A 72,089-nucleotide genomic window follows, 5' to 3' on the forward strand; every position below is an offset into this window, starting at 1 on the left:
TAAATCTCATTTATGTAACCAACTTTACCTGTGTAAGCAATGAAAATTGAATGAATGTTACATGGAAACTTTTCTTCTAATTAGTCTAACTATCATATCCTACAATATTTTGTGTTCCACCTGACACATCCAAAAATATTTACTGTTCCTCCTAATGTATTCTTCGTAAATAACAAAGTTAAACTTTTCACAAATTCGTAGTAATACACTCTAAGATAAAAAAAGAGAAACGACACATCACGTGGGAATTATACGAAAGGGACGGATACCGACAGATGTTATGTACATTTACAGCAAACAAATGATTACAGTTTCAGCAAAATTTGATTTATACAAGAAGACGAGATTCAGAAATCAAGAAAGTCAGTAATGCGATGCTGCACCCCTGGCGCTTGTGCAAGCACTTATTCGGCTTTTCATCGTTTATAGCATTGTCGAATTTCCTCCTGAGAGATATCGTGCCAAATTCTGTCCGATAGGTGCATTAGTTCGTCAGTGTCCCGACCTGGTTGGAGGGCTGTGCCCATGATGCTCCAGTCGTTCTCAATTGGTGAGAGGTGTGGCGATCTTCTTGACCAAAGTAGGGTTTTGCAAGCAAGAAGACAAACAGTGGAAACCCTCGCCGTGTGCGGGTGGGCATTATCTTCTTGAAATGTAAGTCCGGGGTGGCTTCCCGTGAAGGGCAACGAAACGAGGCGTAGAATATCGTAGTCTTACCTCTGTGCTGTAATGATGTCGTGGATGACATCCAAAGGCATCCTGCTATCATATGAAATGGCACCCCAGACTTGATGGTCTCCTGGTTGTCGGGCCGTTGGGAGGAGTGTGGGGGGGGTGGGGGGGTGGGGATAGTCTGAGGGGGTTAGGCTGCCAGCCACGTTGGTATCCCACAGCTTTCTTGGTCATCTCGAGACACGTCTTTGATGAATCCCAATTTGCAACGAGCCGCGATGACTAGCGAAGACCAGTCAGGAGACCAAGAACAGTGGTGGGATACCAGCCTGACTGGCTGGCTGTAAAGCCTTCAGCTCAGAAATTACAATAAATAAATAAGTAAAGAAGACCTGACTGTAGCCCGCCATACAGCCGACAACCAGGAGTGCTGGTGTGACATGCCATTACTTTTCATATCAGGTATCCTCCGGTTGTCATCTGTGGCACTCTTTAACCACAGCTGTGCGATACTCTACGCCCCGTTTTGTTGCCCTTCGGGTAAAGCCATCCTGGACTTACATTTAAAGCAAGAACGTACTTGGTTATTTAAAAGATTTCAAAATTCATATGGTTCAAATGGCTCTAAGCACTATGGGACTTAACAGCTGAGGTCATCAGTCCCCTAGAACTTAGAATTACTTAAACCTAACTAGCCTAAGGGCATCACACACATCCATGCCCGAGCCAGGATTCGTACCTGCGACCGTAGCGGTCGCGCGGTTCCAGACTGTAGCGCCTAGAACCGCTCGGCCACAACAGCCAGCAAAAGATTTCATACTTCCTCACCACCCTTGTTCACAATGCTGAGGTTGAGGAGCCATCTGGTGTGCAAACAACCAGCCAAGCAACAGTGAAAAACTACATTCACTTTTACATGTCTTTCGCAGCCAATCCCAGTCTGATGGATGCCAGCATTTCTAACCCGCCACAGCACACTTCCTAGACAGTACAGCACATGTGTTCAGTCTTTGTCTGAGATTTCTCTTGGGGTTCCAAACTTATGCTGGAACGTGCGCACAATCACACAACTTTTATATGTTGCAAAAATAAAGCTTGTCGAATGTGTGAAGCGTCAACATGCCCTCATGAATAGCAGAATGTTGTAAGATAATGCAACGACCAAGAGAAAGGAAAACACTGGTGGGCCGTAGATGTTCCGATAACTGTTTATTTTCCTTCAGAATCCTAATTTGAGCCACATAAATCAAAAGTAGCCCAAAAACTGTTAATCTATGACCATGCATGAAAAATTTTCCTCATTAAGGACGCAGGAATTTTATTAAAAAGATGTAGACAACGACTAGGGCTGAACTGCAGTATCGTACAGTCAAACTCTATTCATTGTCCTCGAATGAACAGTATTCCTTAGTTCATAAAAAACGTAGTGTGACCCTCATGTATCTACTCTTTATATTCTATAAACCTAAAACCACGAAACAGATATAGTTAGTGAGGATACTTTACATATAATATTTGAAGATAGGTATAAGCATTTAACAGTATCACACAGCTATATTCAGGGCGCTGGTGTACTTTATGCAAGGTTTTTACGTAAGAGCGTACAAAAATTTAACAGGACATTGAGGATGCTCCACTCAACTATTTGAGGTACGAGACTTGGAGTCGAAGACAGCATAAGGGCATAATAGAAATAAAATCACTTTACTGAGTACGTTTTTATTTGCTTTAGTTACAGTTAACTGCAAATAGCAACACTGACACAGTGACCGTACTATTTGTACTGTACCTTACAAAATGTGCTGGATCTGACAGCCATCAACCTCAATGCAAGCATGACACCGGTGAACGAGATTCTGACGCACCCTCACACATATCCCCGCTGTATGAGAATTACATTCTGCAGCGGAGTGTGCGCTGATATGAAACTTCCTGGCAGATTAAAACTGTTGAGTTTAGGAGACGAGGTACTGGCGGAAGTAAAGCTGTGAGGACGCGGCGTGAGTCGTGCTTGGGTAGCTGAATTGGCAGAGCATTTGCACGCGAAATTCAAAGATACCGAGTTCCAGCACACAGTTTTAATCTGTCAGGAAGTTTCATATCAGCGCACACTCCGCTGCAGAGTGAAATTCTCATTCTGGAAACATCCCCCAGTGGCTAAGGCATGTCTTCGCAATTTCCTTTCTTCCAGGAGTACTAGTTCTGCACGGTTCACATGAGAGCTTCTGTGAAGTTTGGAAAGTAGGAGACGAGGTACTGGCGGAAGTACAGCTGTGAGAACGGGGCGTGAGTCATGTGTGGGTAGCTGAGTTGGCAGAGCACTTGCCCGCGAAAGGCAAAGGTCCCGAGATCGAGTTTCGATCCGGCACACAGTCTTAATCTGCCAGGAAGTTTTTTATCACTGCTGTGTTTCGAATCGCATCACAGGCAGCTACAATTCTGGCTTATAATTCTCCGTATCCACTGTGGTCTCATACACTAGTGACTTCAGATATCCCTATAGGATATAATGAAGGGGATTCAGGTCAGGCGACCTCGCACGCCATGGAATAGGACATCTCCTTCCAATACAGTGACTAGGAAATGCAGCGTTGAGATGGTTGCGGACATCCAAACTGAGCTGAGGTGGTAAACCGTCCTACAGTATTGAAATCCTCTGACGGCATGGGACAATGTAAATACGATACAACAGAACCACCTTATGGACAAGTAAAGTAAACAAACCCTGCATCGTGACTTCCTAGTAATCACGCTCGTCTTACTTGTTTCCTTGCAGGAAATACTGAATGCATATGAAAATAAATAGCACAAACATGTAAACTTGTATGCATGTTAGTTGAAAATAAGCTAGAAAGCCGTAATGCTAGACAAAGTTTACTTCCATATCTCCTTAAGCTGGCGTCTCCAGGACCAGGTTTCCATCCTCAGACTATTCAGTGCAGCATTCTCTATGTCCTGTTAAATTTTTGGACGCTCTTACAGAAACATTCTGCTCCCTGCCGCCGTTGGATAAGTAGCAGCCAGCAGCAAGTCTTACTCTTAGCTCACTTATTTGTTTCACATTTTAATTCTTTTTTTCTTTGCTTGTTTTTGGGTACTTGCATAGTTCAATTCACAAATTTCGGGCGTATTATAATATTGGATAATTGTAGCATCGCGTTTTAGTACCCGTATGGTGTAAATTCACGTAGTCGTCAGTCATCTGTTTGTTGTGAACGGCTTGTGAGATAAAAGAGAGGAATAAATTGTAAGGGATGGGTAGAAACTGCGCCTATCGTGTACGGATTCAGGGGGAATTGGCCACCGTCCGTAAACAGCTGGAAGCTGTGTTGGCCGTGGTCGACAGGCTCCAGGCTGTTGCCCTGGACCGCGGTGACATTGGGATAACCGAGGCGAGCGCTTTGGCGCCTCTGGAACCTGTAGCATCGCCTGGGAACCCTGATGCCACTGCGCCCTTGGATTCAGGTGTCCTGCCGGTCGAAAATTGCCTGACAATGATTGGCGAACCGTGGCGGGGTTGTGAATCCCTGGGCGGAAGGTGAAAGTTGGTGCTGGCCGCAAGGCTGTACCCTTACGCCTCTGTAACAGGCTTGAGGTACTGACCACAGCTGAAAGTACTTCTGAGCCAGCAAGGGCAGCCTCGCCTGTTGTGGCAGTGGCCGGTCTTCATGAGAGGTCCGGACAAGCGCAGAGGGTGGAATTGCTTTTCATTGGGAGCTACAATGTTAGGCGGGTGATGGAGGCCCTTAGGGTTCAAAATGGCTCTGAGCACTATGGGACTCAACTTCTGAGGTCATTAGTCCCCTAGAACTTAGAACTAGTTAAACCTAACTAACCTAATGACATCACAAACACCCATGCCAGAGGCAGGATTCGAACCTGCGACCGTAGCAGTCTTGCGGTTCCAGACTGCAGCGCCTTTAACCGCACGGCCACTTCGGCCGGCAGGCCCTTAGGGATATGGCAACTGAGGACGAGAGGAATGCCAACGTGCGTTTCGTGTGCACACCGGAGGAGTCATCCAAGATGTGGAAAGGGTCCTTCCGGATGCCATGAAGGGTACAGGATGAAGCCAACTGCAGGTGGTGGCTCATGTCGGCACTAATGGCGTGTGTCGGTATGGATTGGAAGAGATTCTCTCTGGTTTCCGCCGGCTATCTGAGTTGGTGAAGACTTCCAGTCTTGCTAGCGAGATGAAGGCAGAGCTCACCATCTGCAGCATCGTCGACAGGATCGATTGTCGACCTTTGGTACAGAGCCGAGTGGAGGGTCTGAATCAGAGGCTCAGACGGTTCAGTGACCATGTAGGCTGCAGATTCCTAGACTTGCACCATATGGTGGTGGGGTTTCGGGTTCCACTACATAGGTCAGATGTCCACTACACACAGGAGGCGGCTACGCAGGTAGCAGGGGCTGTGTGATGTGGACTGGGCGGTTTTTTAGGTTAGACAGTCGCGGGAAAGATCAAAAAGGGCCCCAATCTCTAGGGGTATAGGGCAATGAAACGACGAGAATCGACCAAGCAACAGTCGGTATTGTAGTCGTAAATTGTCGTAACTGTGTTGGAAAAGTACCGGAGCTTCAAGCGCTGACAGAAAGCACCGTAGCTGAAATCATTATAGGAACAGAAATCTGGCTAAATCTGGAGATAAATTCTTCCAAAATTTTTACAGAGGCGCAAACCGTGTTCAGAAACGATAGGTTAAATAAAGTAGGTATCGGTGGCTTTGTGTCTATTCGTAGTAGTTTATCTTGTAGTGAAGTTGAAATGGATGGTTCCTACGATTTACTATACAATACATGTTCAAAGCCGGTGGTAGACAGAAAAATCTTCCGAAATTGTACTAAATGCTTTCTCTGAGATTTACTTTGAACAATTAGTTCATGAGCCCACACGAATTGTAAATGGTTGCGAAAACACGCTTGACCTCTCAGCCACAAATAATCCTGATTTAATAGCGTCATGACGATAACAGGTATTAGTGAACACAAGGTCATTGTATCGAGGCTCAAAACCTCATCAGGCAAAACCACTATAAATAAACGCAAAATATATCTATTTAACAGCAGATAATAATTCGCTTGATGCCTTCCTAAGAGAGACTCTCCATTCCTTCCAAGCTAATTATGTAAGTGTTGACCAGACATGGCTCAAATTCAAAGATGGAATATCGACAGCAATAGATAGATTCATACCGCATAAGTTAATAAGAGACGGGAGTGATCTACCATGGTACACAAAACAAGTCAGAGCACTGTTGCAGAAGCAACGAAAAAAAGTGTGCTAAATTCAGAAGAACTCAAAATCCCCAAGACAGGCTAAGCTTCAAGGAAGCTCGAAATTTGGTGCGTACGTCAGTGCGAGATGCTTTTAATAGTTTCCGCAATAAAACATTGTCTCAAGATGCGGTAGACAACCCAAAGAGATTCTGGTCGTATGTAAAGTACACCAGTGGCAAAAAACAGTCAATATCGTCACTACGCGATGGTGATGGATATGTTACCGATGATGTTGCCAGTAAAGCGGAGTTATAAAATACAGTTTTCCGTAATTGCTTCACAAAAGAAGACGAAGTAAATATTCCAGAATTCGAAACCAGAACACCTGCTAACATGAGTGACATAAAAGTAGATACCTTAGGTGTTGCGAAACAACTCAAATCACTTAAGAAAGGCAAGTCTTCCGGTCCAAATGGTATACCAATCAGGTTCCTTTCAGAGTATGCAGACACATTAGCGCCTTTCTTAGTAATCATATACAACCGCTCACTTAATGAAAGGTCTGTTCCTAAAGACTGGAAAGTAGCACAGGTCATACCAATATTCAAGGAAGGAAATAGCAGTAACCCATTGAATTACAGACCCATATCACTGACCTCAATTTGCAGTAGGATTTTGGAGCATATACTGTACTCGAACATCATGAATCACCTTGACGAAAATGACTTATTGATACATAACCAACACGGATTCAGGAAATATCGTTCTTGTGCATTCCCATGAAGTAATGAGTGCTGTCGACAAGGGATTTCAGATCGATTGCATACTTTTAGATTTCCAGAAGGCTTCTGATACCGTTCCTCACAAGTGACTATCAATCAAATTGCATGCATATGGGGTATCGTCTCAGTTGTGTGACTGGATTCGTGATTTCCTCTCAGAGAGGTCACAGTTCGTGGTGATGGACGATAAATCATCGAGTAGAACAGAAGTGATATCTGGCGTTCCGCAAGGTAGTGTCATAGGCCCTCTACTGTTCCTGATTTACATAAATGAACTAGGTGGTAATCTGAGCATCCCCCTTAGGCTGTTTGCAGATGACGCTGTAATTTACCGTCTAGTAAAATCATCAGACGATCAATTCCAATTACAAAATGATCTCGATAGAATTTCTGTATTGTGCAAAAAGTGACAGTTGGCACTAAACAAAGAAAAGGGCAAGGTCATGGGTACTAAAAGAAACCCTATATATTTTGGGTATAAGATAAATCGCACAAATCTAAGGCCTGTTAATTCGCCTAAATACCTAGTAATTACAATTACCAGCAACTTAAACTGGAAAGACTGCATAGATTATATTGTGGGGAAGGCGAAACAAAGTCTGCGCTTTGTTGTCAGAACACTTAGATGATGCGACAAACCGACTAAAGAAACAGCCTACATTATACCTGTCCGTTCTCTGGTGGAATGTTGCTGTGCGATGTGGGCTCTTTATCAGGTAGGATTCACGGAGGACATCGAAAAAGTGCAAGGAAGGGCAGCTCGTTTCATGTTATCGCGCAATAGGGGTGAGAGTTCAAAAAAATGGTTCAAATGGCTGTGAGCACTATGGGACTTAACATCTATGGTGATCAGTCCCCTAGAACTTGTAACTACTTAGACCTAACTAACCTAAGGACAGCACACAACACCCAGTCATCACGAGGCAGAGAAAATCCCTGACCCCGCCGGGAATCGAACCCGGGAACCCGGGCGTGGGAAGCGAGAACTCTACCGCACGACCACGAGATGCGGGCAGGGGTGAGAGTGTCACTGATATGATACGCGAGTTTGGATGGCAGTCACTGAAACAAAGGCAGTTTTCCTTGCGGCGATTTCTATTTACCAAATTTCAATCACCAACTTCCTCTTCCGAATGAGAAAATATTTTGTTGACACCAACCTACGTAGGAAGAAATGATCATCATAATAAAATATGAGAAATCAAAGCTCGAACGGAAAGATTTAGGTGTTCCTATTTCCCACGCGCCATTCTAGAGTGGAATTGTAGAGAAGTAGTATGAAAATGGTTCGATGAACCCTCTGCCAGGCACTGAAGTTTGAATTGCAGAGTAACCATGTAGATGTAGATATAGATTCTGTATTTATGCATTGCATGTCGCTAATGGTGGTGTCAATTATGCATAATAAATGTCTGCGGTTTGTTTACAAACGTACCACATTCCTGTAAGCGTACGTCAGGCAATTACCATACGATCCGCATGCAAGGAAGCGACGCGCTCATTGTTATTGCGAGACACGCATGAGTAGCCCGTTTGTCTGAGTGCTATATTCACAGTGCAATCGTGTACTTCCCACCATCGTATTTATGGAACATACTGAAAAGCAATTGGCCTGTAACTTATATAAGAACAGAGGTATAGTCAGACAATCATTTAACAAAATACACTTTACAAAGACCAATGAGTGCTTAACTTCCGTCATTTTGAGTTTCATTTTGTGGTGTCGTACGTATAGGATCCCTTTGCCCGGTACAAAGAGAACTCTACGAAGGGAAGCTTGAACGCTGAACTTCTGGTAGGTGAACAGTTATCTTAGAGTATGGAACATGATCGATAACAGCGGTGAGAATTCCGTTTATATATTTCAGATAGATCGCCATCGTTTTGTAGTGCGAAAAAAATGTAAAGTTGCCGATACCATACGAACTACTGTGTCTAATTAGTGGAGATGGTAACGGATATACAAAAAAAAACTGACGTCAGTTAACAAACTAACCCGATACCGATCACGTCAAAGAAAACTAAATCTGAGTTAATGAAAACAGCTGTGATGAAAGAGATAACAGAATAGAGCCTAGGAAATGGTGGCACATCGGGGATTAAATGCATTTGTGAAACATTTTTACTCAAGTTAATTTTCTAGAAACAGATAAAATAAAGATGTTAAGGTCAGTGGAAACATCAAACCGTATAAGTACATCGCAGGACTGCTGCCTGTATACGATGAAGAAGTTAAGTATCGGAGGGCGATAGAGTGAGGAATTTCTTTTTCTTCATTTTGTTTTTTTCGTCAGTGTCCTGACTAACTTGATGCAGCCCGCCACGAATTCCTCTCCTGTGTCAACCTCTTCATCTCAGAATAGCGCTTGCAACCTACGTCCTCAATTATGTGCAGTATGTATACCAATCTCTGTCTACCTCTACAGTTTTTTCCATCTAAAGCTCCCTCTAGTACGATGAAAGCCATTGCTTTATATATTAACAGATGTCTTATTATCCTGTCCCTTCTCCTTGTCAATGTGTTCCACATATTCCTTTCCTCTCTGATCCTGCTCAGAACCTCCTCATTCCTTACCTTATCAGTCCACTTGTCCACGTTTGGCTACCATAGAAGGCTAAGCTCCAAACGTACGTTCTCGAAAATTTCTTCCTCAAATTGAGGCCTATGTTTGATACTAGTAGACTTCTCTTGGCCGGGGATGTCTTTTTTGCCAGTGCTAGTCTGCTTTAGATGTCCACCTTGCTCCGTCTGTGATTAGTTACTTTGTTGTCTAGGTTGTAGAATTCCTTAACTTCATCTACCTCGTGACCATCAATCCTGATGTTAAGTTCCTCGCTGTTCTCATTGCTGCTACTTCTAATTACTTTCGTCCTTCTTCGACTTACTCTCAATCTATATTCTGTATTCATTAGGCTGTTCATTCCATTCAGCAGATCACGTAATTCTTCTTCACTTTAACTCAGAACAGCAATATCATCAGCAAAACGTATCATTGATATCCTTTCACTTCTACTTTTGATCCCACTCCACAATCTTTCTTTTATTTCTGTCATTGCTTCTTCGATGTATAGACTGAGTAGTACGGGCGAAAGACTACATCCCTGTCTGACACTTTTTTTATTATGAGAACTTCGTTCGTGGTCGTCCTCGCTTATTATTCCCACCTGAATCATATTGACATGTTGTATATTATCAGTCTCTCCTATAGCTCTAAGAAAAATATTTCTTAGAATTTCGAACATTTTGCACAATTTTACATTGCCGAACGCTTCTTCCATGTCGACGAATCGTCTGAACGTGTCTTGATTTTTCTTTAGGCTTGCTTCCACTATCAACCACCATGGCAGAACTGCTTCTCTCGAGCCTTTACCTTTCCTAAAGCCAAACTGCTCGTCATCAAATACATCCTCGATTTTCTTTTCTATTCTTATGTATGTTATTCTTGTCAGCAACTTCGATGTATGAACTGTTAAGCCGATTGTGCGATAATTCTCGTGGTTGTCAGCTCTTGCAATCTTCGGAATTATATAAACAATATTCTTTCTGAAGTCAGATGGCATTTCGCCAAACTCCTACATTTTGCATACCAACGTGAATAGTCGTGTCGTTGCGACTTCCCCCACTTCGTAAGAAGAACGTCAGAATTTTCACAGACCACTGTAATGTTTAGGCTTAAACAAGTCCACTGTATTCGAAGAGAGAGTTTCAAGGATAGAAAAAAAAAAAAACAGTGAGATGGTTACTAGTTGTTTCACTGGAGCTTGAATCAACAATCTGAAGACAGAATTTCAGCTAAAGAATTTTCTTCTGTCTGACATTTAGTGCCACAAATTACACCTGCATAGAACTGAATACAACACGCGCCTGCCAGAGTAGCCGAGAGAGCTAACGCGCTGCTTCCTGGATTCGGGTAGGCAGGTCGGCCCCGGATCGAATCCGGGGTAGGCGCGCCGGCCCCGGATCGAATCCGCCCGGCGGATTAACGACGACGGCCGATGTGCCGGCAGGCCTGGATGTGGTTTTTAGGCGGTTCTCCACATCCTTCTAGGTGAATAACGGGCTGTTTCGCACGTCCCGCCTCAGTAACACGACTCGCAGACGTTTGCCACACATTCACACTATTTCACGATTTACTCTAGACTCAGACTGCTGGGGTACAATAATTCTGTTCTGGGGGGTATGGGGTGGCGGCAGGAAGGGCATCTGGCCACCCCTTAAAATTAACTATGCCAAATCCGTACTAAAACCTGCCGACCCTGCGCACAACGCAGGATAAAGGCAGTAGCAAAAGAAAGAAAGAACTGAGTACAGTACTACACAGAAGTATTGTAGTCAGTTCTATACGAGTACAAGTGTAATTTGTGGCAGTAAATGCCAGATAGAAGAAAATACTTCGGCGGCAATCCTAAATTTGGATTTTTGATTCCAGTTTCAGTGAAACAACTAGTAAATATCTCACTGACGTTTCTATCCTTGAAACCCTCTCTTCGACTGCAGTGGAATTGTTTAAGCCTAAATACTACAGTGGTCTGTGAAATTCTGGCGCTTTCCTTACGAAGTGGGGTAAGTGACAACAACACGACTATTCACGTTGATGTGTAAAATGTAAGAGTTTGGCTGCATGCGATCTGACTTCCGAAAAAATATTGTTTAGATAATTCCGAAGACTGCAAGAGCTGACAAGTACGAGAACTATAGCACAATCAACTTAACAGCTCATGCTTCGAAGTTGCTGACAAGAATAACATACAGAAGAATGGAAAAGAAAATTGAGGACGTGTTTGATGACGAGCAGTTTGGCTTTAGGAAAGGTAAACACTACACAGAAGAACTCCGCTATACCGGTCGCAAGCCCGGAGCCTCTAAGTGCAAGAGTAGAGGAAGGAGGAGGGGAGTTGTATCAAACTCGTAAGAAAACCAGGCCCAGCTGGCCCGGCTAGTAGCTGCCTGTAAGAGCCCCTGTCTATAGTGCAGGTGAAAACTGGTCAACGGCCTCTAAGACGGACTAAGATGATTGGGATCATCTCAATGGCAAGGAAGGCGGAAGAACCACTTTGGGAAGATTGGTCTCCTCAGCCTGAGAAGGCAACCAGTCTACGGGAGGAAATCCTAAATAAACCAACCGGAGCTCACAACCTCGGTGGTAACCTGATTAGAGGATCAAACCTTTGTTCCCCCAAGACAATCTTCAACTAAAGCATGGAGGACAAGCTCACAGAAGTTACTACCCCAGATGGTATCAAATCCACCTCCGCCTTTGGCAGTGTTAGTGGGCTATTGGATTTTGAGGATCCCGAACCAACATGCTTTGATGCCGAGTCGGAGCTTCCTGGAACCACCAACAAGAAAATCAGATATAAGGAACAGAACTGCCTTGCCACATTTAACATCAACTCGCTACTCATAACAGGGAAACTAAAATATTTAACGACATATTGACTCGCTACGAGATACTGCTCACAGCAATACAGGAAACCGGGTATACAGATGAATATGCCTTTGATTCAGAGCGTTATCGCATTTTTAAACGAAAGGTAGGACATAGGAAAATGAAGAACGTTCCACACGTGGGAAAATGGAAATTTTTGGTGGACCAAACTGCTGAGGTCATCGGTCCCTATGTCTACACACTACTTAATCTAACTTAAACTAGTTTACGCTATGGACAACACACACACACACACACACACACACACACACACACACACACACACATGCCCGAGGGAGGACTCGAACCTCCGACGGGAGGAGCCGTACGGAACATGACAAGGTGCCTCAGACCGCATCCACACCTGGGGACTGGTTTCATTGTAAGTCAAAAGATGCTCGATTCAGTAACTGACTTCAACTCGCCCAATAGTCGAGTGTCTCTACTAACGTTCCGATGCACAAACAGGATCTACACTGTAGTAAATGTTCACGCACTCATCAGTGAGGGCATTAATAGTAACACGAAAATAATGGCAAGTTTTGGGAATAGCTAGAGGACATTGTCAGCAAGGTCCCAGAACGTCAGAAAATCATCCTAGTTGGCGATTTAAACGCGCGGTTGGGAAAGATCGCTAATTTAGAGGCATCATAAGAGAATACCCAGCCCACAAAGGGACCAACTGGAATGGAGAGCGTCTTCTGGCACTCTGTAAAGCTTTCAACTTGGTAATGAAGTCAACGGCCTTCAAGAAGCAGATGACTTGGACATCACCCGACAATCTCTTGGGAGAATTTCAGATTGATGATGTTGCCATCTCAAGGAAATCCCATAAACAGATGCACAATGTAAAAGTGTTGAGCAAAAATGGACTCTGACCACTACCTCTCCAAAATACAGCTGAGGTTTCTGCCTAGGAACACTAAGAGAACCAAGTCACTCAAGCTTACTAAGTTAGATACAGAAAAACTTTCAACTTCCAGCCAATTCGCAGATGTTGGAATCACTGGAAAGTAGGGATTGGGATGAATTGAGGAAGAACATAGTGAAAGTTGCCACAGAGACTGCACAATTACTGAAAGAAAAGAAACATGCCTGATAGACAACTCCCTGTGAGGAAGCAGTGATGCTGAGACAGATGGCCTGGTTGAAGTGGAGCTCGCAGAAGACACAAGAGGAGACAAGTTCATAGAACAACGAAAGTTAACTGCCGGAACCATCAGACAAGTAAAACGACAGTTTACCAAAGACCAATTGACACAACTGGATTACGACTTCAAGTAAAACAACACCACGAATTTCTACAGAAGTTTTAAACGAAAACTAAGCCACTACAGTCCACCTAGCCCCCACTGCAGAGGAGCAGATGGGAAGTTAGCCCACTACGATATAGACAACTGCCATCTTTTGGCCATGTTCTTCGAGAATCTCCTGAACTGTGAACTGCTTGACACATTCTTTGATTATCAGGACAGCACCAAGCATCCAAACATGCAATCACCGACGAAAGAAGAAGTTGTAGAAATAATCCAGTCCTTAACAAACAACAAAGCATCAGGAGAAGACTCAATTACTAGCCGAACTATGGAAGCAGGCGGGAGGCAAGACTAAGCAAGTTGATGGAAATCCTAAAAAACATTTGGGAGACTGAAACATTACCTAGTGACTGGACCTCTACCTTGATTCATCCCTTGCACAAGAAAGGGGACTGACATCAATAATTATCGAGGAATCTCATTGGTACTTGTCACATACAAGATTTTCTCTAAACAGAGCCGAACCTCAACTGGACCCACAGCTAGCGGAATAACAGGTACGATTTTGAAAAGGACTCTCTTGTACTGAGCAGATACTGAACCTGAAGTCAGAGCTAAGACAAGTAAAAATGGCTGATAAGAAGTATGTCGTCATCTTCGTTGACTTCTATAAAGCATATGACTTAGTTGATAGACCTACACACATGAAGATCCTGCAAGAACTAGGGCTAGATGAGAAGACCCACAGCCTTATCCAACAGACTTTAATCAACGCCAGTTCACGAGTAATGTTCAGAGGAATCCTCTCAGAAAGTTTTGAAATCAAATCTGGAGTAAGACAGGGTGATGGTCTGTCCCATCTCCTCTTCAACTGTGTCCTGGAAAAGGTAATAAGAGAGTGGCTGAAGGAGTTAGTTCGAGAGGGGATTCTCAACGGTATCTCTCAGGGATATAATGGCAGTGGGCTCAGTGTCGATTGCCTGGTATTTGCCGATGACCTAGCATTTCAATCAGATTCAATAGAATCTTGTGTGAAACAACCCAATGTTCTGGGAGAGCAAGCGGCAAATGTTGGGCTTCGTGTATCACGTGAGAAAACGCAGTACATCACGAACATAGGTAAATCTCCTAGTACACTGCATCTAGACCAGGGAGAGGTCAGGAAAACCAACAGGTTTAAGTACTTTGGACAATGGCTGGAACCTAATCTATTTGAAGGAAAAGCACTATCAACTCGAGTCAACAAGCTAGAGCTGGCATACCGGCTGACCAAGAATACTTATTACAAAATGTCTCTCTTATAACACTAAACTGAAGCACTACCAGACAGTCATCCATCCTGAAGCCTTACATGTTGCAGAATGTTTAATACTCAATAGTAAGGGACTTACTGAAAAGCTCGAAATCCAAGGAGAGAAAGATAATGTGGAAGATACTGGGGCCAGTCAAGAAAGAAGACAATTATAAAAGGCGACCCAACCGAGAGCTCTACGAGTACTGTGAAAAAATCACAGATGTAGCTAGGAAAAGACGTCTAGCTTTTTATGGACACGTTTACAGGGTGCATCGTGATAGATTGTCCAACCAACTCCTCTGTTATTGGCAAAAGAGGAAGACCAAGTCACAATGGTTGAGGGGAAGTGGAGAAAGAACTTCAGGAAATGAAAATAACAGAAGGAAACTTGAAGGATCGGAGAATACTCAGGAAGATGCTTAGACAAAAGAGGTTCCAGGACAGACTGCCAAGAAAGAGGACTTGTGCCCTCTGGACACAGGAGAGGAAGGAACAACACAGCCAGAGGATGCGTAACTACTGGCCAAACGTGAAAGCCCACTCCAAACGCAGTAGTTGAAGGTCGTGTTCCTTAGGTGGCCTATACGTAATAAGAGAAAGAAGACTACACAGAAGATTAAAAGAAAACCTTGGTGAGATACTGGACGAGGTTGTCTTACTTTTTATCGGTTCTAACTTCCTTCCCTTGCTCTTCGGACTAACTCAAACTGAATCACTTCAAACAGTCTCACGAAATTTTTATTGAATATGAATTCGCTGCCGTAAACCACAGAACCTGTTACTGAACCTGATAAGTATGAGAAGACCCAATACTTTCACCCACCACTGATATTCATGCTCCGATAGTAAGAGTCTGTATCGTGTGTGTTAGTTGGAAAAATAGCTGTAGCTACGTCTAGGGCCTGTGTCATGTCTCCTCTTAAGAGTCTGATTTAATTAACCAAGTACCGTTATTCTCTAACAGATCACTCTTCTATTGCTCTGCAATACCAAGCATCGAATTTCGTTTCTTACAGCCGCTGTTTCACCGCCTGGTAAAGAACTAAGTAAACGGACTGCAGAGAAGCTACAGACCAATGAAAGTCAGCATCGCCTGACAATACATCAATTCAGAAACGAGCACACAAATGAGAAATAACAGTGTCACAAGTTTCGTAACGTATCACTCACAGTAAAGCAGTCGCTATAGGAGCAATGCACGACAAGTGAAAGAATAACAGTTCAAACAAAGATGTCTCTCGTATAAGGACCAGTCACTAGAGGGAGTGCATAGTAAGTTAATATGAATCACTGTAACAAGGAAGCTAACCATGGGTCAAGGATGCGGTCACAGTAACAACGTCGACCAGTAGGGTCTACCACGCTACATTTCGATTTGCAGAGTCGGTATCTCGCGTCGAAAACGCAATGATCGTAGTTGCAGCGCGCTTCGTAACTGTAAACATCAGGAGCATCTCGCCGACAGTTAACACAAGGTCACTCCCAAGGTAATGGAACACAACACTTGCTACTAACTGGCGGTAACTGCTTCCCGGTGAATCTTGTGGTGTAGAGTCGACACCTTTAGTAACTGCAAAGGAATAGTGTGGAGAACTGTTTTCTGGACTATTTAAAGACTCTGTTGACGAACTACAGTGCACCTCTGTGGTTCACGAATAGGTCCTTGTAGCCAACCTAACAAAAGTTGGAGGTGTAACCACTGCTGTTGCTCTGTCTGACTGGAGCTGCCGATTTCTTGCCAACACGTTACGTGACCCGACCTGGCGCGGATTCCCAAGAGACTTTACGTGTCTCTGCCATCGCGTGACCTCATCGACCATTCGAAATAACGGTCCACGGAACCAAGCAAGATTACAACTTGAGCGTTTAATATATTAAATAAACGGAGAATGCCAAAATTATCGTGCCCCCTCCAACTGATGATTTTCTACGTCGACAAAACGTCAGTAATGTCTGTGCACCTGGGAAAATTAGTTTAGTAGCGTTAATTGAGTAATTAAATAGACTCGTTAATTAATTAATCAATCGGTTCGAATTCGGAATCAATTTACTCGAAATTTCATTGGGAGTAAAAAGATCCAGAATCGTGCTACAATTGTTTGAGATGCATTATAGTGAACACACTTTGATGTCTCGGAGACCAAATTCGCCTGATTTAAATCCTATGGAAGCGTCCTGGGTGGCTATGGGGCGCCATCACCATGCACGCAAATCAGCGACTCGTTATTTACGCGAATTACATGACCTGTGCGTAGATATCTATTGCCACATACCTCCATAAACCTACCAACAAGCTGTCGCGTCCGTAATATGCAAAATAAATGATGTCTTACGTTCCGAAGGCAGAATAACAAACTGTTAAGCAGGTGGTCGTAATGTTTTGACTCATCAATTTCTCAGCATAGTCACTGTGGTGGGGAACAACTTTCTCCCAACGAGAGACGAGTTAGTTGATACCATCGCTGCAGAATGTGTTTGTGTCGATAGAGCTACAACCTCACCTTTGCTTGCACCGCTTCATCACTATCAAAGTGATGTTCTCGGAGGTGTTCTCTTCCTGACAGTACGGGTAATGTACGGATGACGATAAACAGAAGGCCGAAATTCTAAACCTAGCTTTCAAATACTCGTTTACTGTAGGGGACTGCAACACCATTCCCCCTTTCAATTATCGAACAAACGCAGGGATGGCTGACATAGTGTTTACTGTATCTGGGACTGTAAAACAGTTAAGATCTTTAAACGCTAGGAAGGAATCTGGCCCAGACAGTAGCCTATCCCCGTAAGATTTTATGTTGACGATTTAACAAATATAGCACCACTCTTGTCCATCATGTGTCAGAGATCATTGGAACAGCGGCTAAGCTCCACGGGTCTGGAAGAAGCCCAGGTTATAGCAGTCTATAAAAAGGGTAGAACCGGATGCAAAAATAATTGCCGGCCGATTTCACTAACATCTATTTGTTGTAGAATCATGGTACATATTTTGTGTTCAGACATAATGACCATTCTAGACTCTGAGAAGCTCATCTGCAGAAACCAGAACGGTTTTACGAAATAGTGGTCCTGCTAGACACAGCTGGCCCTCTTTGTGCATACAGCAGGCTCTAGATACCGGCTCACGGGTTCATGCAGTATTCCTCGACTTTCGACAGGCGTTTGACTCAGTTCCACACTGTCGCTTGCTCCAAAAAGTGTGCACTTACGGTCTAACCGATGACATACATGGTTTGATAGAATGTTTTCTAACAGACAGAGTAGTATGTCGTCCTGAATAGGAAGACTTAAACAGAAACAAGCGTAACATAAGGTGTGCCCCAGGGCAGCGTAATAGGTCCGCTGCTTTTTACGATTTATATAAACGATCTGGTTGATGGTATTGACAGCAGAATTAGTCTGTTAGTCGGTGATGCTGTAGTCTACAGGAAATTAGTACCACACGAAAGTTGTGAACAAATCAATGAGAATTTGCAGAAAATAAATGCGTCATGTAATGGCTGGCAGTTATCTCTCAATGTTAGTAATTGCAACCTACTGCGTATAACAAAGCGAAAATCCCCATTAATGTACGACTACAAAATAAATGCCCAGTCTTTGGAAGCGGTAACATCCGTCAAGTATCTGTGCGTGAGTATTCGAAATGATCTCAAATGGAACGATCAGATCACACAAGTAACGGGTAAGGCAAACTCTAGATTGCAGTTTATTGGTAGAATCCTGAAGCGATGCAGTCCATTCAACAAATGAAATTGCGTACAATACTTCAGTCTGTCCAGTTTTAGAGTATTATTCGGCTGTATGGGACCCTTACCAGTTGGGTCTGATCACAGAGATTGAGAGGGTCCAAAATAAAGCGGCAAGATTCGTGACTGGTACATTTAGCCATCGCGAGAGCGTTACAAATCTCATAGAAAGTTTGAAGTGGGACACACTTGCAGACAGACGACGCGCTAAACGGAAGGGGCTGTTCACTAAATCCCAAAATCTGATCTTCGCCGAGGATGTAGAACATGTATTATTACCCCAGATTTCAAATCACGCAATGATCATCATTCAAAGATAAGGGAAATCAGAGGTCGTACTAAGGCGTTCAGTCATTTTTCCCTCGCGCGATCCGCGAGTGGAAAAGGGGGGGAGGGAATATGACTTTAGCACGAATAGTGCTGTCCGCCACACACCACTTGGTGGCTATCGGAGTATATATGTACATATGTAGACGTAGAAGTTCTGGAAACAGACGAAAATCGGATTTGGCCAAATCAGGATTTTATGGGGGATGATCAATGACAGTGAACTCCTGGCGTCGGATTTTTGCAGATGTTACAGAGTTCGGTTGCAGTGTGGCTTTGTCATGCTGAAGAGCATGGCGCTCTTTGTTTGAAAGAACTGGTCGAATTCAAAACACGATTACAGAACGCTGTTTTTCACGCACCGGCATAGTTACATTGCACACCGCCATGTTGCACACTACAATTTCGAGCCCTGTAGCGGCAGAGGGCTGAAAATATGTAGACATGAAGAATAGAGATGTAGAATGTTAATAACCTTTGTTTTATTGAAACCCTTCAGACCTGAATTTTTTCTGGAGGAATGGAATATTTCTTTATGTTGTAATGCTCTTAGGAGGCTTTTTAACGATTTGAAATGCAAAATCTACACAAAAAATATATACCAGTTTTCAAAACATACTTCGTACATTTGGCTTCATTCTATGGACTAAAATAGCTAATTAAGAAATATTCTCCATTGTAATAAATAAATTACCGTGCAAAACAACAGTTACAATATTCAACTACATAGTGGAATATAGCGAGCCAATGACATCCATATCTTCTAGTGCTCATGAGCTGCTGCTCTCTGTTGCGTTGACGTGCTGGTATTTTCATCCTGATGCCCAGCAGTTGGCAGCATTTGAGCATGGGGAAAAGGTTGCACACAGCTTTCTATTGGGAAAAAAATACTTCTGTTGCATCTAAGACACAGTAAAAGATAATGTACTGAACTGTAGCCAGGGAGTCAGTAAAGGTTAGAAACTATAAGAGTGTTCACATTAAAAATTCGTAGTCTTACTTTTCAGCATTCCCTCGTACACTGTCACCGTACACCCCCACCTAGTCAGCATCGTCTGCTACAGCTTTGTTATCCTTCAAATGCAAGAAAAAGACATATCGTGCGATACTCTTCTAGATTAAAGAGCTGCTCCAGCATGTTTATACCTAAAACATACGAAGGTTGTTTGCAGAACTTTTATTTTTTGAAGATCATGATTAAAACTTCATGACCCATCTATATGTTCATTAACCTTCACGACGTGTTTATTTGTTCATTATCGTTTGACCGCATTTCTTTCTCACGATTTTGATGACAACTGCGCAAATGTTAGTAATAAGAAGCTCACGAATACAAGGAGATCTCTGAAAATACAGTGATACATGGAATGCTAGAAACGACCAAGAATGGCGGAAAAAAAAGAAACCATATTTTATCATCTGCCTAAAGAAACAAGAGTAAATAAATGTCATTTCTCACCTTTTGTTCAATTTATTTTATTGTATTGTTTCGCGTTTCGGCTTATGTGCAACTGTTGATCACCCAAAAAGATATAAACGTCGTACAAGGTGCTTATAATTAAACTGTAGCTATTTACAGACGTCCAGTGTCGGCCGTAGTTATCGTATAGCAGCGAAACTTGGCAGATATTGTAATGTATTAATGCAGAAGTTACTTATTCTGCAGTGAAATTAGTTCCAATTTTGACCAACCCCAACAGGTGCAAATCTGGTGCTGTGAATACAAGAAAAGCGTATACCGGTAGGAATGTTTCAAGATATATCATAAATTAGGAACAGGACCTGGGCAGATAAGGTCAAACAACTAAGGAAGGCAGAATGTTGATTGTATTACTAACCGTCGCTTACACAGTTTGTTCAGTATGAGCACCGGAGAGTTGTAGAGCGCCATTTTTTTACTTTTGCGTAATTCAATTCCGCGTTGACACGTTAGCATGTGTAACAAGTGTCGCTACCACTTTATAATTGCGGCCCATGACACATGCCACTAAGAAAAACATAGCAGAAGAACAGTAAGTGCACTAAATCTGTCAACTAATAACATTCGCATTCAATATTCGATGTCATATCACAGTATAAAGATAGGTTGAAAATAACAACGAGTTCGTTGGTCTGTGTCACCCTTGATGGTAAAAGGGTTAATGTGTGATATCAATGATACGAGTAACACGATACGAAGATGTATGTTATTTACGTGTGGGATAACCTCAGTCAACGTTGTCCAGAGAAGACAACGTAAGAGGTATGTACGTCAAAGAGTATCGAGTCAACATCACGTTATGGTTGACGAAGTGTAATCATGAAGGTATCAGGTACATCACAATATTGTTTTACGTAGTTTACTTATGGTACACAGAAGTAGATGCTTAAAACAATTGTAACTTTTATGTCTTAAGTAAGGTGTGTCTAACAAAGAACAGTTATATCAAGTGGTGTGCTGACTGCATATTTGATTATATCTATCTGTATATTATCTGATTCTGTTTTAAACAATCTGTCTAGCAAAACAGCAATACCAGTAAACCCAAGCAAATTAAAGCCTGTAGACGATAATGAAAAATTAGAGGTATATACATTCAGATCTACACGACCTTACTACGGCTCTGTAAATCTGGAAAAGTACAAAAATGGTTCCTGTGTGAAAATCCATAAACTATGCGAAATATATTTCTTTCCTCGTATTGTCTCCTTGGACAGCCAGTTGTTCTGCTCTCAGCACTACTAAACTAACTCCTGTACAAAATATTTCCTCTTTCTTACTTTTGCTACTGCACATAGTCAGACTGCACGTTATTCTTACTTTTGCTAAATATTTCTTATTTCTGAAATACTTTTTTTTTCATTGAGTGTATCTTTGGGTGAAACTTTGAAGGCGTTATAAACATTACATTCTTCCAGAGTGACCAGTAGCCGGCCGGGGTGACCGAGCGGTTCTAGGCGTTTCAGTCTGGAACCGAGCGACCGCTACGGTCGCAGGTTCGAATCCTGCCTCGGGCATGGATGTGTGTGATCTCCATAGGTTAGTTACGTTTAAATAGTTCTAAGTTCTAGGGAACTGATGACCTAAGCTGTTAAGTCACATAGTGCTCAGAGCCAGTGTGATCAGTAATCTGCATCCTCCACCCTATGCAGTACATTCGAAGATATTTATATACTGTTGCAACTGTTACGAGGTGCATTCAAGTTCTAAGGCCTCAGATTTTTTTTCTCCGGACTGGAAAGAGATAGAAACATGCGCATTGTTTTAAAATGAGGCCGCGTTCATTGTCAATACGTCCCAGAGATGGCAGCACCGTACGGCAGATGGAATTTTACCGCCAGCGGCGAGAATGAGAACTGTTTTAAACACTTAAAATGGCGACGTTTTCCTTACTTGAACAGCGTGATATCATTCGTTTTCTGAATTTGCGTGGTGTGAAACCAATTGAAATTCATCGACAGTTGAAGGAGACATGTGGTGATGGAGTTATGGATGTGTCGAAAGTGTATTCGTGGGTGCGACAGTTTAATGAAGGCAGAACATCGTGTGACAACAAACCGAAACAACCTCGGACTCGCACAATCCGGTCTGACTACATGTGCGAGAAAGTGGAGAGAATTGTTTTGGGGGATCGCCGAATGACTGTTGAACAGATCGACTCCAGAGTTGGCATTTCTGTGGGTTCTGTGTACACAATCCTGCATGATGACCTGAAAATGCGAAAAGTGTCATCCAGGTAGGTGCCACGAATGCTGACGGACGACCACATGGCTGCCCGTGTGGCATGTTGCCAAGCAATGTTGACGCGCAACGACAGCTTGAATGGGAATTTCTTTTCGTTGGTTATCACAATGGATGAGACGTGGATGCCATTTTTCAATCCAGAAACAAAGCGCCACTCAGCTCAATGGAAGCACACAGATTCACTGCCACCAAAAAATTTCGGGTAACCGCCAGTGCTGAAAAAATGATGGTGTCCATGTTCTGGGACAGCGAGGGCGTAATCCTTACCCATTGCGTTCCAAAGGGCACTACGGTAACAGGTGCATCCTACGAAAATGTTTTGAAGAACAAATTCCTTCCTGCACTGCAACAAAAACGTCCGGGAAGGGCTGTTCGTGTGCTGTTTCACCAAGACAACGCACCCGCACATCGAGCTAACTTTACGCAACAGTTTCTTCGTGATAACAGCTTTGAAGTGATTCCTCATGCTCCCTACTCACCTAACCTGGCTCCTAGTTACTTTTGGCTTTTTCCAACAATGAAAGACACTCTCCATGGCCGCGCATTCAACAGCCGTGCTGCTATTGCCTCAGCGATTTTCCAGTGGTCAAAACAGACTCCTAAAGAAGCCTTCGCCACTGCCATGGAATCATGGAGTCAGCGTTGTGAAAAATGTGTACGTCTGCAGGGCGATTACGTAGAGAAGTAACGCCAGTTTCATCGATTTCGGGAGAGTAGTTAATTAGAAAAAAAAATCGGAGGCCTTAGAACTTGAATGCACCTGGTACTTTAAGTAAAAGGATATGCTCTAAATGAAGATTTACAATACTTGCATGTGATCTCCTAAAGAGATACCTACCTGACTGCCCATTATAGAGATTACTACATTCACCACATTTCATTCTGCAAATTCCTGGGTGCGTAAATGGTTTTACTTGCATGTCTGTATTAACAGGCATTGTTGGCGGTAGACAGCCGTCCGAAATTATTTCGAAACATGTTGGCTGAATGCGAGTATCTTGGCTTCATTTGTGTTAGGTATTGATGTACCACCTACTGGTGTTGTATGAAAATTTGTGCTGGACCAGGACTCGAACCTGGATTTCCCTTTTGTCCCGAATGGTTTTGAGGGTGGTGTCTCTGACTAAATTCCCTGTCTTGTGAAACCCGACACGTACGTTACGAGTTTTATGAAAATTACGTGAGATATTCTGTCTGATACGCCAACATAATAAGGCAAAGCAAAGTTGATATGGTGTCCTGGATCCGCTTCTCGCGTCTGTATGATTTCTTTATCTATTTCAGATTCCTGTTTCGAATTTTGTGGTACATATTTCTCCTGTTACGCTGAAGAGCCAAAGGTATAGGGCAGGGCCCCCGTGAGCACGCAGAAGTGCCGCAACACGGCGTGGCATGGACTCGATTAATGTCTTAAGTAGTGCTGGAAGGAACTGACACCATAAGTCCTACAGAGCTGTCCATAAATCCGAAAGAATACGAAGGGATGGAGATCTCTTCTGAACAGCACGTTTAAAGGCATCACGGATATTCTCGATGAAGTTCATATCCGGGAAGAATGTACCTGGAGCCACTCTCTAGCAATTCTGGACGTTTGGGGTGTCACGTATGTGACACCTGTAAGAGTCGTATCTAGACCTGTCAGGGGTCCCATATCACTCCAACTACACATGCCTCACACCACTGCGGAGCCTCCACCACCTTGAACAGTCCCCAGCTGTCATGCAGGGTCCATTGAATCATGAGGTTGTCTCCATAACCGTGCACGTCTATCCGCTCGATACAATTTGAAACGACACTCGTCCGACCAGGTAACATGTTTCCAGTCACGAACAGTCCTATGTCGCTGTTGAGGGGTCCAGGTGAGGCGTAAAAATTTGTGTCGTGCAGTCATCAGGGTACACCAGTGGGCCTTCGGCTCCGAGAGTCCATATCGATGAAGTTCCGTTGTCTGGTTCGGACGCTGACATTTGTTGATGGCCCAGCATTGAAATCTGCAGCAATTTGCGAAAGGGTTGCACTTCTCTCACGTCGAACGATTCACTTCACTCGTAGTTGGCCCCGTTCTTGTAGGATATTTATCCGATGTCGGAGATTTGATGTTCTACCGAATTCCTGAAATTCACGGTACAGTCGCGAAATGGTCACACGGGAAAAATCCCCTCTGCATCGCTACGTCGGAGGTGCAGTGCCCTATTGCTCGTGCGTCGACTATAACACCACGTTCAAACTCACTTCACTCTTGATAACCTACCTGGTAGCAGTAGTAAGCGATCTAACAACGTCAGACACTTGTTGCCTTATAAAGGCGTTGCCGACGGCAGCGTAGTATTCTGCGTTTACATATCTCTGTTATTGAATACGTACGCCTACACCAGTTTCTTCGGTGCATTAGTGCATATCAGCAATGTAGCCGTTATTAATTACTGTATGTTTTATTATGCATAACAACTGCAATAGCAGAACAAAATCAGTTAGAGCCAAATGCAAAAATGACGTTATTTGAGGGACTTTTAGAGACTGTGGACCATAAGCGCAAGAAGTCAACTGCGTTCTGCGATTGTGTGTTTTCGTAGTTACTTCTGAGAACATCGTCAGCGCCCTGTGTTGAACGAAGCGCCGCCGTAGTTGGTAGTCGGCGGGCGTGGGTTCGTTGACACAGTGGCAGCAGAGCGTCCACTGGATATTCCAGTCACGGCCGCGCGTACCGAATCTACTGCAGCTGCAGCAGGCACTGTGCCTTGCCTGCCAGAAGGCTCAAGCATCCGCATTCGCGGGTCCTGGCAGCGTCCGGGCTCCCCCAGCAGACAAAGACAAGGCGTTAATTGCACGTCTTTATGTTAGGTGTGGTACCGCAGCGTGACAGTTTTAAATCCAGTTGGCGGCGCGGAAAGGGTACAAATGGGCCATGTGGCCTTTGAGAAGTACTTACAAGAATTCTGAGTTGTGTACAGGCTGATTAGCGCTCGCTTCCTCAATTGACATTCCTGTGCAAGACGACTGTCAATTAAGTCACACGTCTCACTATTACTGATTCCCTTCTAGAGATTAAAGAGACCCACATTACTCGAGGGCTAGAGGTTTATAAACTGGCCTTGAAGTACTGAAGTCATTTGTTAAATAAGATTAAAAAATATAGACATAGAGGAAAATATGTATCCAAGAAATGTGGGTTTCAGATCCAAAAGTATGACGCTGAAGGATGCTGTGCAATGTAAGCGAGTGAGCCTGATGTATTTATATATGAACGGTACTTTCACACCTTCTGTATTATTTTAAGGTTTAACACTGTCACAAAATACGAAATGAAGGTGCGTCCGATTGAGGCTTTGCTAACCACGCTACTCCTTAGGCAAGCTGTCTTGGACCACTACTTGTCCCAATAAATATCAGTTACTTAGTGTTAACAGCAGTAGATATCTTGCAAGTGATACACGTCATGTTTAACAGACGTCTCCCTTACAATATTTGCTGTGAGATATTGCCTCTAATCGAGGTACCGCCAACTTCAATCTGTAAAATGTTGAGCACTCCATTTTTCAATGAAAGACAACAATGTCCTATTTGGTATGAGATCCGTATCAGAAGTAATGATAATACTCCCAAAGATAATGTAGTTACTTTAATTGAGCCTGAACTTCTAAACCCGTGGGTTGTTGTCATGTTGACGACGAAGTGTACTGAGAATGATACTTCAAATGGTTCAAATGGCTCTGAGCACTATGGGACTTAACATCTGAGGTCATCAGTCCCCTAGACTTAGACCTACTTAAACCCAACAAACCTAAGGACGTCACACACATCCATGCCCAAGGCAGGATTCGAACCTGCGACCGTAGCAGCAGCGCGGTCAGCCACAACGGCCCGCGAGAATGATACTTACCTGAATATAATCTATTGAATATATATATATATATATATATATATATATATATATATATATATATATATTTATTTATTTATTTATAAGTGAAGCACCCAGGTTGTAAGTTGGTCACGTCATTTTGATTTTTGTCAGTTATCGTTGTGCACATCAGAGAGAGAGAGCAAGTTATGTTACTGTTAAACGCTCGTTGGCTTTGGTGTGGCTCAGTGTTTATCCCTGCACAGTCTGATACATTCTTAGTTGAAGTGTGGTAGGTGAAGGAAGTATTCTGTAGTGCTGTGTTCTGTGTTGACTTATGATTGTATGTATTACATTTTATTGCATAGGACAGCAAGGATGAATATGGTGTACATATTGAAAGAGAGAAAAGCATATTAATTTTGAATTTTTTTTTTAAAGAGAAGAATTTTGAGGTAAGGCTGCAGCACTGCTCGTCTTTGTCAGAATGATTGTTGCCAGCTAGTTAACTTTGTTCCTCTTGTTCAGAGATGAATGAAAGACCACCCCACTTCCCCTGAGTCATACGTTAATGTAACAACTAATTAAGTCGCTTGGTTTTTATATAAATTCTCTATTAACATTACGCTCTTTTTAAATCATCATTCCCTTTGTTAAGCAAATTACATTTCAGAACAACGTTATGTGTGAAGATCACGCGAAGCTTTACTCTGTCTTTTTGAATACATACTTCATTCTAAAATAGTTGCCTTGGACTATCATTTGATAGGAACAGTTAGTCTCTCCATCCCATTGTTTAAAGAAGGTTTATCATTACACATTATCACACTGCGCCAACGGCCTTGCCGCATTGGTAACACCGGTTCCCGTCAGATCACAGAAATTAAGCGCTGTCGGGTTGGGCTAGCAGTTGGATGGATGACCATTCGGGCTGTCGAGCGCTGTTGGCAAGCGGGGAACACTCAGCCCTTGTGAGGCAAACCGAGGAGCTACTTGCTTGGGAAGTAGCGGCACCGGTCTCGGAAGTTGACACACAGCCGGGAGAGTGATGTGCTGACCACATGCACCTCCATATCCGCATCCAGTGACGCCTGTGGGCTAAGGATGACACGGTGGCCGGTCAGTACCGTTGGGCCCACATGGCCTGTTCGGGAGGGGTTTTTTATTATCACATTACACCTTATTTATGCAAAACTGTTTGAATATTGTTTGGAAATTTCGTTTGGAAATAGAATCCTATCTTAGCAGGCGCCTGCTTGCTGTTTGGTAATGTGCTCTCGAGAAATATGCAACAATGTTCTAAAGACTCGAGGTAAGTGGACATTTTAAGTGGGGCCGGATGATTTTCTTACTTCAGTTGAGCATTTAATATATGTTGTTGTTGTGGTCTTCAGTCCTGAGACTGGTTTGATGCAGCTCTCCATGCTACTCTATCCTGTGCAAGCTTTTTCATCACCCAGTACCTACTGCAACCTACATCCTTCTGAATCTGCTTAGTCTATTGATCCCTTGGTCTCCCTCTACGATTATTACCCTCCACGCTGCCCTCCAATACTAAATTGGTGATCCCTTGATGTGTCAGAACATGTCCTACCAACCGATCCCTTCTTCTGGTCAAGTTGTGCCACAAGCTTCTCTTCTCCCCAGTCCTATTCAATACTTCCTCATTAGTTATGTGATCTACCCATCTAATCTTCAGCATTCTTCTGTAGCACCACATTTCGAAAGCTTCTATTCTCCTCTTGTCCAAACTATTTATCGTCCATGTCTCACTTCCATACATGGCTACACTCCATTCAAATACTTTCAGAAATGACTTCCTAACACTTAAATCTATACTCGATGTTAACAAATTTCTCTTCTTCAGAAACGCTTTCCTTGCCATTGCCAGTCTACATTTTATATCCTCTCTACTTCGACCATCATCAGTTATTTTGCTCCCCAAATAGTATAACTCCTTTACTACTTCAAGTGTCTCATTTCCTACTCTAATTCCCTCAGCATCACCCGACTTAATTCGACTACATTCCATTATCCTTGTTTTGCTTTTGTTCATGTTCATCTTATATCCTCCTTTCAAGACACTGTCCATTCCATTCTACTGCTCTTCCATGTCCTTTTCTGTCTCTGACAGAATTACAATGTCATCGGTGAACCTCAAAGCTTTTATTTCTTCTCCATGAATTTTAATACCTACTCCGAATTTTTCTTTTATTTCCTTTACTGCTTGCTCAATATACAGATTGAACAACATCGGGGAGAGGCTACAACCCTGTCTTACTCCCTTCCCAACCACTGCTTCCCTTTCATGTCCCTCGACTCTTATAACTGCCATCTGGTTTCTGTACAAATTGTAAATAGCCTTTCGTTCCCTGTATTTTACCCCTGCCACCTTTACAATTTGAAAGTGAGTATTCCAGTCAACATTGTCAAAAGCTTTCTCTAAGTCTACAAATGCTAGAAACGTAGGTTTGCCTTTCCTTAATCTTTCATCTAAGATAAGTCGTAAGGTCAGCATTGCCTCACGTGTTCCAGTGTTTCTACGGAATCCAAACTGATCTTCCCCGAGGTTGGCTTCTACTAGTTTTTCCATTCGTCTGTAAAGAATTCGTGTTAGTATTTAGCAGCTGTGACTTATTAAACTGATAGTTCGGTAATTTTCACATCTGTCAACACCTGCTTTCTTTGGGATTGGAATTATTATATTCTTATTGAAGTCTGAGGGTATTTCGCCTGTTTCATACATCTTGCTCACCAGATGGTAGAGTTTTGTCAGGACTGGCTCTCCCAAGGCCGTCAGTAGTTCCAGTGGAATGTTGTCTACTCCGGGGGCCTTGTTTCGACTCAGGTCTTTCAGTGCTCTGTCAAACTCTTCACGCAGTATCATATCTCCCATTTCATCTTCATTTACATCCTCTTCCATTTCCATAATATTGTCCTCAAGTACATCGCCCTTGTATAGACCCTCTATATACTCCTTCCACCTTTCTGCTTTCCCTTCTTTGCTTAGAACTGGGTTTCCATCTGAGCTCTTGATATTCATACAAGTCGTTCTCTTATCTCCAAAGGTCTCTTCAATTCTCCTGTAGGCAGTATCTATCTTACCCCTAGTGAGATAAGCCTCTACATCCTTACATTTGTCCTCTAGCCATCCCTGCTTAGCCATTTTGCACTTCCTGTCGATATCATTTTTGAGACGTTTGTATTCCTTTTTTACCTGCTTCATTTACTGCATTATTATATTTTCTCCTTTCATCAATTAAATTCAATATATCTTCTGTTACCCAAGGATTTCTACTAGCCCTTGTCTTTTTACCTACTTGATCCTCTGCTGCCTTCGCTACTTCATCCCTCAAAGCTACCCATTCTTCTTCTACTGTATTTCTTTCCCCCATTCCTGTCAATTGTTCCCTTATGCTCTCCCTGAAACTCTGTACAACCTCTGGTTCTTTCAGCTTATCCAGGTCCCATGTCCTTAAATTCCCTCCTTTTTGCAGTTTCTTCAGTTTTAATCTACAGTTCATAACCAATAGATTGTGGTCAGAGTCCACATCTGCCCCTGGAAATGTCTTACAATTTAAAACCTGTTTCCTAAATCTCTGTCTTACCATTATATAATCTATCTGATACGTTTTAGTATCTCCAGGGTTCTTCCATGTATACAACCTTCTTTCATGATTCTTAAACCAAGTGTTAGCTATGATTATGTTGTGCTCTGTGCAAAATTCTACCAGTCGGCTTCCTCTTTCATTTCTTAGCCCCAATCCATATTCATCTACTATGTTTCCTTCCCTCCCTTTTCCTACACTCACATTTAATATAAAGAAAAGTTTTATTCAGACCAGTTGCAGTTCAGTTCAAATTGGGTACCGTTTAGTCAAAGGTTAGCGTACGATCTTAAGTTGGATATCAATTTTTGGGTGCATAATTTTGGTAATACGTAGTCTTTTTATAGAGTGGGAGGTAAATTTTCCCTAAACTGCGTAGTGAAACGCATGGCGGGGAAGTTAGAAAGTGAGAAAATGAAATGAAATTTCGAGCGTTGAAAGCGTATGTGACATTATTCTATTGATTGCAAAATGAAGGCAAATTTAAAAAGCCATTGAGAGTACGAGGTCGCTTTCCATTGTGGCTGCACCCACTCCGGTCTGGATGCATGCACTGATTCGACTGGGAAGCCGCCGTATCTTTTGCAATGTGTCCCTGACATTCTGGGTACTGTCACTAGGACGGTGTCGATGTCCGATATGGTCCCTCATATTCTATCAGGGAGGTAAATGATGACTTTGCCGGCTGTGGAAGGACGTCAATATCACGCAGGCTTCTCTTAGAGACACGTGCTGTGTTTGGACGAAGATTATCTTGCTGAAAACGAGCACCAGAATGAGAGGTAACAAATGAGGACGTAGGACGTGTGTGAAGAACAGCTGTGCCATCCGAATTCAGTCATTGCCAGCCGTGACCTGAAGTGATACCCGAGTGCTCTCCACACCATAATATCGCTGTGACTTTCCAGAAAACCAGAAGAGTGAAACCATTCCCCAGGTCGCCGTCATACCTTCCGAAGGTGGGCCTCCTAAGTAGTGCAGAATCACGATTGATCGTAGAATACAATGCGGCATCATTTAACAGCAGTCCAAATTTCCCGGCGACGCACCACACCAAACGCACCATTTTGTTGTGGTGTTAAAGGTAGCTACGCATCGGAAGGTAATAGCCTAACCGCTGCTGCTAGTCTTCGACGCATTGTGTGGGATGTGGTACAGAATGTTGGAGTCCATTATTTTTTCGGTTGACAAGCGCAGATGGCAAAGGGATTTGATGTGCTCGGCGATCCTCCTTCGTCGTGGTCAGACGCGGTCCACTGGAAAGTTTGTAACATACTTTCATTTATTTATTTATTTATTTATTTTTTTCTTTTTGGTCATCAGTCAGCCCGCCACGAATTCCTTTCCTGTGCTAACCTCTTCATCTCAGAGTAGCAACCTACGTCCTCAATTATTTGCTTGACGTATTCCAATCGCTGTCTTCCTCTACAGTTTTTGCCCTCTACAGCTCCCTCTAGTACCATGGAAGTCATTCCCTCATGTCTTAGCAGATGTCCTATCATCCTGTCCCTTCTCCTTATCAGTGTTTTCCACATATTCCTTTCCTCTCCGATTCTGCGTAGAACCTCCTCATTCCTTATCTTATCAGTCCACCTAATTTTCAACATTAGTCTATAGCATCACATCTCAAATGCTTCGATTCTCTTCTGTTCCAATTTCTTGAAAACTTGCTAGATTACCTTGATTGATTCTCTGATCTGTGGAATGGATACAAAACTCGAATTGTCGTGTAGCGTGCTGTAGCAGAAAGTGGTGTACTTACTCTGTGTTATTATTAGCAAAACTTAATACGAATCGATTGGGCAGGGCAGCTCCAAAAACCAATAAAGAAATACAGTCACTGCAAAATACATTCAGCCCCCTAAGCACTGAATCCTCTGGTCCTGTTCAAAACTGATGACTTCAGTCCCTGTGCACATAGGAAATAAATTGTCGTAGCTCTAGAGCAGCAACGGAGTAACGTGATATATTCCTGTCTCGCATTAAAAAATATATAAATGCTAGATAGAGGCTCAGCAGTGTGCAATGCTGGCCATAATACTTTGAAATGCACATGAAATTGTTTTAGCTGATAAACGAGAACATTTAAGAAAATCCATTCTTCTTTAAAAAATATATGACCTGGTCAGGAAGGCGGTACAGATTACGGTAAATTACTAACACTGATTTGTTTCTTTAGCGAAATGATATTGCAAGTTAAGTTTGACTTCACAAAAACATCTGACAATTTAAGTATTATCTAACTTCATTAAACCAGTAAAATACAGATCATCAAATTACCTATAGTTCTGTTAACAAATCATGAAAGCATTACAAAAGTGAAATATGTAACTAGCCTATTTATCAAAACAGTTTACATACATTCTGGGGTTACTGAATAATTACAAATTATCAACCAACTTATCTATACTAACACGCTAGCAAACACAATAATCATAATTATTTAACACCTTTATCTTGCTTGCACGAGAACTTCTGCTTCCAATGTTAACAATATTGACACACCTAAATTAATCTATCACTTGGTGGCTTCACACAGCTCACCACAGAAACTGCCTACTCCATCGTCTTTCCCTCACAAATATGGTTCAAATGGTTCTGACGACTATGGGACTTAATTGCTGAGGTCATCAGTCCCCAGGAACTTAGAAATACTTAAACCTAACTAACCTAAGGGCATCACACACATCCATGTCCAAGACAGGATTCGAACCTGCGACCGTAGGGGTCGCACGGTTCCAGACTGTAGCGCCTAGAACCGCTCGGCCACACCGGCCGGCTTTCACTCTCAGACAGCTACCTAAAACTGTGCACCCAGTGCTCTCTTACTCCAACACTACAATCTCAGACCAGAAACGGTATTTTTGGCTCTGTGGTCGTGCACAGTCAGCGGTCCGCATTATAAGGCCTATGAGAGACATACTTCGTTTATCTTATTCGTGTGCCACATACAAATATGCCCCAGTAGACTCCTTTCAAGTTGGTAATTAGTATTTTTGCCCTCACTTTTCCATGCAGTTCAACATAGGTCCACTATCACATCTGAATGTCCCACAAGTCTAGACATAGGATAATTAGACAAGCCGGACAACTGCAGTCCCACAATTGGGTTCCTCTCAATCTCTGCCAGGTGCTGGTAACGCTTTCTCAGACGAGTGCGGAGTTGTTGTTCACAGTGACCACTAAAGCTGTGACGCTGCTCCTTACCCTTATGTACCTACCAGACTTGGAAAGGACACTAAACACGAGTAACACTAACGTAGTCTGGCGGTTGTTCTACGTGTCAAATTACTTGCGTATACGAAGATGGTGTTCAAAGTTACATTGGTACCTGAACATATCTTCTTGGTGTTTCAGTTATTTCGTCGGGTAATGCACTATTACCATTGTTATTATTATAATTTTACTACGACGCGACACCATTATTAATGAATTAACAAGTATCATCAGCCTTATAGTGGGATACATTCTATGATGTAAAAATGTTGTTATCGTCCTATATGAAGTGAAGTGATAGAACACTAACCGAAAAAAAAAGATCTTGGTAGTATCCAGTGACTAATCCTGTTCTGAGTCCACTAGAGGTTCCATCATGCACCAGTCATTCTGACAGTTCAATTACAATTAGATGTAAAGACTTTCAGTACACGGTACCTATTCACATTGATGTGAAATGTAGGTTCAGCTCAAATCAATGAACTAAACATCACTTACTTCGTTAAAAAAGGCTTTCTAGAGACGTCATTCACATCTGGGTATTGCCCTACGAAGCAATGTCTTCGCTCGACTGTTAAATGATAAACTCGGAAAATCCCACCTATTTCCGAAGTAGCAAACATTAAGCTACGTTATTTGCTCGTGTTTGAAAGCGAATTGGTGTGTGACGTTGTCTCTCAGTTACATCTCAGTGGTTAATTAAAGGTAGAGGCGGATGTGATGGCTTTGTTTCACCTTTATTCAATACTGATGCAAACAAGAAAGACAGAAGACTAAGAAGTTATGGTAAAGGGTCAGAATAAGCTCTCAACATTGTCTGTCTCGAATGGAAGCAGGTTGTTGAAACATGTTTTTAAAGCAGAATAATGGTAATAATGAATTTTGTTATAATTACGTTTTCAACATCGTGCAGTGTTTTTTATGCACATTTCCTGTACCTCAAGCGGTCAGTGGTTTAGTTAGATAAAGCGTTCAATCACAACAATTACACGGATAGTTAGAATTGGCCAAATGTCAGCGACTAGTCTTACCATCAGACTACAGTGCCAGCCAAGGTATGTCTCCTTTACGTTTAGTTGTAATGTCATATGTTTGCGTACAGCATACGTTACTAATTATGCGTTAATGACTTTTAGGCTGTCTCTGTCTGTGTGTATCTAGACAAAACAGTTCATGTTTCACCAGGCTCGTTGTATTTTAAATTGTTAAGATATTTTCGTTGACCTAAAACACGGAACATTTTCACTTACATGCAGCACTTCTACGTTTTAAACTTTCACATTGTACTTGTGGTACGAACAGTTCTGATCCTGGCGCTCTCTTGCTTGCCTTATTCCTTGGTTCAAAATGGTTCAAATGGCTCCAAGCACTATGGGACTTAAGTTCTGAGGTCATCAGTCCCCTAGAACTTAGAACTACTTAAACCTAAGTAACCTAAGGACATCATACACATCCATGCCCGAGGTAGGATTCGAACCTGCGACAGTAGCGGTCGCGCGGTTCCAGACTGTAGCTCCTAGAACCGATCGGCCAGCCTGGCCGACTATTCCTTGGTGATGTTCTACATGTGACTCGGTGTCGTGCTGGCGAAAGTATTCTTCTGACTGGACCACTAACAGGGGAAACTACCCATCTCACCTCCCTCGCATTTACTGGTAAGTTGGTCTATTGGATAACCCGTAAAAACTGAAGACAGATCAAGCTTTAAAAGAGGAAGAAGATGTACTGAACTGTAGATACAAGAAGCAAAATAGAAACTGTGAACGGTCCCACTTAAAAGTGTGCAATATTGCGCAGTCTTAGTGACCAACATGTCGTGGTTATGTGGTCAGGGACGGCGAAACCGGCGTTCAAATGTCCATCATGCAAAATACTTTTTTCCACGAAATTACGAACTGTCCGTCCGGCCATTGGCGTGTTTTTTCGTTGTACTCAAATTTAGGTATGCATCGTGGTGTAATGTCCATTTGCAACAGCGACTTGTCACGATGGGACGTCCAGACGTACGTACGTCCCATTTGTTCCACACACCTCATGTTATGCCTCTTGCGTTCCGTTTTGGATGTTTTGACTCTTGAATGCTTTCGTTCTAACACATAGTTCGCACCCGTTATTTGTTGTTTTCATTTCTGTTAGAAATCTATGCGGCATCTCGCCTGCTCTCACAATTCATCGCAGAATATGAGTCACGTGACAACAATATAGTACCGTCGCAAGTAAATGTGATGACTAGTGAAAGCAGGAGAGATGCTGTATAGACTTCTCACAGAAATGAAAACAACAAATAAATGGGTGTGAACTACGTTACAACGAAGATTCAAATGATTCAAATGGCTCGGAGCTCTATGGAACTTAACTCCAGATGTCATCAGTTCCCTAGAGCTTAGAACTACTGATACCTAACTAACGTAGGGACACCACACACACACCCATGCCTGATGCAGGATTCGAACTTGCGCCTGTAGCGGTCGTGCCGCTCGAGACTGAAGCGCCTAGAACCGCTCAGCCACAGCGACCGGCTACAATGAAGGTATTCGTGAGTCAAAACTTCCTGAACGGAACGCACGAGACATAACATGTGGTACCTGTGCGGAACAAATGGTAGGTACGTACTTTTGGAGGTCCTTTCGTTACACGTTGTTGTTGAAAACGGACATTGCATCACGAAGCATACACAAATCTGAATACAGCGAACAGACACGTCAGTGACCTGACGGAAAGGTCGCAATTTTGTAAAATAAATTTTAGACACGAGGGAGATTTAAACACGGATCTCGCCGTTTGCAGCTTAACGCCATGGTCACATGAGCACGACAATCAGTCGTTAAGACCGCTCGATATTCTACATATTAACTTGGGACCGTTCACAGTTTCTATTTTGCGTCTTTTTTTCACAGTTCAGTACACCTCTTTCCTGTGTTAACGCTTGACCTGTGTTCAGTTTTTGACGGGCCTTCCAATGGACCAACTTACCATTAAATCTGACGGGAGTGCTATTTCGAATTTCCCTTGAAAGAATTCTTATCAGCACAGTAAACAGTCGGTAAACGCACCTTGCCAAAATGCGTGTTACCAACTAAAGAATGTATTTATGTCATGTGTAGCGTGAAGGATAAAATTTTGTGTGTGTGTGTTTATGTGTGTGAGTTTATGTGTGTGTGTGTGTGTGTGTGTGTGTGTGTGTGTGTGTGTGTGTGTGTGTATTTGTTTCATGTCCCTGTCTGGGTTTAGTAGTTGTTGTTTATGCTCATTTGGTGAAATGCCAGACGCTTACTCTTTGCTATGGTATTTTTTTGATATGATGGTTCTCCTGCGTTCGATTTAATTATTTGTTTTTATATATTTATTTTGGTGATTTTCATGTCTTGCTGAATATTTGAGGTCGATGGAAGTGCTGTTTTAAATATTCTGCGTATGTTCAGCTTCATAAGAAGTTTGAGTCCCAGGAACTGGTTTCATGGCACAATTTCGCTCAGGGTATAATGTATACGGTATCGTAAGCATCCCGCAACTCGGAGAGCTTAACTTAGTGTCGTAACAATGAAGTGTGGGAACCGAGCCTCTCTGAGAGCAGCGGAAGTCACTAGCCACCGTGTGCCATTAAGAAATATGAATTCGTCAACATTTGCATACGCACCACATGCTTAGAAGAGGCCACGCGCTCTTCCCAGGACCCACTCGCCACACAACACTCAACCGAGCAATTACTCCTGGGAGCCGTTTGTCACGTTCCCACCTTTTGTCAGGCAGTAAAAGCACCGTGTTCCTACCATCTCTTAGCTCCCGTAACTTTTTTTGTGAAAAGAAGATAAATGGACTTGAAAGCATAGTTTTAGGAGTGAGTGGGGGCACATGACAGAATTACGAAAGTTGACGGGGTTTCGGTTCCATGTTGTGAAGAATGCACCTGCCTGGATTACAGAGAAACGGCGAAGCATGGAAGATAAAGAAAGAAATAAACTGTTGTCGGAGAAAAATACGGTATTCAGTAAAAAAGTAATATCTTAATGAAAGTGAACCGTCCGAAAATATACCTCTGAGGCACAGTTTTGCATCTACCTGAGACGTGAACTGCCGGAATTACACACAGGCCTAAGTGGGAAAGCGTTTGAAGAGATCATCTATCGAGCACCATTAAAATTGAGTATAGACAAAAGCATATACATTTAATAAAGAGAGTTTTATTAATGTAGCAGATAGAGATGAAATTAACAGGACAAGAATGGAAAAGACGGAGAGCAGTATACAATGCAGTCGAACGACTGACGACTTAGAAAAATTCTGACGTTAAACTCTACCCATATGAAGAACTTCTACAAAGGTAATTTGAGTTGCCCGTTGTTTCCACTATCGAACGTACCGTCTGAATGGCTTTTCTGGCACCTTAATCCTCGCAATCAAATTTCGCAGTTTTTATTTCCATTCATTCTGGTGTGGCTATCACTTTCCCCATTTCACGAATTTACGAAGTAAGGCTGTCTGTCCCTTCTATTTACGAAGTGAGACTGTCTGTCCCTTCTGCCCTGTTTGGTGAGAGGTCTTTCAAAACCGGACAAGATTTGACTCTATTACTTAACTGTCTATATCTTTCAAATAGACGCAGTACCAGAGAGTTCTTGTACATTTTCGAGGCTTTCCATCTGTTCTTCCCATATATCGTGTCCTCGGCATTTAAGAGTGGAATTCCTTTTCCAGTTTCGGTATTGACGATCTTGTCTTGAAATTCTCCGAAAGTTCGTGTCTTTGTTGTTGGCCGATTTTTCCTGACGACTATTTCCTTTTCGATTTCTTCGTATTCTCTTCGCACATATTTCTATTTAGTTCCCCTATATTTCCCCTTGATTTCATGTGTCAGTGGCACATATTGTTGCATTTCCTTCTTTTCCTGCACAATTTCATCTTTTGTCTCGATTAACTAATTTCCTCTGTTAGCCACAATTTCTTCGATGCTACATTTCTTACACCTGCATTCGTCTTTTCAACTTCTTGGTTCCATACTTTCTTATAAATGTGTACTCCTCCAAAACTAAGCTACATACTGTGGTTTCGATTGTCGTAGTATCTACAGCCTCCGCGAACTTCGAACGCACATAGTCATTCCTGAGTACCCAACTATCCCACTTCCTTGTACTTTGGTACGTTGATTCTTCCTCGTGGTTCTCTTTAACTTGCAGCCTTTTCTTCATCACTACTAAATTATGATGTGGGTCGTATCGGCTATTGCATACCCGTTGGAATCAGTATTTAGTTTCGAAACGGACGTTTCGTTTTGATATATACATTATTGACTTGTGATTTCTGGACAGAGTAAAAACTGAGATTTTTGCAGAACCTGATTCCCGTTGCCGAGATCATATTCACCCACAGCTCTGCCTCTTCGTTCTTCCACTACTATATATTATCCTTCATAATTATTGGACTTTTTTCTCCTTTCACATATTGTACTATGCAGTCATCTCCCTCTTATACGAGTACTCTGTTTGTCACCTTCCGCTTGTGAAGGGAAAGGTGTGCGAAATTTCCTTCTATCCCTATTTATTGGGTTTCCATTGTGATGAGAATAATCCTGTTACTAAACTATTCACAATAATTCCCTCTCTGTCCGACGTATAAATTCTAGCTCATCCTACGGCCTATATACTATTTTCTACGCTTCTGACATTATCCTGTATTCATCTGACACCGTACGACGTAGAGGCATAGCTCTATAAACAGCCTACTGCAGCCCTGTGTGAGAATCTGAATTCCAGAGTTCGATACGAAGCTAGTTTAAACAAATTTATTCAAAAAGTTCGGCTACCCCACGAGTATTAAGTACATGCGTCTATCATTTCACCATAAAAGTCTTTCCTGCCACCTATGAAGATGCATTCCTCCTCTCCTCTGCTGCAGTGCTTCTTGCGGTTGTAGCCTTCCAGCCTCATGTCGTGTTCATAAGAGCTTGAACTCCGTAAAATTCATGTGCATAAACTCATATTTCTCTTTATTTTGTTATTGTACTACAAATAATTTAAGATGTGGATACATTTTCGACTTGTTATATCTTACAGTAAACTTCTGACTTACTCTAGTTTTTCGCCGCGCGGTCTCAGATGCCTTGCCATGGTTGACGCTGCTCCCCTGCTCCCCACCCCCCCACCCCCCCCCTCGTCGGAGGTTCGAGTCCCGAGTCCTCCCTCGGGCGTGTGTGTGTTGCCCTTAGCGCAAGTTAGTTTAAGTTAGATTAAGTAGTGTGTAAGCTTACATACCGATGACCTCAGCAGTTTGGTACCATAGGAACTTACCACAAATTTCCAAATATTTTCTAGTTTTTCCTTATACCTTCTTTGTTTCTGCACGGTGTGCTCGTATTTCGCTCTCGATTTTATGACCGTGTATAGTGGAATGCCGACAAAAATACTGGACTCAGGTCAGTGGTACGCAGGTATAATACGAGGTCTGTTCAAAAAATTCCGAAACATTCGCTATTTCGCGCCTATGCTGTGTTGTAGTGAAATGCGGTTGGCAGCCATTCGACTGTGTTTAATGTGTAATTGCCGGAAGTTTCGCTGTTGTATCTCTGTTAGTTTTTGTTCAGTGTTTCATTGAGCAGAAAGCTGTGTCGCACAGTTTGTGGATTTGGAGATGGCAGAGAAGCAATGAGTCTGCATTAAATTTTGCGTGAAACTAAAAAAAAATACAGAGGGACAGTAAATGATGCAGAAAGCCTAGGGTGATGAGTGATTAAGCCGCACTCTGTATTACGAATGGTTCACACGGTTTAAAAGTGTCCGGACCGAAGTTCAAGAGGATCCTCGACGCTCAAGTCAGGAACATCAACGAAATTGTGCGTGTCAATCGAAGACTGACGGCTCGAGAGATTGCAGAAGAATATATCATTTCAATTAGACCATGTCAAATGGTTCAAATGGCTCTCAGCACTATGGGACTTAACTGCTGAGGTCATGAGTCCCCTAGAACTTGGAACTACTTAAACCTAACTAACCTAAGGACATCACACATATCCATGCCTGAGGCAGGATTCGAACCTGCGACCGTAGCGGTCGCGCGGTTCCAGACTGTAGCGCCTAGAACCGCTCGGCCACCTAGGTCGTCAGGACCATGTCTTGGAATCCTGACACAGCATCTTGGAATGCCGAAAAGTTCATCCCATGGCTCATGAGCCAAGTCCGAAAGATCTTGGCCTCACAGTCTGTAAAGCGCATTTGGTTCCCGCAAATGCGAACGAGATGTTTCTAAAGAGAATCATAACTGGTGTTTACGGTTATAAAGTTGAGAACGAGGTTTAGTCTTCACAATGGGTCGAGAAAGGTTCTCGAAGGTCAAAGAACTGTCGTCGGCCTTCAGGGGATTTGAAATTGACACCCATGAATGTAAGCTGGGGTGAGCTGTAACTATGTGGAACCTCTCCCATAGCTCTAATATCACTCCTACCAATTAGATTTTTTATCCGGAAAGTCAAAATTTCTTAAGTGCAGTATTTCTATGGTTCTTACTGTTTGAAGTATGTTTTGCGGTTATTACTATAGAATAATGTGATTGAAGAAAACATGCAATATTTTAAATTTTGTAAAATTTTGTAAGGTCAGGACACTACTAGCACATTTCTTTTTAGGGTTAAGGTACGTTATCTTGAAGCCCTAATTTTCCTTCTTAAGAACCGCTCTTAATTTTCTTTCAAAATTTTGTAATTTGAGAAATATTGGCATTCAGATACGCTGGTGTATAAGAAACACTGCAAGGTGTTTAAAACGTAATTACGACAAAATTCATTTTTACCATTATTCTGTTTTAAAAACGTATATAATTACTCTGAAAATATGTCACTTAGTGGCATAACTAAAGTACAAAAAAATCTTGGCAAGCCTTAATGGCAAAAACGGTAGAAATTTGCGAGCCTAAAACTCTGCCTGCAAAAACAGAGTCCAACGTAAAAACTCTTTAAAGAATGTGAAGCCAATAACTAAATAAAAGCACTTCTCAATGTGTATAAATATTATCTATACAGCTGACTCCTTTTGTCATTATTGAAAAAGGAATATAAATGTGTTGTCATGATTTTATGAATGATTTGTAGTCAATTTTCTACACGAGTCTATAAGTTATCGTAACGGAGAAAGCAGTAGACAGTCGCATCTACTCACAGCTAAACCATCAGGTGTCGATAAGTATTAAGTCGCAGCTAAAGAGTCAGTAAATCAAACTTGTTTTAAGATTTTCATTCGTAGAACTACGTTAGACTTCTGTTATTATGAGTCCATTTATGACAACGAGCCAATAATTTGGACGAATAATGGATATAATCGTGATCTAGGGGTGCCAGCACGGTACCTCAACGTGTTTGGTCAGAGGGCTGGTTGCCCTCCACAATAAAAACCGAGTAAAGGAATCAAAGATCAACTTGAACTGATGGCATGTGACGTCGGTCCAAACCAAACTCAACGAACAATACCGAGCAAAATGATAAAAACAAAAAATGAAAAAAGGGTAGTGTCTATGGAGAGTAAGGAAAAGCATCCTCGGTGCTGGGTTCGTACCTCGCCACTGCCAGGCCGATGTCGCAAGCCGAAAATCAAAAGATAGGGGAAATATATGATGATATAGAATGGGTAAGTATGTAAAGGGAGATGAAAATCTAATGGTCGTGGATGGTTGGAATGCGGTTGTAGGGGGAGGATTAGAGGAAAAGGCTGCGCTACAATATGTGCTTGGAATTGAGAGAGAAAAGTCTGATTGAGTTCTGCAATAAATTTCAGCTAGTAACAGAGAATAGAATCACAAGAGGAGGAGGCATACTTGGAAAAGGCCCAGATGTACGGGAAGATTCCCGTTCATTACGTTACGATCTGGCAGAGATTCCGAAATCAGATACTGGATTGTAAGGCGTGACCAGGGCAGATATAAGACTCCGATTACAATTTAATAATGATGTACAGAGGCTTTTTTCGTGGCTCCAGCGTTTTCAGAGGCTCACAGCATATTTATAAGTTGTTATTGTCAACCGATATTCGTCTTACGCCAATAAAGAAGCTAATCATGTTGTTACATGTTACCGTTACTTATGTTCATAATCATCAAAGATAAACAACTAAAATTTTATTGTCTATTTCAGTTTGTGATGCTCGTCAAGACTGGTCTTTAATAGGCACAGTGAGGTGTAGGAATAGTCGCTTCTGTGCTTCACGATCTGTGTTCCTTTCCTGTCAACGTTCCTCCCTTTTTGGAATTCTGAAAAAATTAGGCTATTAAATGTTGTATAAAAAATCTACTGGCCTTCGGTTAGGAGTACTCGTTATTTGATTTGTTATCGGTTGCATCCATAACTTCGCTAGTTTTAAGGTGGCACAAAGCTGTCCTTTCCTGGGCGTGTATGAGAGAAGGTAACTGGAGAGAGACATGCAGCAAATTCAAGCTATTGTAGGAGTAACAAGTAACAGCCAACCGCCTGTCCTAATGTTGCTTATAAAGTCGTGAAGTATCAACATCTACAAAATTATTCTCGATTTATAGCGGAACAGTGTATATCTCTTGAGTGCCTGTATTTCAGCTTAATGACATAAGAATTTTCATGGTTAAATAAAAAAAAAGAAAGTTATGTTAAACATTTATTTAGTTTAACGTACATCATTTACATTTTTAATATGAAATAATTCATATTTTTATAACTTCATTCATTATAAAATATTACAGACCTAAGATCACAGAAATTAGACACAACTATGATCATATGAGAGAGAGAGAGAGAGAGAGCATAGAAGATGGAGAAAACGTCTCGCAAAAGCGAAACGCTAGCTCGAAAGAGAGCCACATCACCAAAAGCGGCTGCCTTCCAGCGACATGGGAAACAGATGAGGGGCAATGAGTGCAACTGATGGGGGGGATTCTCCATCAGTCACCGGGGCAGCGAAACAGAACTGTTCCGATAACCCTCCTGGCCTTGTTGTCTCAGCTCGTGAGAATCTGTGTGCGCGCTCGTTAATAGTACATGTACAAAACTTTTAAAAAAGAAATAAGCGAATTAGCGTTCCGCGTAGTCCACCCCAAAGTAGTTGCCACTGTGTCCGTTCTGCTATCTCCGAACGGGAGAACAACGGTTCGTACCTGAGGCGAACAAGACGTAACCATTATGCCATTGCCGTTTCGTATTGGTGGGGTCGTGGTGGGGCGTATGGGGAGGAGTGTTTGGCGGTGGCAGTGATACCAACGTAGCCGATACCGCAGACTCTGCCCTCAGCAGTGTCATACACGTAACAGGTCGGGGCAAGAAGTTTTGTACTCCTTCAGGGAAGAGTCCTCGTGTCACAGTGTCCACACTTCTGTCACAATTTGGGGGTTGACGACGGTGTTGTGGGCAGGATGACCGCGAGCTGGTGGTAGCCTCGGCGGCCGGCTACAGTGGCGCCGACTGCGCTTAGAACCTGCGGAAGGGGTTGTACTGCGGCTGCGGCTGGAAGGGCTGCTGCGGGGTGCGGGCGATGACCTCGAGCGAGCGGGCGATGGCCTCCGGGATGGGGGGAGGGGTTGGCAGGTGGGCGCCCTCGGCGCGGAAGCCGTTCTCGTCGGCGACGTAGCGCAGCGAGATGGGCGTGCCGTCGGGTGCCGTGTACGAGAAGGTGCCCTGCACGTTCTCCGCCTCCAGGTCTCGCTGGCCGGGGTTCTTCAGGTAGCCCTGCTCCTGGGCAGCGATGCCGTTGCCCGTCTGGTAGCTGCAACGAAAAACAAGTCTCAGACCCCGACCGTGTATTCTACATTCATGCTTAAGAAGATAACTTCTCATAAGAACCACCTGCTCGAAGCCTACAATATCCACCAACAACACGTCTGAAATCGTGCGAAACAGCCCTAGACTGACTCGCACTGGATCAATTCTTCCGACGCGACCCCCAAGTGGCGACAGAGCTGAAACTGACATCAACCCAAAAATGCTCAACTGCTTCTAGATCTGACAAAGGAGACAGAGATTCCAACATCAGGCCAGGTGAAGCGAGATGTTCGTCGAAGAAGTCAGTTTTCTGTTCATCTGTTGCCTGTGACTGCCGAGTGGAGGAGAAAACAATAGAACAAACTATTACGGAGTGCCCACTCGAGCATGCCCACTTGAGCATTTGACGGTGATCTGGGGATTCTACCCCAAGTAACGTAGATTGCTCTGAGCTGACTGTCATATTTGGAATCTTCAGTCTGATTGCTGATAATTTTGTATAGTTAAAAAATCATATGCGTCATTTTCTATGTTACAATTCTGTCCACTTGACGATGGTCAGATTAACGAATAAAGTATATTAGCCCTATTCCTTAGTCCGCTACTCTTGACATTCTACGAACGAAGAAGGTATCCAGTATTGTAAGCAAGTGAAGAATAATTTTTCTGAACTTGTATGGCCGGAACACAGCCTTGTATGAAAGAAACAGTGTGGACCTTGAGAAAGTGGTGAAGAGAAAACTTGAATAATCTGAGCTGTAATCAACACACTACCAGATATTGTAGGTATCATTGAAACTGAGCCCTCTGCGTCTTATGCTTATCTCAGACTTCCCATTAAACATTGCAATATGCTCAACCGGGAAGCCGACTTCTGGTTGACTACCATGAAAAAGATAAAACATCAGAGTGGAAAGTCTGCTGAGTATGCGGTCTCTGAAAAGCTATACAAAAGAAGCTCTTTCTGCGTCCTTGAAGAAACTTGTTATAGAGAACATCTAAGGGGAAAACAAAGCACTGTTTGGAAAAGCAAGCCCGAGTTCGATAAAAAATTGCTACTTCTACGGGAACAAAAACAAAAGGATACGGCGTTTTTATAATGCATTGTCGTGTCTAGAGATATTCATACGATTTTCAGCACTGTATATTAAAATGCTCCAATAAAGGGAACATAGTGATATACTCCAGAATTGTGACCCATTATGGTACTAATAATGTACTTAGAAAAATTAAGATTTCGAAAGAGTTACTGAAGTTACAATGCTATCTGTACACAGAACCAGAAGATTTAACAGGGTTATATATAACAGGGGTTGAATATAAAAACTGCACCAGCCAGTATTTTCTTTCACCTGTCACAAGCATTTGATTGTGTAAATCGCAATATTTGTTACTAAAGGTGACGTACAACGATCAGATGGCTCACTTCATAACTAACATACCGGAAATAGCTGCACTTGATATTTAATCAGATATATATAGGTGACAAACTGACACTGGGAAATGTACGACAGGCACACAAACAGATTTTGCGAAGCATTATCCGCCTTGTTCAGGGATGTAAACATTAAGCAAGGAGGAGGCCGAGTACGGAATGAGGTTAGCATAAATAACGATGCAAGAAAAAGAGTATCTATTTTCACATACATATAAAGGTGGATGATTGCGTTTTAATGTAGTAAAATTTAACTATTATCCTTCTGTAAGAATGGATTTTGGCGACTGAGTCCTCTTTATCTTCTGCTTAAAGAAAATCAGTTATGCTGAAGAGAAATACTCTCGCTTTAGAAACTCAATCTCCTATTTCTATTGTAAATAGCTCCATACAGACCCTCTCTCGAGACGAGTGGGTCTCCTTCCCATATTCCCATCTAGAATAATTTCTTGGTGCTGCGAGCATTTAGCAGGCTGTGCACCCAACCTTGATGTCGAATACTTTATGAAAATAAATTTCTTCTTCAGTCATCACTACTATCATAACACTTTGTAATTCTGTGCCAGTGAAATCAACAGATAACCCTTAACTCGGCCCTCAGCTCAGTAAATGGAACGTAAGTGCGGCTTTTGCTACACAGCTTTTCCTGCATGTATCTGAATTGTTTTATATGTGATCCGTATTCGCCAGAATCTACACTTAAAATGTACTTCTTTCTACTTTGTCGTCCATGCCGTAAAATCTGACTGGGGCGAGCAACAACTCTATACTGTGACTGATCCATCAGCAACTGCTTCTTACCATGGTACTAATTCCAAAATTCCTGCGGCTTTTACATTACGTTATGGTGAAACGTAGAAGAACTAAAGAGAAAGAAACGGGAGAAATTTAGCATTAGGTCTGTGAAGAAAACTTTGCTTTGCATTACACCCGTACTGAGAATCATTGTGTTCTCGTTGCCTTAATCTCAAAGTGTATTCTAATAAACAATTTGCCTGTCATCCTTTTTTTCACCATTTGTCCCTCACAAAATAGCATGCTTCCTAACAGCTGAAGGACGAATAGTTACGACGAGTTACATCACAGAATAGGACAGCCAGAGGACACGTTTGTGGTGCAGCACAGTGTCAGCTCAGAAACGAGGCAGCGTCTGCCCGTCAGATCTGCGGTTGCTCGAGCTTACCTGTAGGCGTAGGAGCCGTCAGGGTTGACCTCGTTGCTGTACTGCAGGATGGGCACCTGCTGGCGCGCCGTGGGGCTGTACGTGGGCTGCGGTTGGTAGTAGTTGCCGAACTGCGGCCGGGCCACGGCCACGGCCAACACGGCGGACAGGCAGACCAACTGCGGGGGCAGAAAAACACCAGTGTCATTCCTCAGCACACGTCAAAACAACTGGGAACAGTTAGTGCAAACTGGGAAGTTGTTCGTCTGACCTTATTACGGAGAACTATAAATCAACTTGAATTCACTCCTAGAACATTAGTTTAGACGCCCAGCTGTCGAAAACGAATCTTATAAGCTTACTATACGCATTATGAAACATCAGCCCATTGTAGAATGGTTATAATATATACTGACGGTTGGCTACAGCACTGAGAAATGAAAATGAACATACTGTTTCTACTTCTACATGTAAGAACCTCTCTATCTCAAGACGGTGCTAATGCTGTTTGTCTACCATTGGAAACTCAATAGCTGTGATATTAAGAACATTTCCAGGGTACGGCTAACTCACGTAAAACAGACGCAGCAGCAAAGCACAGGCCTGATTGTAATCCAGCTGAGTTGCCCTACACTCCATCTCTGTAGCTGAAAAGTCAGGGTGTGATTGCCACGTGTAACCAGAGATCGATTCCTGCCATTGATAAGGAATTTTTTTGAGAACTAGTTAAATTGGCGTTCATTCAGTCTAGTGAGGCCAGTTTACGAACTCCTTGAATCAGAAATAGATTCTGTAAGTTGGCAACGACTGTGTGAGCGTTATGCTGGCCCAACCGCTCTCTCCCTTCCCCCATGTCGCGATTAGCATACTGATCCCCTGTACCTGATACGCGGAAATTAGTTCAAACGTTTACTTGACATGGGTGTACTGGAAGTACTATAGTGTGGCCTCCCTGAAATCGAAGGGGGCATTTTCTTGCGAAAACTGCAATACTTTACAGCTTCACATTTTTAAGAAGAAAGTTTAATGCATGTGGCGGTAACAAGGGTTCCGTAATTACGTTCAAATCTTTCCATTCCTGATCTGCGCTCACTCTTTGCATGAACGAAGCAAGATGTTACCTCAAAAGTCACTGAATCATAGACTAAGCTTCATGAAAATAAAACAGTCGCAGCAGACTGATTTTAACGGATACTTCTCCGTGTAACGTATGTAGAACATTTGGTGTAACACTGAGATTGTAAAAAGCAGCCTGTTACCAAGGATTCACCATATTAGTCTACAGTTTCGGCATTATTCAGTCCGATGGTGAATTGTTTAGGGATAAATATCCACAGGTGTTTGCAGAACCAGTTGTCCAACCAATGGCTTCAAATACTGTGAGAGAAATTGATACAATACAAATAGTATCTGCACAATCTCTGTTCCTAGTAATCATATATCGTATTTCTGCGTCCCATCGACGAGACAATGATTAATACAATTAAAAATTTCTTCGCTTTTTCTTTATTACAACTGGAATTGCGGAGCATCACTTGATATTTCATTCTCCAAAGAGCAGCACAGAACTATGTAGGAAACTCCATTACATTACAGTTATTTTTAAATTTGCGCATTTCGTAACTCCTATTGTTCTCTTGCACTTAGTAATTCGACAGTTCTTCGTTAGACGCTTTCACTGAATAAGTAGTCTGTTACGTATGGCTTTCTTTCATTCGCTAGTTAGCATTGTACTATAGTATGTACAATGGGTCACAATATCCGCAGCACATTGCCCTAGCGGCGCCTACGTCACGTTCTGCAATTTCAATGGAAGCCCAACAGAACAGCGTCACGGATCGGTGGTCTGTTGCCAGAAGAATTTGCTACGTCACCTCTCCTAAAAGCCAATCACGTGCATGAAAAAGAGGCGTTCCACTCCGTAAAGCACGGCATCCGAAGCGTTTTCAAACCACGCAAAAGTCTATCCAGTTACGAGTTCCTCTTCGCACTTGCTCGCCTGTGTCGCCACCCTCTGCGCCGATGCTACGCGCCCTCGCTGTCCGTTTGACAGACGGGCCGCTCCTCGCACCAAAGACCCTGGACCCGGTTACGTGGGGTCACGCGGGATCAAGGTTGGCAGCCCTGCCTGGTCACTCTTGCATCCGGTTACGTCTCCCCTCCGGCCCATCAGTTCCGCCCCCTCAAACACCGGCCTGCCTAAATGTCAGCCCCGACACCAAATTGCCCTTCGCCCAAAACGAATACTTTAGTTACTCATTTTCAGCTAATCTCCGACTTAAATTCGAGGTAAATTGACTACAGCTCCGTACCCCGTATATAAATCACTGTGTTAGTCTGAACGTTTTTTGGGAGACTGTGAGTTATTCAACAAACTTCGAATTTCGCCTTGTGTCACTTTCTGTTGACAACACCACTGCCGAAAACACGAAGCAGTGAACGAGAAAAGCAGTGCGTCCATTTCGGAAAAATCAAGCGGTTCCAAAGAATGAAACAGATCATCTCAGATACCGAGCTGTATAGGAATTTTGATTCACATTTTTCCTTCTTCCGTGCATCAAAATTCCGACGGACTTGGAAGGTGTCCTTCATATCCAACTATAAGACCGTAATAGATAAATTCTCAACCGACAAAACGATATGTGTGGTACAATGCTCTTTAGTCTCAATGTACTTTCTAGTGTCACACCACAAGCTGTTTCATAAGGTGAGCCAGGAAGTTACCAAAAACGCGTTGCATAAGGAAAGTGTAAACCTACGGTATTATTACGCCGCACGCGTGGAAAACAGGTCACTGCCCTTAATCTGCTTCAAAACCGGAAGAAACCATTGTGCTCTGCTGGGAAAAGTTCTCGTGTAATGCTATGTTAATTACTGGTAAAATGCTAACAGGTGCTCCCCGTTAACCAGCGCTAGTTGTGCAATGAGAAAGTGGTTGTTTGCTGAGCTGTGGTACTTGTGAGACACTTAATGAGTGACAGTTGGGGAGGAGCCGTAAGAACAGAAAATCAGGCGGAGCACAGATTTCTTGGCAGTACGTTTTACAAACCTAGGGTTTATAAAGTCGCCGAAGGGAAGAAGTAAGATTGGTCGTTTATTATACTGTCGATGAAGAAGACGTTAGCCACAAACGAAATGCTCCGACAGAACAGCCGTGAGACGAGATATTGTGGCTCTTTCGAAGGACCAATACATACCTTTGCTTTGAGTAATTTAGAGAAACCCGAATATGACTCTAACGTCTTAATAACTGTGGCACATCTCTGAGTATGTCATCAGAACAATGTCCTCTACAATGAACCTCGTACTTAAAAGAAGAATGTGGTTTCGTAATAGCACTCCCTATACAAATACTCTTCAACTACGTAGTTATCTTGTGTATTAATTGGACTTATGATTAATCTAAGAATTTTTGTGAGGACATTGGATGTTTTTCTTTATTACAGCGGCAACACCTATTGTTTATCAGTGTTGTGTGGATAAGCAGGTAAAAATTATCCGGTACACGGTTAAACTATCTCAGGTGAGAAACTCCCCACTCTCGTGACTCAGGCAGGTTTCGAAACATACGAACCAGCTCACATTGTTCGTCTGAACAACGCGGCGAAAATTACTGTTCCACTGAGTGCAGTCTAATGGCTAGTATCGAAATTTCCTCGCCCGGTACGTGACACATACTACAGAACTAGTAGAAATGCTGCGGGCGTATCTCCTGCTCTTGGTTCTTTAAATTCACTCATCAGGATTTCGCGAAGTCTCCGTCAGTCTTCATCCGACTATTTCCGCACAAGTTCCCAGGATATCTCTATTAAATGCTAATGTATAGTGTGCTCACGTGTCTTTATCTGGCGTATTCTTCTTGGTATATGAAGTGAGTGACGGTATCGACTCGAAGCATCGTTCCAATTAGTTTTCGCATCCGTCATTTTCAGACGAAGTCAGTTCGACTTAAGATGACGATGAGAAATTCGTTACAAGACGACTATGCCACTCGGCCATACCCCGAAATTCGCCAACAGTGTCTAAACGTGTCTCAACTGTTTCGATCTTTCATGGTGCCAAGCAGCAATAGGAAAAAAAAAGTCTCACGAGAGTCTTATAAATATGTCATTCCCATGAAATAAGCATCGCCTGTCTACGGATCTCTCTCCCAACACATCCAAGTTTTCATTGGAACGTTTACTACCATTACTAGCGTCAAGTGTTTCTTCCAGTTCCCGTTGTTTTGTCACACTTCTTCCCCACTCCCCCCTTTCCAGTAAGAGTTTACTCTTTATGATGTAGGTCGTTGCTATCGCGTTCTTCCATGGGAATTTAGGAAGCTAAAGAGTGGTAGGTTACGCTTACTGTCCCATCATCGACAAAGTTATTAAAGTCCGGTGTTTAAGCGCCGCGACACGGGGTAAACGGAATCCATTTTTTCGTAGTTTAATACTGCGTACCCCTTGGAGAGAAGGTATCTACAAATTTCTGCAAAGCAAAACGATGGCCCAACTGGTTAACAATAAGCTCAGCAATCGGTTGTTCCAGTTATCACTGAAAGCAAAGTAAGCAAGGAGGGGAAGCTAAACAACAGATTGCCCCAAAGATCAGTTCTCTTGCCATTATTGTTCAGCTTATCTATCTGACACTTCGTTCAGAAAATTCTGTGATGCTGATGACCTAGCTCTAGCTGCACCAGAAAATTGGAACAGAAGAAATCCTGTCCAAAGACCTGTCTGTACTAGACAATTACTTCAAAATCTGGAGACTTTGACCCACTGTGAGTAAAATAGAGGCGCCTTGTTTCCAGTTAAATAATCGTTTACCGAACGTTAATCTGAATGTAAGTTTCAGAATCAGAATTCTTCGTCATGCAAGATCTAAACTGGCCTGAACAGAATCAGAAAGACTCAAGGTCGATGCTCTCCCCAAGTGAAAAAAAAAATGCCTAATTCAGAATATCATTGCGGTGCTCCACACCAGACTATTCTTGATACTGTCAGTGACTGCAAGATTCGGGCATATGACGGCGACGAAGAGGACTTCCTGCTAGCAACTCCAGACGCTGTGCGCTGGATTGAAGGATTGGATACACAGTTATGAAGAACATACATTACTTTAAATATGTGTATTTATATATGTATTATGTAATTACCGATATATCTGTACTAGGCATACGCTAAGTAAATACTACACTACCAGGTAATTGCTCATTCAGTTCGTTCGTGAGCTAAACTAAACTTCGACAGCTTGTCGCCGCGTCGGCAGCGGTACCAGTCCAGCGAGGTAACAGGTGTAAGGTCGCTCGGCGGGAACTCCGTGGTCGTGACCCGGACGCTGAGTCTAGATTTACGCGTGGCTCCGTGGGAAGGCAACACCGCAGTGACCATTGTGGCTAAGTAAGGGCCTCCGGTCCAGTCCACACAAGTGTCCGCTGAGCCGGTAAATTTATGTCAGCGTCGGTTCCACTTGCGTAACAGAGGCCGGCGGTGTGGTGCCAGTGCTGGTCGGGATGCGTCACTGGACGCCGCTGCTCCACTCAACACGCTTAACAAGTGCGCTGGTGCGAGCGCATACAAACGCTACCCACACAGGGACGTCGTCTGTCGACCGGAAGAGAAGCTAGGATCCAACGCTGCAGAAACGTATAGCATACAATACAGCAAGTATTTCCTCCCTTACCAGCTTTCAAGATATTTCGTTCCCAGTAAACAACTTTTCTGGGTATATTTTCCACCCTCTGAGTAATTCATAGTTTCATAGAAGCTGCTTTTTTAAAAAAGGAACCTATTGACCCAACTAGTTTAGAGCATATTGAAAATTCGTTTGGTGATAGGTAGCTCGGTAGTACACTTTTTCCGAACAGTAACGTATCTTAGATGCGGTTATTAGCTCCGTCGCCAGCTACGAATAATGAGGCAGGATGTATGCCTTTAGAAAGCAAACTTTAGATTCAGGAAAGTTTGCAAGCGTCATTCAAGTTTGTTGTGTGTGGGTATCCAGTTGCCTATTGGAAATCACGCCAATACACTGAACGTTACAGAACTCTGAAATCGTATTACTGACTAAGCAGTCAAGAATGAATAGTCAAGGATCAACGCGGTCAAGCCTAGACACACGATTATACATAATCTAACCACGTTATGAGATATACATCAGCTGCAGTACGTATATACAAGGGAGGGGAATTTCAAAAGCTTTAGGTATTCCGTCTCAAATACAAGTACCACGTATTATTGCAAGTTACGAATATTTCATAAGGACTGATATGACTTTACAACGCATCACATAAGTTACTGAGTAAATTTTTGCAAACACACGAACGTGGGAGTTAATAGAGTTCTAACAAGACAGAAACATCGCAGACAGCTGAGTGAACCGTACGTATCCACTGTAGGAGTGAAACGCAAAGTGAGCAAATGGCGCGGTAACAGTCTCCCGTGGTGCCCGGCCGTGAGGTAGCTGGCGGTTCCACACTGTATACTCACCAGTTGCATGGTGGTGGTGGTGGAGTAGAAGGCGGGCTGCACTGCAGAGGCAACGACGGTCGTTGGTGGTGTGTGCCGACTGCAGACGCGCTGGGGCTTATATAGCGGCGGCGGCGGCGGCGACACCCACCTCGCTCCTCCTGCCGCCTCACCTTGATCTTCTTCAGCAGAGGGAGGGGCCGCGCCTGGCCGCAGGACCTTTGGCAGGGGCGGCTGCCGGCGGCGGCGGTGGCGGGGAGGTGACCCGGGCCGCGGACGCCGGAGCTGGAGCTGGAGCGTCGGAATGCGCCGGCCGCCGGAAATCTGGAGCCCCGCCGCCACTCGAGTACTTCGCGTCGCTCCGCAGAACCTGCAACAGTTCGCGCCGTCCGCGGGCGCGAGCTCCCGGCTCAGGCGGTGAAGCTGCATCACCCCGGGAAGCGAGTAGTGATACGATACCTACAACAGTTATATAGTTTCGTCGTCCTGAAGATAACGGTTGCGAAGAGAGTCGAAACATCGGTTAGGTTTTATAGGTATTTTTAGTGTTGCAAATTGAAGCACCCTAACAACCGAAAGGATTCTGGTCGAACTAGTGAACATGGACTGCATCGGAGAACAATCAGTGGTCCGGCATCTAGAAACACAGTTTCATTGCTCTGAAGATGACCGCCGCAAACAGAGTCGGAAATTCCGTTTTGTTATACAGGTGTTTGCAGTGTTAAAAACTAATCGAAAGGACTTTATTCCATGTGGCCCTGTTGAGGGAACCTACGCACATGTCAACCACACAGCAATTAATGTGCAGAAAACAACTTCCACGATTGTATTTGTTTCATCGTCCTGAAGACAAACCCTGCAAAGAGAGTCGAAACATCGTTCTTCTTTTACAGGCGCTTTTCGTGTTAAAAACTGGCGCTGCCTAATACCCGACAAGACTATTCGACACTGTCTGTGGGAGCCTGCACACATATATCAGATACTATTAATGCGCAGAAGACACCACCAAGTGTAAGACTAATTTCACCATAATTAAGAGAATCTCAGCAAAGAGAGTAGACGCTACGGTCGCAGGTTCGAATCCTGCCTCGGGCATGGATGTTTGTGATGTCCTTAGGTTAGTTAGGTTTAACTAGTTCTAAGTTCTAGGGGACTAATGACCTCAGCAGTTGAGTCCCATAGTGCTCAGAGCCATTTTTTTGAAAGAGAGTAGAAACGCTGATTACTTTTATATGTGTTTATAGTATTACAGGTCGAGATTAGCAGGGGGGGGGGGGGGAGTTAACATGCAGTAAACTCCTTCCAGGATAAAATCATTTTCATCTTCCTGAAGAGAACCGCTGCTAAAAGCGACGAAACGTCGATTTGATTTATAGCTGTTTTTGGTATTGCAAACTGATCCAACATAAAACCCTGTAGGACCTTATTCACGTTGACAGTGGCTGTGTGAGAATCTGCATTTACCTCACATAGCAGTTTATGTACAGAAAACATAGCAATGGATAAAATGAGTTTCATCGATCTGACGCAAATTACTACAAAGAGAGTGAAAACGTCGGTTTGGTTTTGTGGACGTGTTTAGTGTTACAAATTGATGCAGTCTAGTACCCGAAATGACTTTATTCATATTGACTCCGTACTTATGTCAGTAGTTAATTTGATGTAAACACCTCCATGGACACGTTGATCAACTTTCTCAGCATATACGACTACCCGGGGAAAATGTTTCATGTCAGAAGTCTATCAGTTGAAATAAGATGCGTGCCAATAATTATGTGAAATTGTCAACAGTTGTGCCCAAATGGGAAGTTGTTACCTGACATAGAGTATTTGTTATTTCACAATTCACATCTGACAGGTAACTGAAATTTTTGCAGAAGCGTCATTTCTATATTAGATAGAAAATGCTGGAAAAATCGGCTGTAAGGTTATTGGAAAGTCTGCCGCTGTAACTAATAGGAAGTTGCTGTAGTGATTTAGGGTTGATGAAACCTAACAACTGAAGTATTTCACGATGCATCACAGCGACCAAAAGTAATTGAAATAAACCGCTGAATAAGGTTTCCTGGTACAGCTATTAACCCATAACTTTCATCCAAATACGAAATTTGTTATCTGATTCAATGAAGACGTGTGTCTGAGAGGCGTCTGGGAACATCGCGAAATCGTTTTGCCAAGTTGACCACCAGCGATCAAAGGGTGTGAGAATATCGAATGTAAGAATGTTGTTTCGTGAAATCATGAAGTCAATACTGTGTTTAAATTCCTCAAAATTTTGTTTTCTCTGGTTGTGGGAAGTGTTTTGGAGCCATTTTGTCAACTGTCAGTTTTTAAAGCCTCCAGAATAAACAAATGCACCATTGTTGTTCAGTCAGCTCTTACGTAGTAATCGGAATTCGCCGAAGTGGCGTCAAATCGAAAGACCTGCACCAGGCGAACGGTCTACCCGACGGGAGGCCCTAGCCACACGACATTTCCATTTTTTACCAGATTAGAAAATTGTATTTTACCAAGGTTCTCATATGAAAACTTACAAGAATGTTTTTAATACTATGAAATCAAATGGCTTCTCTCGAAAGATGGAATGATAATACAATGTGTCTAAGTGGGAAATTCTATATATCAAAAACCAAAAACGTTATTGGAATGTACTGTCGACGACGAGATCATCATCAGATTGAGTGTCGATGTCTAAGTATGTGGAGCAGATGAAACATTTCAACATATCAGATGTCAGACTATGCAAGTAATAGGATTTGCGAACAGCATAGAGCGAATCTTCAATCGAAAACAGATACGCTAACAACGGTTGCTTTCGCTTCCATAAACAAATGTGACAATTTGCTGTCAGCACCCACGGAGCTAGGTAACAATGGACAACGTGTGCAGCGAAAGTGAGTGTGTTATTCACATCGAGGTCTTGTGTCGATTCGCAACTTTATCGCAAGATAATCTTTGTACCTTGCTTTTGTCTGCATTGACGTCCAAGGCAGATTGAAAATAGCGCAAATACGTGTGGAACGTCTTGATATTCGCCTTATACTTTTTAGAAGAACTAAGAGCGCCATCCACGCAGACCATTGACCTAAACGTTGTGCCAGACAGGCGATTGCAAAAAATTGTTTTGGGATTTATTTGTGTTGCTGACCACTGCAGCATTATAGGGACACGATAGTGGATCTATTAGGCTGGATCAGAGTCTACTTGCGCGTTTCGAATTTAGATGTCATAACAGAAGAAGTTATGAATTTAGTAACTCAGGTCATTAACTGAGCAACGCAACCAGCAGGACACCCATATTTGACTTTCAAAATTCCATTTATAAAAAAAATTGTGAAGAAGTCACAGGGGCAGGATTGGGTCATGACTTATTAACTATTCATAGTGTACTGGTTCTGTTTTGAAGCTTTGTATAGTGGTATTTTGACCACTTGGTTGGATTTTGGGGATGATAAGATCAAAATGGTTCAAATGGCTGTGAGCACTATGGGAAATAACATCTGTGGTCATCAGCCCCCTAGAACTTAGACCTAGTTAAATCTAACTATCCTAAGGACATCACACACATCCATGCCCGAGGCACGATTCGAATCTGCGACCGTAACGGTCACGCGGTTCCAGACTGAAGCGCCTAGAACCGCACGGCCACACCCGCCAGCGGATGATAAGATATTTAGGTGAACAGAACGGAACAGTCTCAAACATGTCATTGTTTAAATGGGACGTACAATATGCATCAGTCGTCAAATATTGTCACTCTTTTTAACACTTCTAAGATCGTAAAAAAAAATTAGACTATTTCAATTGAATACACACAATTACTATTCAGGGTGCCATAAGCAAAAATAGCTGTCACATCTCTGTCATTTGCAGAGTCTCTTTGATACGCAACCATAAACAACCTTTCCTTACATCCACTCAGTAATCTCATTTCGAATTCAGAATCTGTATGGTTTGTTCTAGAGCTTAACTAACGCATAAACAGAATTAAACTTAACGATTACGACGTTGCCATCTCGGGAACACACCCTAGTTGAAGCGATGTCCGTCAGTGACATAGACACAGGATGAACACATATCGAATGAGATTATGACGCCGACCAGAATATCAAGTACCTGGAAGACATCGCATCACTTTCCTTTAGTGTAGAACAAGTCATCGCTTGCCGTCACTGCAGCCAAGCCTTTCGTGCTGTTCTTATCACTCACACTTCATAGCACCTTTCATTTTGTTTATCATGTTTTCTGCCTCAAACACTGGACGAGTTATTATCTGCGGTTCAGTTCTGTTTATATTCGTAAAGCAAACTCGGCAGAATTTACGTATATTCCAAAGACACATTTGGAAACGGGTTACACGGTGAAGCTGTATGCTCTGCTCTGATTGAATGTCACTCAGATCCAAGTAATGCTTATCATTGATAAGCAAACGATCTTTTGAATTAGTGTCTTTTTACTCCACTCTTTTCCTAAACGGCTGGGGTATTCACTCATTTTTATATAAAAACTTAGCTACAAAGTAGTCTGTCCTCAAGCATTACGTATGCTTACCACCAAAACGTTGTACGATTTTGTAGTAGACACTTTTCGTTTTGGACACTTGTCCTTTGGGACATAGAGCGAGGTGCTGTGGTGGTAAGATACCGGGCTTCTATTCTGGAGGACGCTAATTCAAATCACCGTCGCACCAACCAGATACGGTTTTTCATGATAACCCTAAAGGCGAATTCCGGGTTGATTCTTAGAAAGGATACGGCCAGTTGTCTTCCCTATCTTTCATCAGTGAGATCATGCTCTCCATCCCTAATGACAGAGCGTTAAAGCCCATGACACCATCCCTCTTTAATCTTTCGTAAGAGCCATCAAGACATTCGCTTCATTTAGGAAACCTGTCGGAAACCTTTGACTTGACGACCGGAAGTGTGTTACCGACGCTCCAGAATGCAAATCTATAAAATGGTTCAAATGGCTCTGCGCACTATGGGACTCAACTTCTGTCATCAGTCCCCTAGAACTTAGAACTACACAAACCTAACTAACCTATGGACATCACACACATCCATGCCCAAGGCAGGATTCGAACCTGCAACCGTAGCGGTCGCGCGGTTCCAGACTGTAGCGCCTAGAACCGCTCGCCCACCCTGGCCGGAACCAATCTAAACTCTTACTCTTACATCATCTCACATTGAGCTTATGAGTTTAACAGAATTTGGTAGTTTCATATGTTAGACCAGCCACTTGTCGTCCTTGATGAGTTCATAGTACCGTTGTCACACGAAATGGGGACGATGGAATGATTCCTTAGGTTTTGAACTTACAGTGCTCCAGAGAGATGGGGTAGCCGTGCAGACAGAGCATTTGTTGCAGTGACACGTACAAACTTATCTTCTGTCACTATCACATGCGCCATTCACTTGTGGGAGACATCAGTAGGTTACTACAGGTCCGATTAATTTCTGCGTTTCCTCACACGAGGGTAGCAAAGCTTGTTTGAAATGAATCGTGTGCTCAAGGTGTGTTATATACGGTACTTGGCGTTTAAATTTGATTAAAATTTGAGGGTATCTTCTTTCCTGTTTTCCATACATTGGCAAGCCTTCCGACTTCCACTGACAGAGGCAAAGTCGTATCCTCGGACCTTCACAGCGAGAAAATTTGTTCGGAAGTTATGGCCGCTCCATATTGCTGTTCTGGGTTGGAGATTGATCTGCTGACCCTTAATAAGAATACCAAATGAAACAAATCCGGCGGCAGTGTGCCCAAATCGACGTATTAGTGCTAGACATTTGATCATCCGACCGAGAGCAGTTAAGGGGGCTGGGGAATAAGTGTTACAGGCGATTGGTGACGGCAGATGTAGCCATGAGCACATGCCCCAAATAGCAGGTGTGTTATCAGTCTTAACACTATTCGCACACTCTTTACATGGCCTCATTATTAGCGGTAGTCCGTTATAGCACTCTAGCAGCGCTTACTGTTCGTAAAAACGAATGGCCTGTTTCAGCGTACTGAACGACGAACTGCACAGACAAAACAAACTGGTTGGATTTCTCAGGACGGGGGATGGAAAGATATGTCAACTTCAATAGAACTTTCCTCAATAAAATATCTCGGTGCTTAAGTCAGTGATAATACTGATAGATACAGGGCGATTCAAAAAGAATACCACAACTTTAAAAATGTGTATTTAATGAAAGAAACATAATATAACCTTCTGTTATACATCATTACAAAGAGTATTTAAAAAGTTTTTTTTCACTCAAAAACAAGTTCAGAGATGTTCAATATGGCCCCCTCCAGATACTCGAGCAATATCAACCCGATACTCCAACTCGTTCCACACTCTCTGTAGCATATCAGGCGTAACAGTTTGTATAGCTGCTGTTATTTCTCGTTTCAAATCATCAATGGTGGCTTTGAGAGGTGGCCGAAACACCATATCCTTAACATACCCCCATAAGAAAAAATCGCAGGGGGTAAGATCAGGGCTTCTTGGAGGCCAGTGATGAAGTGCTCTGTCACGGGCTGCCTGGCGGCCGATCCATCGCCTCGGGTAGTTGACGTTCAGGTAGTTACGGACAGATAAGTGCCAATGTGGTGGCGCTCCATCCTGCTGAAATATGAATTGTTGTGCTTCTTGTTCGAGCTGAGGGAACAGCCAATTCCTGGGCTGCGAACAAATGCTTGCTGGATGCGTGCTACATTTTCATCACTCGTTCTCGGCCGACCAGAACTTTTCCCTTTGCACAAACAGCCATTCTCTGTAAACTGTTTATACCAACGTTTAATACACCACCTATCAGGAGGTTTAACACCATACTTCGTTCGAAATGCACGCTGAACAACTGTCGTCGATTCACTTCTGCCGTACTCAATAACACAAAAAGCTTTCTGTTGAGCGGTCGCCATCTTAGCATCAACTGACGCTGACGCCTAGTCAACAGCGCCTCAAGCGAACAAATGTACAACTAAATGAAACTTTATAGCTCCCTTAATTCGCCGACAGATAGTGCTTAGCTTTGCCTTTTGTCGTTGCAGAGTTTTAAATTCCTAAAGTTGTGATATTCTTTTTGAATCACCCTGTACTTTACGTACTGTTAAATTCATCCGATAAGAAAGACGTATCAAAGGAGGCATTGTAAAAGTCGCATTATATGTGTTGCTGCGCATAATTTCATGTAGTTCAAGAAACTTTAGATGTCGGTGATACCCACTACAGAGAGATTTATCGTCGCATATTAAATATTTCTTTATGATAATTGACGGATTATGTAGTAATTGACGGGTGAGCTCGTGACAAAGCTGACGTCTAGCAGGCTACTAATAATTATAGTGACATATTCAGGCTTTTTCTGAACTCCGGTTTCCAGCACCTAGAAAAATTGGAGTAATTTAGGTAGATAATAATGTGAATACAAACCCGTATTCGGAAGCAAACCGGGCCTGCCCCACAGGTCCAAACCTCCGAGTCACAGTAACCTACTCTTACGCGGATGCTGCGTGAGAGAGCGATAATAGTGTACTGCACTTTTATTAACTACTAAATTTTCTGTAAACTAATTTTGAGTTGCGGAAGTTAGGTCTAACGTTTACTTTAGCTTTTATATCATCACATTTGGTTAGATGCATAGTGATCTCCAGGAGGCGCGCGATAGCGTCCTTGTTTTTACGTCTTTATCGTTCACTAATGAAACAATATTTGTCTCGGATGGAATGGCGTGCTATTACAACTTCTGTCTCCAAAATGTCCGAGGAGCTTACGCAGGAGGACACACAAAATAATGAAACGTTTTAGACTAGCGAAAGAATTTCACGGTGAGTTGGAGACATCGCAACTGACACATCCTTAGCTGGATACTAGCAAAGTAATCAGCATCTCCAGTGCGACCGCAGAGGGTACTTTCAGAGCGGGTGAGACATTTCGTCAGGCTTTTCACCATCGCCGCAGACGGCTGTTACGATGCTCGCCAGACATCGAAGCGACCGCTAATGGTTTCAATTTGCAGCAGCCGCTTGTCTCTCTGTCTGCCACTACAGGGTTTCACGCCACACACCGCTTGTAGGCGTAGGCCTCCGCGCTGCAGGCAATGCAACAAGAGCTGCCACAACTGCAAGCGACTTAACAAATTAATAAATTGTCGTATAGATCCAGCTTATGTCACAGCAACAGCATCGTGATTATGATCTAGCACTATAAAATCGAGGACACCAAGTTTCTGTAAGCTCTTTAAGCCCAAAAATAAATTTCTTTCATGAAGTTATCATCTCCTGCCTCCGGAGCCGAGGCATACTCGTGGAACGGTGCTCGACGCGCAAGTATCCAGTTCGAGGTCTAGTAACGGAAGAAATTTTCACCATCAGTATCAGGACGGAAAATGCAGGAAAGATGGTGATCTGAAGTTCCTGAGCTTCAAGCTTTGAGCAAATGTCCTGGAGAAAGTCCAATCATGTGTGCAGTGCCTCGTAGAGTGTTGCCATATGACTTTGTTGATGGTATTGCGTCCGTCGGGTGAGGAATTAAATTTGTCAGTCCCCTTCGTACTATTAATTAACAGTACCCTTAAGTTAATTCTGAGTACATGAAGAATTTGTACAGAAAATACCACTAACTAAAAAGACCACTTACTATCGGTGGATACTTATCAATTTAAGGTCACCAGGCTGTATTTTAAGACCATAGTAACACAGAGATCTCTTACTTTGCGTAACTGTTAAGTTTGTGGACTTAAATGAATATTTACATATACCTTAATAATGCAGTTTTGAAATGGGAGATATGATACTACGTGAAGAGTTTGACAAAGTACAGAAAGACCTAGGTCGAAACAAGTCACCGGGAGTAGACACATTCCTTCAGAACTACTGACAGCCTTGGGAGAGCCAATCCTGACAAAACTCTGCCATTTGGTGAGCAAGATGTATGAGACAGGCGAAATACCCTCAGACTTCAAGAAGAATATAATAATTCCAATCCCAAAGAAAGCAGGTGTTGACAGATGTGAAAATTACCGAACTATTAGTTTAATAAGTCACGGCTGACAAATACTAACGCGAATTCTTTACAGACGAATGGAAAAACTGGTAGAAGCCGACCTCGAGGAAGATCAGTTTGGATTCCGTAGAAATGTTGGAACACGTGAGGCAATACTGATCCTACGACTTATCTTAAAAAATGTCAATTACGATCAACTGCTCTTCCAAGTCCTTTGCTGTGTCTGACAGAATTACAATGTCATGGGTGAACATCAAAGCTTTTATTTCTTTTCCATCGATTTTAATACCTTTTCCGATTTTTTCTTTTGTTTCCTTTACTGCTTGCTCAGTATACAGATTGAATAACATCGGGGAGAGGCTACAACCCTGTCTCACTCCCTTCCCAACCACTGCTTCCGTTTCACGTCCCACGACTCTTATAAGGAAAAGGAAACCTACGTTTATAGTATTTGTAGACTCAGAGTAAGCTTTTGACAGTGTTGACTCTTTTTAAAATTCTGAAAGTGGCAGGGGTAAAATACTGGGAGTGAAACATTTACAATTTGCACAGAAACCAGGTGGCAATTATAAGAGTCGTGGGACCTGAAACGGAAGCAGTGGTTGGGAAGGGAGTGAGACAGGGTTGTAGCCTCTCCCCGATGTTATTCAATCTGTATACTGAGCAAGCAGTAAAGGAAACAAAAGAAAAAATCGGAAAAGGTATTAAAATCGATGGAAAAGAAATAAAAGCTTTGAGGTTCACCCATGACTTTGTAATTCTGTCAGACACAGCAAAGGACTTGGAAGAGCAGTTGATCGTAATTGACATTGTCTTGAAAGGAGTGTATAAGATGAACATCAAGAAAAGCAAAGAGAGGATAATGGAATGTTGTCGAATTAAGTCGGGTGATGGTGAGGGAATTAGATTAGGAAATGAGACACTTAAAGTAGTAAAGGAGTTTTGCTATTTGGGGAGCAAAATAACTGATGAAGGTCAAGCAGAGAGTATATAAAATGTAGACTGGCAATGGCAAGGAAAGCGTTTCTGAAGAAGAGAAATTTGTTAACATCGAGTATAAATTTAAGCGTCAGGAAGTCGTTTCTGAAAGTATTTGTATGGAGTGTAGCCATGAATGGAAGTGAAACATGGACTGTAAAGAGTTTGGACAAGAAGAGAATAGAAGCTTTCGAAATGTGGTGCTACAGATGATTCCTGAAGATGAGATGGGTAGATCACATAACTAATGCGGAGGTGTTGAATAGAATTAGGGAGAAGAGGGTTTGTGGCACAACTTGACTAGAAGAAGGGATCCATTGGTAGGACATGTTCTGAGGCATCAAGGGATCACCAATTTAGTTTGGAGGGCAGTATGGAGGGTAAAAACCGTAGAGGGAAACCAGGAGATGAATACACTAAGCAGATTCAGAGGGATGTAGGTTGCAGTATGTACTGGGATATGAAGAAGCTTGCACAGGATAGAGTAACGCGGAGAGCTGCATCAAACCAGTCTCAGGACTGAAGACCACGACAACAAACAATAATACAGTTTCCTATCAGTGAGTCTACCATTGACTTACGAAACGTATAAATGTCTCATCATATTGACGTGCAATTAGCATGCTTGTCTCTCAATTGTGACTTCCTTTTCCACATAAAGACTAAAAATACTGAAAAAAGGACGAACTTTTTATGGACTCTTAATAGAGCCTGGCACATCTTTAGCTGCTCTTGAGATCTTGATGCAAACTTACCATCTGGAAGCTGAAAAATTCATACGTAAATCCTACTAGAAACCTTGTGCTGAATAAATAAATACTGAATGTGCAAGCAACTCTCAGAGAGCAAATAGGTTTGCTGAAGACAAAATCATCGTGCTAGAATACCCACTGCCGTATGTCTTGCAAAGTTAATTAGAAAAATAATTGCAAATTAAGAAGAATCGTTAGAACGATATATGACTGGACAATTTGGGTGGTTTGCTTGACACTTGTTGTTGCATGTGTTGAAGAGTAAACATTGTTCGTGTAGTCTTCTAAGGAAACCAGGTGCAGATATTGGTTCCTCGTAATTCTTTCTATTGTTCATACAACAGAGCCTACAGATGACTCTGTTGATGAGTCGAAAACGATAGCCCATATAAAAAGACGTATAGTACCTTCCGTCACAATGCTATTTTTACAATTTTTGGATGAATACTGTCGTTTTAATAAAGGCAAGCACCATTAGAAAAATCCGATATATCGTGTGCAAATTGTTACTTGAGCTAAAAACACAGGTCATTGTTTACCGAATAAAATGCTTAACTCTACAAAAAATTTTCGTATACAGTATTTAAGAAACCAACGACAGTAGCAAGAATCATTAAAGAAAATACGAAGATTAATTAGATCTATGAACAAGGATTTTCATCGTTCGCCTATGACTCAGGTGTGCAATATAGAGAAAATTTCTGGCCCACGTGCTTCGGCACAGAGAAGCATGGCTCTGTACAGACGTGAGTTGTTCACACTGAAATAAATCGTGAAGCTGAAATGCGGAATGATTACGTCGCTACTTGTGGCTTGTAACCAGGGAACGTAGGAAGCAAATCTCACTGGAGCATTTTACACATAGACCGAAGCGTCAACCGCTGGTCAGCCGCTCCATCTACATACATCGGACAAACCGCCGCCCGTGTGTCCCACTCGAATACCGAACACGGTGCACTGGCCCAGGCCTCGCTGCTCTCTTATTGGTCGAGACATACGCTTAGACTACTTGGTCGAATATTCGACTCAGAAGAGACTGGCTTCACCTCAAACAACTCTTGATGGGCACAGACTATCTTAGCAAAAGTGCTCACGAGCACGCAGACGCGGAAAAGTATGAAAAGCTGGAAGTTGACATACGTTACAGGTAATTCTCGAACTCCTATACAGCGCGTCTCAGTCGATTCCCGCTTACGAGGCTGAACAACCCTTTGGGGTCTCCGAGCTAGCCATGCCGTGTGCCATTTTATTTCTTTTGCATATGAATTCATCAGTAAAACAGCTCCATTTTGTTTCATTTTCACAGCCAGATTCTGGTTGTGAAACAATTTTCAGTGTGTTTATAACTCTTGTAAGCCTACGTCTGGGGCTGAATTGTGATTCTTTTTCTTCTTTTTTTTTAACTTCTCCCGATATTCACGTACACCAGTTTTTAAACTTTTATTAAGGTGAAACGTGAGGCTCGATAAATTGGATATAGGATTAGTTACCCACATAAGATTTAATACACCTAATCAGTTGATGGCTACAATTTTAACGTTATCCACAACGTGATGATATAAACCTTGATCCTTCTGAAGAAGACGAAATTAAAGACGTCGAAACGTGATCAAGCTCTTTGAATAAATGTTTTATTTCTGCAAACTGATTAGCTGTATTTCACTTTATCCTCACGAAGATTCCACTCTGCAGTTGCTGTATCCATTCATATTCAAGGTTTCAAAAACTAAGGTCGTTAAGACAGCTAACAACAGATGCGACGCAGAGATAAAGCAGCATAATCAAAAGGAGGAGTGTTCAAATCTATGTGTAGTTAACATGATTTAGAGTTTCTGTAATTTACCGAGTTCCCAGGTTCGATTCCGGGTGGGGTCAGGGATTTTCTCTGCCTCGTGATGACTGGGTTCGAATCCTGCCTCGGGCATGGATGTGTGTGATTTCCTTAGGTTAGTTGGGTTTAAGTAGTTTTAAGTCCTAGGGGACTGATGACCATAGATGTTAAGTCCCATAGTGCTCAGAGCCATTTTTTTGAAGAAAAGTTAGTAAGAATATGGTTTAACGTCACGTCGACATCAGGGTCATTAGAGACGAAAGACAAACTATTTATGTTTCAATGAACAGGAGGGAAACTGATTGCCCTTTCAAAGGAACCATTCCAGAATTTGCAAGCCGGTGTGGCCGGGCGGTTCTAGGCACTACAGTGTGGAGCCGCGCGACCGCTACGATCGCAGGTTCGTATCCTGCCTCGGGCATGGATGTGTGTGATTTCCTTAGGTTAGTTAGGTTTAAGTAGTTCTAAGTTCTAGGTGACTGATGACCATAGATGTTAAGTCCCATAGTGCTCAGAGCTATTTGAACCATTTTTAATTTTCCGAGGTCACGTGAACGCAGCAACCATTTTTCCTGCCTGCGGGCAATGCCTAACTTTTTCCTACGCGTTGTGTGTCTAATCATGTTGCTTCCTCAAGGACTGACACTTGCCAAAATGGACCTGATACGTGTCAGTTCATGCACAAATTTGATTTCACAAAGATAAGAAAATTAAAGACATATTTCAAAAGTGTCCATCACAGCTTTTTACGTTATTTAAATTGTTATGACATAACGTTCACTAGAACATTGAGCCGAGCTACATATTGTCCACTACGTACTGCTGCAGCCACGCCATTCTCATTTCTGTGTCAGTTTTTTAATCACTGATTGTTAACGAACTGTTGCACAGCAGCAGCTACAACATCGTTGATTGAAAGGGGGAAGGCGGGGGCGGAAGGAAGGAGGGTATATTTGCTTTACGTCTCTAATGACTGATTGTTGATATGAGCAGTCCCTCTCTTCTTCGATTCTGTCATACATACAACTTACTTACTCGTATAGTGTAGGAAAGTGTTTAGTTTAACGTGTGACAGACAGCCACATAAGAGACCTGCGACCATTTTATGAAATTTTAAATTTCAGTCCTTGTTATAATGGTCACTGGAAAAAAAAAACATTTTAGTCACTGGATGTTCAGCACCGCAGTCTTATTTACGCGTTTTGAGGAAACTCATCTCAAGAATATCAAAGGGAGTAAAGTGCTTCAAGCACGCCGTGTGGCGTTATGTGTGAGTCACCAAGTTCATATTACAGAGAAATGTTTAGATACGTTGAAGGTTGATAAACAGTTTCAGCAATAGTTTTGCCTATTATTTAATGGACGATACAATTCTTATGATAGAGAAAGACAAACGTATGCCACCTCTATACTATGGTACTTTATAAACAGCTATGTCTAACGGACCTTCAAATTGGTAACTAATTAGTTGAATTTATGAGAAGTAATTATTTGGATATTTCAACTCGTCACTGCCAATGGGCTATTCTTCGTAGAGTTGGTTAAGAGTATGGGATGACCTTCCCCGCTAGGAATTTGTTTGCCGCTATGTATGTGTCCATGTTTTGTTCTCTACTAATGCTGCTGTTCGAGAAAGACAATTAGTGAATGTGGGGCGAATTGGTCACTGCTGTCTGAGTGAGAATAAAGCCACCTAAAGTGTACACTTCCTTTTTAACCACATCCAAGGAAACCAGTGTGACCAAGGACCTGGTAAAGCTAATATCAAAAGGGCCTTGAGGACTGATGTGCGTACACGCCATCTCATACCTACCTCCGATGATTTTCCTGTTTTCCTTTTTTAGTTCATTACTTCTTGTTTTGCTCTGTGCATTTCGCCGACAAAGGCACCTCTGACATCAAAAGCTTTGCGTCCGTTCATTGTTCCTCTTTCTTTGTTTAAATTTCTGTCTTCCGAACACTACCTTCAGCTGTCAAATTAGTTACGTAGTCTTTCTCCATTACAGAGTGTGGCATCGGAAGAGGAGGAAGAGTGGGGAACATCGCAAACAATCAATCATTTTGCAGTCGCTGTGAAATACACAAGTAAGAACGAAACAGTAACAGCCGTTCTATTGGCTGAACTTGGGGCCTTTGTAATGCGATTGCCCGTCTGGTACGGTGCATTTCCCACGTTATCAGAGAGAGTGAGGCTCCACGATGTAAAACCCGTAGTTACCGCGTGACGTCAGCCCTGCATTAGGGGCCACTATGAACTGGAGATGCGCTCGGACTTGCGAAAGTATTACGGGCCGTTCCGCAGTTCGTTATGCGGCACATAAAAGGGGGGAGGGGTGAGCACCGAAACCACGGTCCCGCCAACAAATTAGCTCCGGACTTGCTGCAGCGCACAACAGCTCAGGTCGAAGATCGTGCATCAGCGCTGTACGAGACGTTTGTTCACTCTTATAATTTCTTATTTTCTTTTCAGTTTTTTCGGAATAGCAGAACTTCCCGCCTTATTTGTTTGTTTGTGTTGTGAGCTTGCTGCTAAGATTTCAAAGAAGGATTATGCAGAGAAGCAAATTCCGAATTATGCCATGAATATAAGATTCCTTCATGTCAACAATGTTTGGCTCTGAGCACTATGGGACTTAACATCTATGGTCATCAGTCCCCTAGAACTTAGAACTACTTAAACCTAACTAACCTAAGGACAGCACACAACACCCAGCCATCACGAGGCAGAGAAAATCCCTGACCCCGCCGGGAATCGAACCCGGGAACCCGGGCGTGGGAAGCGAGAACGCTACCGCACGACCACGAGATGCGGGCTCAACAATGTTTAAACTTACAAATTAACTAGTAAGGCGATCTGACTGAAAAACTGATTGAATATGGCCTAAGCAGTGAAGGCTTACATAGCGGAACAGTCTACAGTGTCAGGAAAACAACCAACCTTTATAATCGTAACAGTCACCTTACTAAGGAAGTGAGTAAACCGCAGGGGATGTAATACTGCAGTATGGCATGGGCATGGGGTGCACATTTCATGGGGTGCACACTGTTATTACAGTGGAAGACATGAACTAACCAGACATTATCCAATGGAGAAACTGCCACTCAGCCACTTGTGTCAAACTCCTACACCTAAGTTTTGTGCTGAAGAATCATGCATAGAAACACGAGTGTAGCGTGTGAAGTGATTGTTCTAAATTTATGATTAATTCTTGGAAGCTGTTATCGCTGCTGTGGGTAAGTTATATACTCAACGTCGAGTCATCAGGTTCAACCAGGTGTAAATTCGTTTAAACAGGAAAAGTAGTGAAGAGGTAAGATAATAGATTTAAAAGATATTTGAATATAAATATATATATTTCACTGCAAAGGTAATTAAATCAGATGGGGCGTGTAATATAACTGATCACGAAATACGTAGTACACAAAAAAACTGTTTACACGTGTAAGCAAATTAGACAAATCAAAATCTATGCTTTATCAAAATACACTTGTAGATAATGTGACGAAATGATATGTTCTGTCATTCGGATGGTTTAATAGCAAACATCGTCTGTAACTTGATTCGAAATCTACTCGCCTCACAAAAACACAAAGACTATGTCTCCCCCTAGAAGACACACTTTGCAGCAGTGAACGTTTCAGAGGAGTTCTTACCCTTAAAATCCCGCAATGCTATCAAGACGTGAATTGTGCGTGAACTACACGATCTCTGTAAATTATTAAAAAATGCGTACCGTAGATGTGCTCATTTGGCACGCATGCAAACTGCACCGTGCCATACCGCCACCCCGCAAACAGCCACCCGCTCCATCAGACTGCCAAAACAAGACCCTCTCTGCGAGCAAGGCAGAATACAAAGCGTTTCTACAGATCCGCTACCTGAACTTCGTCAAGTGGCGGAATGTAGACTGAGAGGTCCGTTAACCGAAACTCAAAGAATTCTGACGAAATATCTTACAGACCTGTCCAGAGACAAAGTGTTTTGGTCGCTGTCGATAACTAGGTACGTAACTGTATCATTTGAGTAAACCTCCCTCAACGAATACACGAAATGGAACGATAATGAAAGCTGCAAAAGAAACAGCCAGAGTTCACTGTTAATGTATAAATTCGAATTCGGATATTAGCACTGTTAAAAGTATCGGAATGTTGCCCTCTAGAAGAATTAGCGAGTTTTATTTATGGAACAGCGAAAGGCCTACTGTTTCTCAGATAATTTCCTACGAGAATAGCCGCATCATACATTGCAGGAACTTTAAATATCAGGACTGTGTAGTACGGCGGTATGACCCTCTTAAAGATTCGTTTCTGTGTTTATTTTGAAGGTTAGGGAAAATCATATGCGCATTCTAATTAGGCATTATACTGGGTCGGATTTAAGAGATCCATGCTTCTCACCAGAATGTGCCATTTACAAGAGTATTAAAGTACGTTACCTTATGAAAGTACTGCTTAGCTTGGATTCGACCAATATTTCTGCTGACGGCTCCGTAAAGCCGATGCAAATAGTAAACTTACACTGTTGTTGAAGCATTCATGGATAGCATACCATTTACATGTTTCTTGAGCTACTCTAAAGGTCTTCCACGTATCGAGAGACACAGCTTTTACTTCTACACTTTCTGTCGATTATTACTCTTGAATGATCACTCTCCATAAAAGTCAAATAAGTACCACTGAGCAGGAATCATGATGACCTTATGGTATCTGTCACAACGGCACTTAAATTAGTTCTGCAATAAAATAAAAACGCGCTTTGATCTTCTACTAATTTGACATTGCACTTACGTAAAAAATATTAGAGAACGACTCTAAGTTTCATTATATTTAGAACACAATAATGAGGGCACACATTAGGGACATCACAAATGTGTTAACTGTAGTGTGAAATTGTCACACGTAGATGTCATCGATCATTCTTGCAAACGTACTTACAATTACCTCGATTGTTCTGTTGGATGTCTGCACACGTAGATAATCGTAGGTTAAGTAATCTTGTTATAGTCTGTAGCTCGTACTTTGATAGAATTAGTTTGCTACTTTCTTCTTGGCTAAACGTAGACTACGTGAAAGGCTGCTAAACAAATCATAAATTGTATAAAAATGCAAATAGTATACAGGCAAATGTAATAACATCGAATGGCTTTTTTACTAGGGTTGGAGCTTAAATAGTAGCAACTATTTATTCACAACCGATACAAAAGACTTACATGTTTGCACCTGTTACTGTTCTTCTGTCACCAGCGTTGTGTAGAACCAGTTGCCAGCGACATGGAAGGCATAGTATACCGTTAGCAGAGCCTGCTCTGTTGCTGGTGCGAATGGAGCGGTCTACTGCCTGTCGAACCTCTGGAACAGTTCTGAAGCGAATGCCACGAAATGGTTCCGTCAGCTTTGGAATCAAATCAGAGTCACAAGGACTTAAGTTAGGGGAGTATGGTGGATGGTACAGTACTTCCCAGTCCCACAGACCGAACAGAGCAGCCACAGATTTCTCTGTATGCGTCCACGCGTTGTCGTGCCAAATGATGGGCGGGTTGCGAGGAAAATGTCGCCGCTTCTTTCGCAAAGCTGGTTGCAGGTGATGCTCCAAAAACGAACAGTAATACTGTGCATTGACAGAATACCGTGGAGGAACGTAATGCGTTAGGATAACGCCATCACAGTCGTACACGAGAATGACCATAACTTTCACCATACTGGGGCTCTGACGCACTTTCGGCTTTCGCGTCGACTCATTCGTTGGAATGGCGTTTCTGTTTTGGCTCTTACGACGTGGCCCATTTCTCATCCAGTGTTACGATACGACGCAAGAAAGCCTCTCCTTCGCGCTCATAGCGCTCGAAGTGCGTCTAAAAAGCGTCGTAACGCGTCCATTTTTGCATTTCCGTCAAGTCATGCGGAACCCATCGTGATGCAATTTTTCGCATGCCCAGGCGTTCCTTCAGGATGCGAAGCATAGTCGTCCGGCTTCGTGGGCGAGTTCACGAACCGTATGGCGTTGATCACTGTCAACTAATGAGGCAACAGCATGTACTTCTTCAGAGACGCTAGAACTATCTGCTCGATGCATGTCTGCCACAGTTTGCCGACCTTCGCTGAAGGCTATTACCCAGCGTGCCACTGTTCTGTATGGCAATGGCGATTCCCCGCATGCCTCTTGAAGACCTTGATGACACTGTCGTGCTAGACCACCTCTGGCACATTAAATCTTGATCCAACTCCGTTGTTCCTGTTTCGAAATCATAATTACAGCGTTACGTTAGACCGCTCGCTTACAAGTGACTGTTATTCTCTCGATTGTGCGCACGCCGGTGATGTGGGACGGGCGAGTCCATTTGCTCGGAGGTAAGTTAGGTATGTCAACAACGTTTGTTATCAGCGACAATAGTAGATTCCATTGCACAGTGACTCCACAGCAGTGTTGCCACTATTTAAATTCCAATCTACGTTACCTACCGGTTTTCTGTTAAGAACTGCAGTAGGCAGTACACTGCTGTAACGGTATTAGAGACGATCAATTTCGATCTAGGAGCAGACCATCTCAGCTATGAATTGGAATAATAGTTGCCAGACGTACGTTATTTGAACAAAAGCATCTCAGCTGTACATCTGCGTAGACTGGAACAACAGTTATCAGATATACATTGATGGAACAATACATCAGTTTCCAGAA

General features: G+C 42.7%; 1 protein-coding gene across 1 annotated transcript; it reads right to left on the reverse strand.

The window, feature by feature from the left end:
* Positions 1-42,704: 42,704 nt before the first annotated feature.
* LOC124712244 (endocuticle structural glycoprotein SgAbd-2) lies at positions 42,705-53,289 on the reverse strand. Its single transcript, XM_047242538.1, has 4 exons — positions 53,211-53,289; positions 52,882-53,066; positions 46,433-46,590; positions 42,705-43,818 (listed from the first exon to the last, which is right to left on the reverse strand). Exons 1-4 carry the CDS (start codon positions 53,287-53,289, stop codon positions 43,524-43,526), a joined length of 717 nt encoding a protein of 238 aa, XP_047098494.1. The 3' UTR covers positions 42,705-43,523.
* Between the last annotated feature and the right edge of the window lie 18,800 nt (positions 53,290-72,089).

This window comes from Schistocerca piceifrons, chromosome 8 (assembly GCF_021461385.2).
Source record: "Schistocerca piceifrons isolate TAMUIC-IGC-003096 chromosome 8, iqSchPice1.1, whole genome shotgun sequence".
Lineage (NCBI taxonomy): Eukaryota > Metazoa > Arthropoda > Insecta > Orthoptera > Acrididae > Schistocerca > Schistocerca piceifrons.

Excerpts from the sequence above, each read along its gene's own strand:
- LOC124712244 (XM_047242538.1), bottom strand. The coding sequence starts at position 53,289 with ATGCAGCTTCACCGCCTGAGCCGGGAGCTCGCGCCCGCGGACGGCGCG. Across the intron at positions 46,591-52,881 it reads CCACCACCACCATGCAACTG|TTGGTCTGCCTGTCCGCCGT; the intron begins GTGAGTATACAG and ends CTGCCCCCGCAG. Across the intron at positions 43,819-46,432 it reads GACGGCTCCTACGCCTACAG|CTACCAGACGGGCAACGGCA; the intron begins GTAAGCTCGAGC and ends TTTTCGTTGCAG.